A 72,089-nucleotide genomic window follows, 5' to 3' on the forward strand; every position below is an offset into this window, starting at 1 on the left:
TCAACACTGTGAGCCAAATGCATTCCATATCCAACACTGCAGGACCAGTGTCCCTGCCTGGAAGGGACTGTCCAATTAGGGTTCGGCTGGAACCACAGTTACATGGCATTAGTAACTGCTAATGCAGTAATTTCCAGCAGATTATTTTCCTAGTATTAAGTTAGATTTCCCAACTTTAAGTTGGTTAAGATGACCCAACATGAAAGGCTCAAGGAGGGGGAAAGTAAGACTTAGCTCCTCATAAGCAGTTAATTTTATCACCGAGAGCAAGGATGCTGTTTAGAGACAAGCAAGAGTTAGCTCACCTCTAACCAAAGTCCAAAATCTACATAGAGGATTTAGTTGCTTTATTTTATAAAGTAGGCATATTTGAAACATTATGAATGCTTTTTCATAACAAAGGAGTGTGGTGCTTTTGAGTTTGCTGTGTTACCAAGTCATTGCTTGTGGAACTAGAAAGGTGGCAGGGAGATGGGTGTTTATATGCAATGGTGCATCTTCCCGAAGTTCCGCTTCATGGCTTTCCACACGGACAGAGCATAGGCAGCAATGCTTTAAGGTACAGAAAGAGCAGTTCCTCAGAGGTGGGCCACAAGAACCCTATGGTTGCCCCAGCTTGAGAATTTCTGGGCTACGGGGTGGGAACCTGATCCTCCTGACTTAAGCAAGCAGTGGAGACCAAAGGGATTAAAAGACTTGGCAACACTATTATCCAACTCGACATAACTGATCTATATAGAATATATTTCCTATCGGCAATGGTAGTTGATACTTACAGGCCCAGCTATTCAGGAAGCCGAGGTAGGAGAATCACTTAGCTAGAGTTTGAAATCAGTCTAGACAGTACAGATCCTCTCTCTCTCTCTCTCTCTCTCTCTCTCTCTCTCTCTCTCTCTCTCTCTCTCAAAAAAGAAGAGTCCATATTCTTTTTAAGTGTACGCTGACCATTTACCAACATAGAAATTATTTGTACTATAGAGTCTCAACAAGTTAAAAAATCCAACACATACAAACAGAAATTAAAAATTATTTTCCAGTGGATAAAAGTGAAAGCACAGTGTATCAAAACATATGCGATATGAGACTCTCATAGAGAGAATAAAAGCCCTAAAAGTCTATATTATGATTTTTTAAGGGCACTTGGAAGGAGGGCTCTGTGTGGGGTGGGTGACTGTTCTCAGAGATATGAGTTATTAGACATGAATCTCAGCATGGTCAGGCATGGTGCATCTGCTCCAGTGACAGCTCGGGCCCCAGAGGTTTTCCAACAGCACAGGCCACTGTCTTGCTGGTTCCTCATGGCCAGATGATAAAAGCCAACTGCTGAGGACTCTGTACATTTTGCTTGTAGGACATAGAAATCAGCCTTGAACTGATGGGGGAAACTTGCTCTGTCCTGGCTTGCTTGCTGTAGATGGAACACTGTAGGATTTTATGTAAACACACATTGGGATCTCTGTCTGGCTTCTTTAAGGGTGATTATTTTGAGAACCACCCATTTTTGTAATATGCATCAGCCCCTTCTTTCCTACTTTGGAGTTGTTTTTTTTAATCCCAGGACTCAGTCTACAGTGACAGCCAGCAGGTCAGCGGTTGTGCACGGCTGCAGGAAGAAAGGAAAGCCTACAAAGTGCACGGACAAAGAGTTTGAGGTTATAGAAATGCCCTTGATTGTGCCGGAGATCTCACAGCATACACATGTCGAACTTTGCCAAGTGACTCACGTCAAATACATGCAATTATCTGTGGGTCAATAATATCTCAACAAATCTGTTTTTAAAAAACCCATCCTTAATGATTTGGCTGCAGGAGCCTAAAGCAAAATATATGCTGGGGAGACCCCAAGAATACAGGACATCAAGAAAATTACTTTACTTGCTTCTCAAATCTACCTTGTCTTGTTCATCACAATTAATAAGCTATAAAGTCTACAGTGAGGCTCTTACTGTCCACATAGACAAAAGAGGTCATGATGCTCTAGTTAAGCCTCCTATCTTTTTCTCCTTTCATCTAAGGGAGGGGGCTACAGTAGGCACACGAGAAAGGTTTAATGTATTAGATTATTCAATAGGTTGTCAGAAGTCTATAAAACTAGAAAGCACAAGCTAATATAAAAATATTTTTCTTTACACTTTCTCCTTACTCTTTTGCCCCATTCTTTCCCATTTTAGTGCCCTCTGGCTACTTCTATCTGTTGTTCAGGCTACTTCCGCCCTGCCCCTACCTCACAGGAGTAAGCAGCGGCTGAGACCACAACAAGGACCCTGAAGCACTCCCGGCTTCCAGTCTCCTTATTCAGGGTAATTTGTGTCTTGCGTTCTGGCTTCCACGACACAGATGGGGTAAAATCAAATGTCCTTTCTGCACAGGGTTGGTGTGTAGCAGTGTTCTCAGCGGGGGCTGTGACCCCTTTGGGGGGTCATGTATCAGATACTTCCACTACCGTTAACAACAGTGGCAAAGTTAGTTAGGAAGTAGCAACAGAATGATTTTATGGCTGGGGGTCACCACAACGTGAGGAGCTGTATGTAGCGAAGGGTCGCAGCCTCGGGAAGGCTGCTGTCTAAAATGAGTTGATACTGGGTAAACAGCTCAGGAGTAATGATTAATCGCCATGCAAGTTACTGTTCTCAGAGCAGTCTGATCTGTCCCAGCCACACTGGACTCGAGCCATGACATGTAAACAGCCCTAGGCTCAAGGCGAATTTGAGAACACGTGAGATTCCACGGTCTGGATCCCAGGCCTGGCTTGGCCAGTACAGTTCTCTGGCCCCAACTATGTTCCTCAGAGGCTAAGCTATTTATTGTTAAAATGGGAACTCTGGTGTGAAAGACATATTTATAGTCCCTTTCAGCTTTAACTAATGTGCTTTTTAATTCAAAAGTATAAAAGCACTACACAATAAAACGCTTTGCTATGACATTGAGGGACAACCGAAGTGACAGCGAAGGCCATTTGTCCCATAGGAAGGAGAGCTAACAGCACAACTCAAGGGACATGGAAGCATTAAGATGTCAGGTAGAGCCTTGTGTTTACTTCTTTAATGTTTTATGAGAAATTGTAACGTACAGTTTTGATTTGTATCCTCGGGAGATATTCAAAGCTGTAGATTTGAACTCCCTTTTCCCAGCACTGTGCTTGAAGTCTCCTGATAGGTCAGAGCGTGTGTACTCCGTTTTTAAGTGGAAGAGGTCCTGTTAGCTTGGCCTCAGAGATCCAGCCGAAATCCTCAATTCAGTCGAGACTCCCGGGCTCTGGCTTTTCCATAGTCAGGTATCCTGAGTGCTGACTGAAGTAACCACAGACAGTTAGCGTTCACACAGAGGAATTTGTGTGGCATTCCCTGGAGGGGATGTCTTATTCTATATGCAATGCAGTTGGGCGTACAAGGAAAACAGCTTTTACAAGCAAAGAAACAAAGCAGACGCTTGAGTTGGTCCCATCACGCATGTGTCTTGAACCACATGGGTTGGTACAGCCAGCAACCAGACTAGATGTGAGTGCTTCAGAGAGGGGTGGGGCGCAGACAGCCTGGGATTAGTGCTTATTTTAGGAGGTGTGACTATGGTAGGGTGGGGACCTTCCTCTGTTAACACTCTGTGGGAGAAACTGCCACACCAGCCAGAAATCGCTAAAGTAGGAGTGCCACACGGCTTTTGGATCAAGACTTATTCACAAACTACTACATGACCATTGAACACATACTGATATTAGGGACCAAATAGGAATTTTGTCAAAATAAGTGAACATTACATTTAGTCTAATGTATTTTAATCTGCCAAGGACACCGTTCCTTTTTCTCAGATTCCTTAGAGGAATCTTTCTGTTGGAAGGAGGTGTGGAGCAGTTTCCACAAAGCCAATGATGTGACTAATACAATGCCAATTATTGCTGGCTGCAACAGCCTGCCTCAACTTGCCTATTATTACTGGTATTATTTATTATTTTTAGCTTTTTAGAGCTTGCCAGTTACTATTGATAGCATGGTAGCCTCTGCAAAGGCCGTGAGGTGAGCTGAGTGGTTTCTCCCCCCCATCTAGGCAGCAGACCAGCTGGAGAGGAAAGCGAATGCGGTGGTACCTCAACTGGCTGCTTATGAGAGCTGGCATCTCTAAGAAAGGCTTGCGAGTTGTGGGTGAGTGTGTGTCTGTGTATGTGTGTCTGTGTATGTGTGTCTATGTATGTGTGTCTATGTATGTGTGTCTATGTGTCTGTGTGTGCGTTGGGGAGAGCAAACAGAAAGTTCAATTTCCACTCTTATTCCTAGGATGGTTGAAGGATACCAGACAATCTTTATCAATCACTGATGACTAAGCTTAATTAAAAAAAAAAAAAATCTAAAGTTTATTACTAAAAATTGGGAAATACAGCAAATAAAACTCTGACACACAGAAATAAAACAAGTTATTATTTTAGTTTATTTTCTATTAATACTTTTCTAGCATATTATCACACAATTGGTAGCACATCAATGTACCATTTGGTCTTGTTCACAAGCTGTTCTATGCATTTCCATGTAACACACACACGCGCACACACACATGCACACACATGCACGCACACATGCACACACACACACACACACGAAGTAGACAGAGTCTTGCTTCTCAGTCTTCCTGCTTCTCTATGCATTTCTATGTAACATGCACGCACACACGCACACACACACACACACACGCACGAAGTAGACAGAGTCTTGCTTCTCAGTCTTCCTGCTTCTCTATGCATTTCTATGTAACACACACACGCGCACACACACATGCACACACATGCACGCACACACACATGCACACACACACACACACGAAGTAGACAGAGTCTTGCTTCTCAGTCTTCCTGCTTCTCTATGCATTTCTATGTAACACACACACGCGCACACACACATGCACACACATGCACGCACACACACACACACACACACACACACACGAAGTAGACAGAGTCTTGCTTCTCAGTCTTCCTGCTTCTCTATGCATTTCTATGTAACACACACACGCGCACACACACACGCACGCGCATGCACACACACACACACACACACACACACACACGCGAAGTAGACAGAGTCTTGCTTCTCAGTCTTCCTGCTTCTCTCCGCATCACATCACATCATAATCACGACATCATATCCGTGTGTGTATTTTTTGGAGACAGGGTTTTGCTTTTTAACCCAGTCCAGATTAGAATTCACACTCCTGCCTCCTCCTTTTCCTGAGAGATGGGATTAATGAGTGCGCCACCATGCTGAGCACACGATCATTTTTAATACCAAAATATCTCTGTTGTGGTGAAGCGTAGCACGCGTGATGCTGCCCTGCTGTTGGGCAGAGTGTGGTGCTGCTGGGAATCAGCACATCACCCGTGCTTTCTCGCTGCAGCTAGTTCCATGATGTGACATTGCAGGATTACACTTAACATACTTATTAAGCTTTGGATATATTTTATCCCAAGAATTGTAGCAAAAACACTCTCCAACTAACAATATATAAACGCATTTCATTTTATGGTAATACTGCTAATATTGACCACTTTTTGAAAAAAGGAAAAGAACTTCAGAGTTTGATAGTGAAAGAGTATTTTTATTGTAATTTTATCTACATTTCTCTGATTACTAGCTGTATTTTCTTTTGTCCTTTATCTAGCAACTGTGCACATTGTTTACATTTTTCATCATTATGAATGAAATTATTTTATTTTATAAAGTCTATTGACCCAATACAATTCACTAGGGTGCATTGTATTAGGATGATTTAAGTATTAGTTACACAAACATTCTAAAGCCTATAGTTTATTGACATGAAAAAATGAAGCATACATGTTCAGAGATCATTATATACTAACAGAGCAAATCCTGTCTCCAGATAACATGATTTGTTTCATAGTGCAGCTGCCGTGGGAGGCATGGTTATACCTTCAGATCAAATGAGAACACATAATCTTTACATTAAGGGGAAAAGCATTATAAAAATACAATCCCGATAAATTCTAGAAGACCGTATTGGGTTTGCTGAAGAATAAGTTCTTTTATTTACCTCTTCAAAGAACAGATTATTTTTTTCACCTCTTTATGTGCGTCTTTGTCCTGTAAAGAAAACACAGATGTACAATGAAATGTCACACAGATGTCCTGACACTCTAGATGCTCTGAAATGGACTACTGTTGGGTGTAGGAGGACTGTAGATTTCTTAGGATCGTGCAGGGTACAGACCTATGAGAATGCAGCTAACACAAGGAGCGATTTCCCCATACAGTCTGGAGTGGGATTCAGGACGGGAAAGGCTCCCACACAGGTTGACACATGGTTCTGCCAGTTCGTTAGCCAGTTCGTCCTGTCTCCCTTTTCTAAGAGATGTGAAACGGCCATAGCCCTAGCAGCAGGATTTGAAGTTACCTGAGATTACTCAGGAAGAGCCATATATACACAGATCACATATACAAATATGTCACATTATGTTTCGTAAATGTTATCCAGTTCATTACTGACTTTACCAAGTGGTTTATACTGGGGAGTACTCTCCTATGAGTGATTAACGCCATCTGAAAATACTGTAGAAATTTAAAGCAAGTTTCTCTTCAAATTAGTACCTCTATTACTGTAAATTGAAGTATTATGATGTCTTTCCCATCTGAGTCTCCTCAGCACACTCCAGGCCACTGAACCTGACATTCCCTCTATGCAAACAGTGGCGAGGCTATTGATGAAGCCATCCTCTCACTCAGCAAGCATTGAATACTGCCCTAGACACAGGGATTCCTTTTGTTTTCTCTTATAAAGAATCTTAGGATCTGTGATAACTCCTCAATGTGCAGATATGCTCACATAAATAATGTAAAGACTGTACTTTCAAATTCTTTGACTGTAAAGCTGTTTATATGCAGTAATTTGGCCTCTAGAGACCAAATGGCTGACAGTGGGAGTAGCAACTGGATGATGGGTTTAGAATGTCCCGGGGAGAGGCACTCCGCTGGGACTGTCTCCATGTCGCTGCCAGGGTGGAGCAGCAGAGCATAGGAACCTTCCAGAGGGCGGCACAGTCCTCGTGTCTTCCCACAGACCGCCTGATATTGCCCCCCTCCCCTCCCGCTTATGCACGGTCCTCATGTCTTCCCACAGACTGCCTGACAGGCCCTCTCTTATGTTCCCTGCAGACCAGGCAGCACAACAGTGACTGCAGAGTTGTTTGTGTGACTGCTCCACGATAGTAGCAGCAATTGTTTTGTTTGTCACTGTGTCCCTAGTGCCGGGTACACCTAGCATGTTACCGCTCGGGAAGCGTTGGTGAGAAGCACCACAGTCTTCATCCCACACAGAGGAGGATGGTGTCAGCAGAAACAGAAAGCAGCACTAGGGGAATGCAGCTTCAAAATCTGGACACTGTGAAACTAACTCTATAATGAGAAAAATAGTATGGGCAACTGATCACCATTTTTTTTCCTGGTCTTTGTTTGTATTATTAAATTGTAAATGTACTGTCAGGAATTCAACTTCCTTTTTATAAAGAACATAGGATAAAGTGATTTATATGTATAACCACCTGTCTCTGAGATAACTCAATGAATGAGTCTGTGGCTAGGTTGTCCCTCGCTAAACTAACAGCAGCACAAAGTGCAGTGAGGACCTCCTCCCCTGCCTGTGCACTTTCATAGCATCCTTCATCTTTCTTGTGGCACTTGTAACTTCTTTGCATTACAGTTATTCTGTAGACCTGTCCACTGTCTCTCACCAGGACATGGAAAGGTTGAGCACTGTGTCCTCTGTGGTGCTGGGGTCTGAATTCAGCTCCTGCTGGTTGAGCAGTAATCACTTGACCCACTGGCACATCTGCCCAGCCCCTTCCCGCAGTTTTATACCCAGCAAGCACCAGGGTGTCTTAATGACAGTTCGTGATTTGCATGTGCCTTAAAGGATTCTGTGCTCTCCCAGCGACAAGCTATCCTACACAGACTTGGCAACTTTAAAAAATTTTTAATATATACAAAACCGAAGTCATAAAGTTTTATTATAAATGAAAGTTTCATCATAGGGAAAGAGAATAGGCATGGTTTTTAGCATCTTAGCATTTTCTTTGAAGTGGTTCAGGGAGCAAAGCTTCATGAATGAGTAAGGTCTGGAGAACCAATGCCCGGCATATTGCCTATAGCTAGTAATTCTCCACCGAACACTTGAAACAGGAAAGAGAGCACTCTTTGGTGGTTTCGACAATGAAAACAGTGGTGTGTGGTGATATATATGCCTGCATCTATAAGCTTGATTGTGGTAATCATCTTACAGTGTGTCCACAAACCAAAAGCGCCAAGTTGTGTGTCTTACATACATAGAATTATATTAAGTACACTCTTAATACAGCTGGAATAATAAAATAAATTTATTAAACCAATAAAGAAAACGCCAGTTGCTCATAGTTGCACCTCAGTACTGGTGAGGCCCTCACACTCTGCCACTGCCTAGACTTACCTCTTTGGTAACAATAGGCAGTAATAATGCCAAGTTACAGAATTTCGAAGCATCCTGAGATTCCTCAAGATCAGCGTAACACTAAAAACGAAAAGAAAGGCTTGTATTAAAGACAACCCACACCTATTGCCATGTCCTCAGAGGGGTCTGTGAGTGGCTGCCTTTCTTACCTTGGCCACATACATATAGTTGGACACAGAATAGCCAGGTTGCAATTCTTCAGCCTGAGTGAAGAGAAAGCAGAGCAGAGAAAAATAGCGCAATGTTATAACAAGAGCACTGGTCATAATGAAATGGACACATTTCAACAAATCAGACCTAGCAACCAAACTGCCGCAAGGCTGTTGGTGGTTTCCTGTTTGGCTTAAGTGTCTTTGTATAGAAACACAGCCTTTAGAGATAGCTATTAAAGTGCATTGACACCTCCGTTATGGTCATTAAGCCTTCACAGCAACAAGATTAGTTCATATATAGTCATAGCCTTTATTTTTATTGTCCTAGCCTCTCTCGTTTTTTCTCATTTTTCTTTTTGAGAACAAATCCAACTGTCAACATACTCTCCCTGTACCAGGCCCTATACATCCCACAGTCTGCTTAGGAAATGAGAGTAGAGCATGGCTGTCACCCATGGTAACCATCTTTTACTAGATTAGGACTTGACTGCTTATGAACACAGGTCACATGACTTCAATAATGCCTGGAGTCTATCACATTCAGTGCTTTTAAAGGAAATACAGGGCCCTTGAAAGAGCTAGTCCAAGTAGTAGACCGAGTAGGTGCTATTGGTGCACCCATCTCTGCTCTTTCACCCTTTGTTTCTAATCTCTGGGGGATAAAAATCCCTTAGAGATAGAGCCAAACTAGAGCTTGTCTAAGGACCCAACTGTCTGTGCCTCCGAGCCACCGTTTGCCGAGGTGGCGAGGCATGTAAGCTACCAACCTGACTCTAGTCCCCAGCCCGGAGGAACACAGAACCTAAAGGAGACCTTAAACACAGAAAAAACTTTAGAGCTTCATTTATTTACAAACTGCAAAAAGGCAACTTTCTCCTTCGTAATTTTAATCTCAGCTTCAATCTCATTCTCTAGGAGTGCTGCTATCGACAGCCATCCTGCCAGCTGATTTGTTGAATATAGAAACAGAAATAATTTTTAAAAAATAACACTTACAATAGGGAGTTTTTCTATACTTTTTCCCTTCCTGGAGGCATGAACACATTTGTGTATTAGCATACTAACATTTACTTCATTTTTCCTAAAGGTGCGTTTCAAACTACAGATATACTCTCATTGAAATAAACTCTTCTCACTAGACATTTAAATTTGTCTCAATTTTCACTATCAAAGAACATACTTGTTCCTATATAGTGTTTATATGTGTAACTATGACTGAGCCTGACAGGTGGCCTTGGCTCTGGATGTGCTATGGAGCCTGGGGGTCACAGGGCCAGGGGAGCTACCACAGTGCCCACAGACTCTGGCTGACCAGGGGGAGCTACCACAGTGCCCACAGACTCTGGCTGACCAGGGGGAGCTACCACAGTGCCCACAGACTCTGGCTGACCAGGGGGAGCTACCACAGTGCCCACAGACTCTGGCTGACCAGGGGGAGCTACCACAGTGCCCACAGACTCTGGCTGACCAGGGGGAGCTACCACAGTGCCCACAGACTCTGGCTGACCAAGGGGAGCTACCACAGTACCCACAGACTCTGGCTGACCAGGGGGAGCTACCACAGTGCCCACAGACTCTGGCTGACCAGGTATTTCTCTTCTTTATTCACTTCCATCTCAATATTTCTCATTTGGTAAGAATCTTTCTTGAGCCATCCCAAGAAACACCCAGGCTTGGTCATTCAACCGTACCTCCTCCTCTGTTCAGGATGTGTCTTAGCTCTGTGAAAACGCTATCTGGATAATGTCCACTCATGTGCTCCTGCCTTTAACAACACAGTAACTGTAATATGTGCATAGACATCAGGAGTCGGGCATTTCTAATCTGGGTATTGGAAATCCCATATGCATCAAGTTTGAGAGCAGACAGGAAGGTTCCAAGATTGGAGGCGTGGGGGCATTTCCAGTTGTAGGTTTCTGAATGTGGAGCATTCAGTTTGTGACTCTGGCTTTGTATAACTGGTTTCAGAGGAAGGCAGAGAGCAGCTGAATAGGACATTGATTTAACAGGTGGATATACTACAATGCTGAGATGTGCGCATTACTACATTCAATTGTTCAAAGTTGTGTCAGCAAAGCAATTATACACATTAAGGTAAGACTCAGAATACTGCTTTGATCTGATGCCCAAAGAACCTTCTATGAAAGTGTCTGGAACAACTCTTCACATCTCTTGGATAGCTTTTGCTTCAGTGGAAGCTCTTTCCTAGAGGGAGGAGGGAGGCTCACATTGCCCAAGAAGCGAAGGGACTTAGGAGGCACATGGCACTCAGGGACCTTAACTAGGTCTCTGGAAATCCAGAGGGTTATGAGCCTCTCCTGCAAGGTGGGAAACAGTTGCTGGGAAAAGAGACCCCTCAGTGGAGCAGCCTGAATGCTGGATGGGAAGGTGCAGAGGGGCTGTTTCCCCACTCATCACCCACATTGGGGTGCTCTTTTCAATGGTGCAGCTGCTTTTAAGTCATCTACGCTTCTGTAAGTAACCCATAAACTCTGGTTCACCCAGCTATGATTGGGTAGGATGAAATTTGTCATCAGAGACCTGTCTGGTCTGAATAACCACTTGTTTCTATCACCCCAGAAAAGTGACACAACAGAATTGTTTAATATTGGGCTGGTTCTGTGTCAGGCTCACGAGGGATGTTAGGAGCAAGTTCAACAATTAGCTTTCAGGTTTGGTAGTAATGGTTGCTCTACTTACACTTTTATTTATTTTTAATAAGTTATTTCTTTTTATTTTATATGAATTGGTGTTTTGCCTGCATGTGTCTGTGTGAGTGTATGGAATCCCCTGGAACTGGAATTACAGATGGTTGTGAGCTGCCATGTGGGTGCTGGGAATGGAACCCAGGTCCCCTGGAAGAGCATCCAATGCTCTTAACAGCTGAGCAATCTCTCCAGCCCCCCTTTTTTTTTCACCTTTATTTAGGCTACTGAATTACTTTCGAAAAGCAGTGAGCCAGGTAGAGCACAAGCCTTTAATGCCAGCATGAGGAAGCAGAGACAAGTGGATCTCTGAGTTTGAGGACAGCCTGGTCCACAAGTGAGTTCCAGGACAGCCAGGGCTGTTAAACAGAGAAACCCTGTCTCAAAAACAAACAAACCAAGAAAATCAGTGTGTCATTCCTAGGGCCAAAAGCAATAGTTTCGGTTCCAAAAGGCTTACATGTGAAGCATAACTTGGATCATTAAAGACTTGAGAACAGTGTGGTCAAGGCTACAGTTCAAGCCAGGGCTTCATGCAGAGCTCTCCACACAGAAAGAAGCATCTCCCTAACAGCAGGACAGCAGCTGTCGGCCAGGATGGTAGGCAGCCTTACACTAAAATGACAGACATACCTTAAGGAAGTTAAGCAAAGCTTCATGAATTGTTGATGATGGTATTTCCCCAAACAGAGTAGCAGCCATTTTTTTCTCAATCCAGCTGAGTTTTGAGACCTAAACATACAAAGGATGATCACTCTTAGGAAGCTATTCACCTTCTGAATGGATGTCTCTCCAGTTACACGTGTAAGGATATATGTGTGTGTGAGTGTGTGTGTGTACATATACATATAGCACATGTTAATAAACATACTCACAATTAATATGTCACACCATGCAGTAGTGACTGGCCCTGCCTACTTCATGCTACCAGCTATCCTCCTGAGTCAGCACTTTCTTAGACATGGGTACAGAGCATGATTCTCAGTGTAGATGGCGTTCGGAGGGCTGAGGAGACTCATTTACTACTCAGGCTCCTGAGAGGCTCTCAGCAGATGCTCCCATCAACGATCCTACACCCATGCATGTACAGGCAGCACCAAGGGGCTCAGAGGGTTTAAAGAAAAAGAGCTGAAGTCAGGGGAGTGGAGAGTGGTAGGAAGGATGGAAGAGGAATTGGAGAGGAAGGGATGGGGTGGATTTGAACAAAACAAGCTGTATGCATGCACAAATTGCTCAGAAAACAAAAAAGGAATAAAATTAAAGTTAAATTGCCATTTGGTTTATTTGTTTATTTTCCTCAAATATGAATATTGGGCATGTATCATATTTCAGAAATGCTACGTAGAGGCACAGATACAAGTCACATCCTCTCAATGAAATCTTCTCAACCCATTAAAAAATATCTATATAATTATCTGGGTAAAACAACAACAACAACCACAAAAAAAAAAAAAAAAAAAAAAAAAAAAAAAAAAAAAAAAACCCAAAAACTAAAACAAAACAATCCTTCCAAAAAACCAAAAGGCAAAAACCAAAACAAAAAAAGAAACAAAACCCGTGGAGCTAAGACTGTAGTTCCATGGCAGAACACTTGTTAAGCATGCACAAGGCTGTCAGTTCAGTGCTGGTGCTGACAAAACTATGTGCATTTCTACACACAATTTTATTCATTGATTTGCTTAATTTTGTTATTTTAAGCTTTGTAAGAAGTATATCACACCACTTATTTTCTTTTGTGACTTTTTTTTTTTCACCTAACATTGTTTTAATCCGGTTGATGGTATAATTGAAGTTCAGTCATTTAAATAGATTAGTAAATGTGGAATTTAATATGCTTATTATGTGTTTTACATAGGACTACTGTTTATAATCTTGATCCTTTAATTATCAAAAATGGCAGGTGGGGGGGCAGGAAGATTGTTTGCAGTGTAAACATGCAAACATAAGAGCCTGTGCCCAGCTAGGAGTGGTGGTGCATGCCTTTAATCCCAGCACTCAGCAAGACAGAGGCAGGCGGATCTCTGTGACTTTGAGGCCAGTCTGGTCTACAAATCTGAGTCCATGACAGCCAAGACTACATAGAGAAACCTTGTCTTGAAACAGCCCCCCCTAAAAAAATCCCCAAAACAAAAAAACAAAAAAGAAAGAAAGAAAGAAAAGAAAAGAAAAAAAGGAACCCCATGGCCAGTACTCAGGAGAGGGATCTTGTCTCAAAAGGTGAGGTGGTGAGTTACTGAGGAAGGTGTCTGATAGCAACTGCTGGCCCCATTTGCACATGCACACATGCACACACATGCACACATATACCACACTACTCCCACGCCCCATCGAGAAGCATGTGAAGTCTACCAGTATTTTGTCAATTTGAAAAGTTATGCACATTTGCACAATCTGGTCAATTTTTATTTTATAGCTATTAGGAGCACATTAATTTATAAATTCATGACTAAGCTCTTTTAGTTTTGCAGAGTTATACTTTGTAGCTCTAGAAATAATTGTACCTGAAACGAGATTAGATGCATTCATGTTTATATAATTTATATTAAATTTTATTTATATTTAAGAAACATTAATAATAAAGTGCACATGCAGAATACTGCAAGTCTTCAATAAAGAGCCTCCTCCTTCTCTCTGGTCGGTTTTTGGCCTTAATGAGAAGGTTCCTGCTCTGGCTCCATCTGATTCTGTATATAAAAATAGTACCTTTCAGTCCTGCATCCTTTCAGATCGTATTTACATTCTGTAATTCTCCTGATTTGAGCTACAAGCCTCAGGCTGAGCAGTTGCCCTTATTTGAGCTACTTTCGGTGTCTCATATCCCATCAAGTTAAGTTCCTTGAAGGAACTCTGCCCCATGTCATATGTAAAGATACTTTGTGGGCCTGCAGATTAGTGGGGAAGCACTTGCTGGGAGCGTGTAAGGTGGTTCTGGGTGTGATCCCTGGCACTACAAACTTTAAAAGGGGGCGGGGGCAGGGGGTTGCAGATAAAACTGAAGTCATTGTCAGGCCAGCAACTTAAACACAATAAAAAGAGATCTTTCCACAGAACCTTGGGTGATACACTTGTATACAACATGTGTGTGGTAGTTGACTTCAACCTGATAGAGGCCAAGGCATGACTTCTGTCATCCCATGGGAACATAAGAAAAAATGGACACACACACAGACACACAGACATACAATACATAAAGGATAAGCTTATAAATGATTAAAATATACATTATAATTTAAAATTAATAATTTCAAAACACACATTAGGGTTATGCACTAAAAACCAACTTTACAATGCCCTCTAGTGTGCAACAGGTAAAAGCATGAAAGAGTGAGTAGGCTGTTGAAAGTACATCAATACCCACGTCATAGTCACGAGTTGTAAGCGATGATGTTTGCTTTTCTAAGCGACGACTTTACTTACGGTGTAACAGTACCTTCCCTTGAGGTAATATAAAAGGGGTTCTTCAGGCAAGAGCTGGATGGCTATATCCAGATGCTCCTGAAAAGAAAATTCACAGAAAAGTCACTCAGCTTCAGACTCTGCTGACGGAGCCGTGCCAACGCCCAGGGACTCGATGGTCTGAGAACATCTCGGCAACTTCCTAGTCCTCACCCTGAACACAACTGAATCTCGGCAATAATTCAACGCCCAATCTCCTGCACCTGGGGCTAAAGCTGCGACTGAGCCTTCAGGAGGCCACGCTTAAGCGTGCCCCACGCCACAGAGAAACTAGGGTGCATCCACGTCAAATGTCTCTGCATCCAAGACCTGCCCAGTGAAGACACACTGACCAGAAGCGAGTTGATAATAAGAACCAGATGGCATGAAGCAGACAGCAGAGCTGGAGAGGCCAGGAATCAAGTCCTCCCCCCCCCCCACCCCGTACTGACAGACTGAGTACCGGAAGCCAGCATGCAGGCAAGAGCTGGTTTCCTCCACTCCGGTTACTGAGTCAGAGTTATTAGTTATTACTGAGTTCTTAGGTCACGAAACCTAACGCAAACACTACGTGGTATGCAGGCGAGCGGCTTATTATTATTATTATTATTATTATTATTATTTTGTTGTTGTTGTTGTTCACCATGGCAACTTTCAGGTTTAGATTAGACCCTGTGTTTCCCACTCCCAGCCCTGAAGTCAGGCAGTGGTTCTCAACCTGTGGATCTTGACCCCCTTGGGGGGGGTCTCAAAGCAGATATCCTGCATATCAGGTCTTTACATTACAATTGATAAAAGTAGCACATTTAAAGTTATAAAGTAGCAATGAAATAATTTTATGGTTAGGGGTCACCACCACATGAGGAACTGTACGACTGGGTCACAGCATTAGGAGGGTTGAGAACCACTACAAATAGAGCCGATCGACTGCCTATTCCCAGTCATATTTTGTGATGCCAGTAAGCTCAGGACCAAAAGGTTAATCTTCCATCTTTGGGGGGGGGGGAGTCAACACTCATCTACCACGTGGCTACTATCTTGTACCACTTTGTATAATATTTAGCTACCCAAATGGCTTGACTCTTTCTGTTACAGTATCAGCCATTGCGTTTTCTGTTGTTTAAACATCAAAACAAATTACTAGAGTTTAACATGCTGGATAATCTCATACCAGTTGGTGAAATGAAACATTTTGAATACTAAGAAATACCTTAAATAGATGTCCACAGCTAATTTTGTTTTGCAAGCCCTCAAACTCAGACACATGACCACAGAGAACTGCGTACCTGGAAAGAAGAGAAGAGAAGAGAAGGGAAGGGAAAGACAGTGGCTGTCACGTCAAATTCCCATCAAATTCCACTATCACATAAAATTTCAAATCTATCTCTAAAGCACTCATTAATGTTTTACAAAAGCATTACTATAGACTCAAGGGCCCTACAGATGGACACTTGATACTGATATGAAGCCAGCTTCTTCAGGCATAACTGGGCGCAGGACACTGCCCATGTCTATGTGCGGGTAAGTGAGCCACAGGATGTACTGTGATTTGACTAACACCTGGTAAGTGGGAGGTTTTAGCCAATGCCGGATGCCACCATCAGGTGCTGGCCTGCCAGAAAAAGTCTAATCATGTACTAAATTGGCTAACAATGCTTTAACAATATTTAAAGACCATTGCCTCTTTAAAATTTTCCTGAACTCCTTAAATGTCACTGAAAATAAAACAACTATCATGATTAAGCTGAATAAAACTGAAAATAATCTTACAGTGTGCTTTGAAAAAAAATTTCCATTTCTCTTAATTCCTCCTGGAAGCACCACATTAGTACAAAAATGTATTTATGGATAATTGATTCCCCCCTTCCCCCCCGCAGTAGGAATACCACATTTGCAGAAATGGTTATTTGACTACAGATTGGATAGTGTGCTTGTTCAGCAACTTGCTTATTTACTTTAAAATCTAGGATACACTGTTTTTCACACCTGTTTCTGTCTGTACAAGTCTTCAGAGGATTTCAGAATGCTGCTGCCTGAGGCAAAAAACATACATTTAACTATTTTAAGGCTGTGTGATAGTCTTGCATTGTTATTAAAAGTGAGCTTGGGAATCTGTTTTTGGATGCTATCTCAATCATTTCTCGGAGTGGGCATAACTTCTAAGTACAGAAATGAAGTGAACCATTTCTTAATTTGGAGCAGTAAGACCATTCTGGGAGACAGAGGACAACGGAAGTCAACCCCTCACACACATCCAATAAGATGGCCCCTTTCAGCTGTGACTTCATTCTCTTTGTAGCCAATGGCATTGACTACAGTAGAGGCAGGAGGAACAATCAAATCAGCCTATTAGAAATGACCTGAGAAGCCGGTGCAAGACAGATTGCTACACACAGATTTTAAATGAGACTGGCTGGATTTTGTCCCTCTGCACCCAGAGGTTGAATATTAAAAGAGCATTCCTCTGAACTCCCTTTGTGAAATCTGTGCCTGTTGCCTGCAGGTCCCTGGGTTACTGTGCTGAGTCTTCAAGTCAAGGAGCGTTGGCCTCCTCCCTCAACACCGACTTGGGTTTTTTTTGTTTGTTTGTTTCTCTATACAAAACACATGAATGATATCACAAAATAAGTTAATGGGATTTTGACTGGTGGTGTGTTGAATCTCTGGAGCACAGTGGGGAAACCAACATCGTGACAATATTGGGGCTAGCTCTCCATTTACTTAGTGCTCCACACATCACTGTAACAGTTTTGTAGTTTTTCTCATGGAGATCTTGTGTATATTTTGTACATTTAAAAAAAGGCTAAGTATTTGAATTCGGGGGCATGCTAATGCAAATAGCAATGTGTTTTAATTTTAAACTGCAATCGCATATTTCTGGTATATGTGAAGGTGATAGGTTTTGCACATTGATATGATATCTTGCAACTTTGATGACTAAGTTGACAGAGCCAAGTGCTTCCTTCTCAGTCTGTGTCTCTCACATCCCTCCGTGCACTAGCGGGAACTCTTAGAACACAGAAGAGCAGTGGTGAGTGGGGCGCCCCTCCCTTCCTCATCTTCTATGCCTACCTGGCAGGAAAGAAACTCTGACATTGGGAGCGCTGTTAAGTGTAGCTGCTCTGGGGCTTGCTCTTTGTTGAGCCGAGGAGTTCCTGCTCTTCTAGTTTTTGAGAGGTTTTGCTTTACTTTCCACGAATAATAGTTGTCTGCCCAGTGTGTTTTTCTGCGTCTATTATGCCAGACTAGGACCTTTCCCTTTTTCAGTCTGTTAATGTACTAACTGACTTTTACAAGTTGAACCAGCTTCCCGAGAGCCCAGGAGAGAATCCACATCGCCACTGTGCACTCTTTTCATATGCTGTTGGGATTCAGTTTGCTAATACAGTTTAAAATGGCTTCTACACTTACAGTCATAGGACATACTGGCCCACAGTCTTCCTGTAATAGTTTTGGAACTACTGTAGTGCTGGGATATGGAGAGGGAGGTCTGGAAGAGCTTGTATAAATTTGGTGTGTGTTTTCCCCCTTAAATATGTGATAGAATTACCAGTGGATCCTTATGTTATTTATTCCATGCCTGTAATGAACAAAGGCCTAGGCTGATGGCTATTTGTAAGTTCTTTTGAGATGCTCTCTAAAATTCTGCTGTATTATCCCTTCCAGAGACTTGAAGGCTATGGAGTAATTTCAGTTCTCCTCAGATTCCACACAACTCTCTCTATTTTGGTTATAAGTGTTACAGCTTTTCAACTTATTGGGACTCAAAACCTCAGGCAACTTTCTACTTAAGTATCCTTTCTCTTTAGAAAAGCTTACAAAAAAATCTCCATAGTACAAGCAGTTAACATACCCCATACTTAGTTTTCATATTAGCACATTCAATTTTATAGTACATTTGTTTTAAGTGTATCAATATTAATAGACAACTGATACAATGAGGAGCTCATGTTAAGATGATATTACTAATTAAGCTCTATACTTCATTCATATGTCTGTTTTTCCCTAATGTTTTTCAGCATTTTGGGTACTTTCCCTCCTCTCACATTTATTTCTATTACTTCACATATTTTTAGGAACCTTTTAAAATAAGCTAAAATATTTTGAATTACTATTGTCATCTTTCATTAATCCAGTGCCTCCTACTTTTGTGTCTTCTACAATTTTATAAAAATACTTCTTATATTTTCTTTAAATCAGGCTTAGTTATGTAACCTCCAGGTTTTTAATCTGCTCTTATTACCCATCCTTTCCAAATTACTGTGCGTGAGAAGAAAGGACAAAGAAATTCTATGAGTTGTAAATATTATAGGAAGTGCTCTCCTCTTTCCAATACGATGTCCCTGGAGGCTTAGTGTAGTTATGAAATCTGTCTTTCAGTCTAAAACATGATTCACCTTCTTCTGTGTCATAAACTCCAAGGAAACTTGCTCACTTTCTCCCAAAATGTCATCACTTCATTTCTTCTAATCCACTCTAGATATGTGTATATTATTTTTATAGTGTCCACTTAAAAACATAATTTAACATTTTATTTCTCAAATCCAGTCTGATGGGAATCCTAAAGATAGCCACATTACACTGTGGTGAATTACCGCCATCTAGAGGTTATTTAAAGAATTGCTGCTTTAATAAGACCTCTGAATATCTAGTATTATACACACATGTATTTATTTATCTGTGTTAGTACTGAATGTATGTACTTAATGTATGATAGTCATATTATTTCAATAACTCGTAAAACAATCCCAGTCATTTCTCGCAGTACTTGTGATTCAACACCAACACTACATACATGGTAGGGATCAAGGGCAGGCTCCTAGGATAGAAGTATAGCAGAAAACATCAGAATGCAACACTTAGCTTCTGCTTTCCTACTTATTGTGTGACCCTGATTACTAACCAACACACACACACACACACACACACACACACACACACACACACACACACACGGCTTTGCTCTGTATGTAGAAAACAGAAAAAGACTGTCTTGTGATCATATGCTGTAAGATGTGTAGCTATAACTCGCAAACATTAGAGCACAACTCATATGAAAGATATTTTATACTTATAGCCAAACCTACTTGGCCAACATACTGCAAATACACTTTATTATCTTCGTTGCTGTTTTTTGAGATAGGGTTTCTCTGCATGGCCTTTTCCACTCACTTTCTATTGAAGGGGCTACTATCAATGTATGGTGTGATGGAAATCAAGTCACATGTTCTAGATCCTAAAGTTCACCTCATATTTTAGGGTGTGTTTCACAGAAACCTACTGGATTTTTGTTCAGGAAGTTACAGCGGGTCCTTGTGAATGGAGAGCCCCCTGCTGAGAGCGGAGGAAAACAGACAGCTCCGCTTGTGGTTGGTCGGGTAAACCCATCTCAGGGATAACGGGAACAGTGACAAGGTGGCTGTTTTGAGACAGAATTTGCCTAGTGATGTTCCTGAAGAATCAGAAGCCCAAGTGGGCAGGTCTCTGGGGACCTGCGCTGAGGAAAGGGCTCTACGTTAAATTTTCACTGTATATTTTTAATATCTGAGGTTACTGTGTGAATAACCGATGAGGAAAACAAAGCCAAGACGGATGCAACAATAACCAAGGGTCTAAAAATATAAGACCGCAACAACATATAAAAGAGAGATTAATTTAAAACAATATGCTTCTTTTACTCTTCTGTTTTTCAGTGCAGAAGAGGGCCACCCGCTCAAAACCAAAAGCAAACGAACAGAACCATTAACTTTTCCTCTTTTGCTCCAAAGGTGCCCACCCAGCTAGTCACATCGCTTTGTGCTTTCTTATGCAAAGACTGGATCTTCCTTGACCCATGGAATTTGTTTCCCACAACTTATCAGGCTAAAGAAAATGATCTGTGTGGTTTGATTCCTTGGAGCATTCGCTCCACATTTTGTTGCGAAACACGTCCTAACTTTAGTATATATATTTTATTTAAAAACTCCTGTTATATTTAATTGGATTTAATTCTAGTTTATCCTCAAAGGCATAATGCTTGTTAGACTGTCATGAATACTCACATTTAAGACATAGCTAGTGAGAAAAATGTGAGACTAAATGTAACTAGCAGTTGCAGCACTATCCGCTGTCTTCTTCTGAGTGTGGCCGATGCAGCCAGCCTACTCTTCTTCAACCTCCCTGCAGTGTAGAAAGCCTACAGACGGGCACATTACAGCTACAGGGATCTTGTGTGCTTACCACAGATGGCAGTGTCCATTCATGGGTGCTCTAGTAATAGCTCTTTCTCCTAAAGTTTTCCCTGAAAGACAAAGAGACTGAACGTTACTGTCATTATAGGAGTTGCTAGGAAATGGAGTCATCAGTAGGTCAGTGGCTTGCGAATAGGGTTCTAAGGTGGGAAGAGTTTGTTCCATTAGTAACTTGTTAGAAGGGACACTCACCACCTGGGTCAATTGCTTACTCTGGGGGTTGGGCCTGATGATCTATGTTCCAAGGATTGTGACGTATGTTCAAATTTGAGACCCACTGGATGAATTGACTTGGGCAAGGGCAAGGGAAGTGTCTTACTCGTTACTTAAAAGTAAACGTATTGTTTTCTTGTCATCAATCCAAACATCATTTGCTGAGTCCTTACTGTGTGAACATCTGGGGGAAAAACCTCAAATTAGAGATGGCCCTTGACTTCCAGGGCCCACAGCCTTCAGTATACAGCAACTAGCAAGCTAATAACTCAACTGAGAAGTAAGGACAGTGTCAAAAGAGCAGAGTAGAGAGCGCATGAAGAGGCGGAGAAGCCCTAGGGGGCTCGGCCTGCTCACTCACAAGAATTGGCTCAGGGGATGAATGATGCCCTTAAATTATTAGACTCATTTTGTCAGCTTTTAATTATGTAAGGACTGTTTTTCATAGAGCTTTCCTAATGGATTGACTGTATTCTGAGACTCTCAGAGAGGGAATTGTTTTTTTTTTCTGTGTTTCTTTCTTCCCAGCTTCCATCCCTACTTGGTACCTCGAGGACACTACCCAGTGACCATGAAAGGACTTTCTACAGAAGTGGCTGAGATAGTCTTAAGTAGGGATCGTCTAAAAATCATTCTTTAATTTATTACTTGCTCAGGGTTCACATTAAAGCATTATCCATTAAAGAATTTATCTTGTGTAGAAATCTACCTGAAATGGAAAAAAGTTTAAAGCAAATCATTTTTCTGGTAACTGATATTACCTTTGGGCAAACAATAAAGAAGCCAGTTATTATTACGTGAATAACCTGAAACACCCTCTCTTTCCCACCCCCAGCCCCAAGATAGAAACACCCATTTTTTTGAGACAGGGTAACACATTGTTGCTTAGACTGGTATGGAACTCACTATGCCACCCAGGCTGACTTTGAATTCATGGCAATTCTCTTGCCTCAGCATAAACTACCACATGCAGCTAAAATTGAGTTCTCCGACGTGAAAAACAAACTAAGCTGAGTATGGTGGCTGGTGCATACCTGCAATTCTAGCACTTTCAAATCTGAGGCAGGAGGATTGTGAGTTCAAGGTCAACTTGGGTTATACAGCAAGACTGTCTCAAAAGAGAAAGAAATAAAACTTAAATCTGAATCACTACTTCAGCTACCTTGTGATATGAAAACTTGAGCCCCACCACAGGAAGGTTGAATTCCATTACTCTGAGGATAACAAAGGACATTGGGCAGCATACAGAGTGGTTGCAGGCTCTCCACCTCCCCCAAAAAGCTACTTCCCTTATGGAACAGGCGTACATACTGATCACTTAAGTATTGTAGCAATGCCCTCTTAAGAATGGGACAATATTTTACTTGGAATACAAGTAAACAGTCAATCACAGTTTAAAAATGTACTGGAAAGTAGTATACTGTGTTCTGTCTGCATGTATGCCTGCAGGCCAGAAGAGGGCAGCAAATCTCATTATAGATGGTTATGAGCCACCATGTGGTTGCTGGGAATTGAACTCTGGAAGAGCAAGCAGTGCTCTTAACCTCTGAGTCATCTCTCTAGCCTGGTACACTGAGTTTTATAAAATAATTCTGAATGGCATTACAGACAAGCCTATGAGAAAAAACTTCAACACTTCTCCCATATATGACAACTCACTTGAGCTCCCATTCAATTGAAAAACGGATTCTATTTACAGAGAGAGAGAGAGAGAGAGAGAGAGAGAGAGAGAGAGAGAGAGAGAGAGGAGAGAGAGAATTCCTGGGGGCTAGAGAGATGGCTCAGTGGTTAAGAGCACTGACTGCTCTTCCAGAGGACCTGGGTTCAATTCCCAGCAACCACCTGGCAGCTCACACCTGTCTGTAACTCCAAGATCTGAAACTCTTACACATAGACATACATGCAGCCAAAACACCAAGCGCGCGCGCACACACACACACACACACACACACACACACACACACACACACACACACACACACACACACACACACACACACACACACACACCAGACTCTGGAGAATTGTACCTGCGAGAACTGGTTATCTCCACAAAGAAACTTCCTTACATAAACTGTTATAAAGCTGCTGCTATCAGCTCCTCCTTTTTGTTACATAGTATTCTTTTTAAAATAGCAGCCCATCTCTGTGGTTGTTGTTGTTGTTGTTGTTTTCTGTGGTTTTGTTTGTTAGGTTGTTTTTTGGTTTGTTTGTTTGTTTTTGTTTTTCGAGATAGCATTTCTCTGTGTAGCCTTGGTTGTCCTGGACTCACTTTGTAGACCAGGCTGGCCTCAAACTCACAGCGATCTACCTGCCTCTGCCTCCCGAGTGCTGGGATTAAAGGCCTGTGCCACCACACCTGGCCTCTGCCCTCCAACCACCTTTTAAAAATTCTATTTCTTTGATTTTTTATTTAAGTAATTTATTCAGATTACATCTTATTTGTTATCCCCTCATATGAAATACTACTCTGCCCTTTTATAGGTGATGGTTTGAATAGTATCACCTTCCCAGCATAGTCAGAGGCCCCCCTCCCTGGGTCTATTCTGCACTTCTAGTCCCCTCTGCTAACAGAACACCCAAGAGAAGGAAGTGCTACAGAAAGAGATATACTACTGCTAATGAGTGTCAGACAGTTTTGCATCAATACGCTTATTTTCCCCCCTAGCAGAAATGAATATAAGTCCTTTCAGGCTCTGGTTGAAATTTCCTTTTCTTTAAAATCACTCTCTTTCCTACAACTCCATCATATATGGTGCTTGCCAATGGGATTGCTGCAGAAACCTGGCCTTGGAAAGGTGACACATGAATTTGCACAGAACAAGAGGGGAAGTCTCCCATTTTCTCCAGTGAGCGAGAATTAGAGCCCAGAGGACACTCAGCAAGGAAATCTCCTAGTGGAAGAGAGACCAGCATGGACTCTGGTTGTATGTCCTTCGTGGAAATAAAAATGCCAGACCCAGAGTGGAAAGAGTTCTTGCTTGTTATTATGTTTCATACGCTCATAGAAAAGCCAGGAAAAGAGAAAGCTTTGGAACAAAAGGGGAATAAAACCAGCCATGACATCAGTTATTCTGAAGCCCAGAGACATGCTCAAAGGCTTTTGCAAGAAAGCGTTCTGACATCCGGTGGAACAAACAAACACAACCCGCAGCAACAGTTTGGCATTCTCCTTGGTTCTTATTGTGGTTATTGTTATGTGGAAAATTTCAAATATATGCAAAATGTATATACGGCAGCATAAGGTACTGCCCTGGACTCAGTTTAAATAATCATCAAATCAAGGTGACTCAGTTTCATTTTGACACGTTTGGAAATTCCTGACAACTGAGAGGTTTAACTGTGATTAGTCACAGCTGGAGACATATCTCCATGGATATGTCTTATAATTGCGCCTCAAATGTGAGCACAGGTGTTTTAGCTCCCTGTGACACCGTAAAGTTAAAAAGTGAAATCGGCGTTTGTCAGGTCTCCGCTCTAAGACCATAGTCAATTGTTTTAAAGAAGCATGCACTTTAGTTCCAGAACACCATTCTGTTCTGAGACTTTGTGCAGTTTTGGTTACCAGAATATATCAAAAGTAGACTGAGTCTTTAACTTAGATGATTTCGCTTGTATTAAAACCCATCGATGATTTACCGTGGAAAATAATGCCACCTGAGAATGCCAAGTCCTGACAAGCCACTTACCGATGTTAGCATAATGTTTCTTTTCTTGTGTATTTGTAGATAGGTCATACATGTCTCCATAGGCACGGGCAAGCCGCCACAGAAACTCTATCTCTTCACTAAACTGGAAAGATAGAATCGCACACTAGGTTAATGGATTGATTTCTCTAGACGGACTATAATTGCTTTCATTTTACCTTACATATTTTAGGCAGGTAGAGTGGTATTTATAAATAACTGAATAGATATAATTGTGTAGAAGACAGAACTGACAGGTGCCAGAACCTACACATCCTCCCCTCCCTCCACCTCCCAACCCCTAAGCTAGAGAATCCTTTCTCTCACTATCCTTTGTAATTTATCTACTGTCAGTCAATAAATAGCTTACTGAGAGTTTTAGGTAGCATTTGTAAATTGAAGTGCATATACTCAAAAAAGACATTACAATTTTTTTCTACTTAAATGACATAGTTGTAACTGTAGATATTTTAAAAGTTTTAAAAACTTTTATTGACAGATATTTCTTGCACATTTTTTCATAGCCCGATCTTTCCATATAATTGTACATTATGTATTGATCAGTTAAGGTTCAGAAGTTTTACACAGGGTATTGAAGTTGCTAAACCCTCTCGCCAAGGTTAGGCTTATATTGCTCATGGGCAAAGAAGAGACTGTATTTCTCCTTGAGCTGGCAGAGCCCTTATGTTCTCCTGTTCAGTGATGATGGTGACATGGGCTAGCTCTTCAAGCCCATCATTAAACTCTGCAGAAATAGCTTTAAATACAGATAGATACTGTATTGGTAGCAATATAGAAAACTTATCTGGGCATGGTGGAGCATACCTTTAAGCTCAGAACTCTGGAGGTAGAGGCAGGTGGGTCTCTGTGAGTTCAAGGATAGCCTGGGCTACACAGAGAAACTCTGTCTCAAAAACCAAAAAGCAAAAACCAAAACAATAACAAAAAAATTAAAATACAATTTTTATTCTTTGCAGAGAAAACAGTATGCCTAGGCATAATGTCTTATTCTTCATTTTATAAAACATGCATTAAATACCCAAGTTAATAAAATGAAAGTAAATCTGTAGAAGGCTGATTCACATTTTTGTGACCTTAGATAAACTTCATAACTGAAATTTAATCTTAAAAAAATTACTCATTTTATAAAAAATATACACCAAGTATTGTTTCTATGAACTGTGACACAGTATTAATAGTTTCATGGAAACTGTATGAACATGCTACTGTCACGCAGCTCTTACCTTTTCTTTGTGGTCACAAAGCAGCTCAAAACTCTCCATTTTGTCAGCTTCATTCATGCGTAAATGGTCTACCTTCTGAAGGAGGACGTCCAACTTTAGTTCCTCTGTGTGTGTGTTAAATGCCTTAGGGACTGGGAAACTCTGATCTTCTGTGTCAGTGTTCGCTGTGATATACCTACGGGGGCAGAAACAACCACCCACTCCCTTTAGACTCATGCACAGTGACCAGAACATGTCGTGGGACCCACTGTTTCCCGGAGAAAGGGGACAAGAGCTGTTTACAACCCCAGTTGTTCTCAGGCCCTGGCCTCTTCAGCCTGTCATGCACGCTCCTATCTCAAGACCTTTGCCTGCTCTTCTCTCTGACAGAATGCTCTTTTCCCTAGACAACAAGCTAGCCTCTCCTCTTCACTGAAGTCTCTGCACAACATAACCTAGCACAGACCTTCCAGATCATTCTACTTGGTCCTACAGCCCTGACTCTTTCTCTTTCTGATAGGTTTGATTTTTTTCCTCCATAGTACATATTCTCTTTAATATGCTATAAATAATAACCACACTGCATGTGCTTTCCCTCTCCCCTCCCCCCCCACATCAGCTCCACTGGAATGCCTGCTTTGTATGGTAAGGTTCACTAACTGAAGAGCTAAGTCCCCAAAGTACATTCGCTGGATGTTGTTATAGATTGTACCAGCAGGTACTCAAAAGTGTGTGTGTGTGTGTGTGTGTGTGTGTGTGTGTGTGTGTGTGTGTGTATGTGTGTATTTTCACATGTTCAGGTGTTCATCTATAGTTGAACATGATATTCTAATTTTGTGTGTGTGCTATACGTGTGTGTTCATGTGTGTGTGAATGGTGTGTGGAGGCCAGGAGTTGACACCAAGTGTGTCCCTTAGTCATTCTCCACCTTGTTCTTTGAGACAGTGTTGATTATTTCACCTGGAGCTCACCTGGCAGCCACACTGGCTGTCCAGTCCCCATTCCCTCAGTGCTGAGGCTGCAGGTGGGTGTAGCTGTGCCTAACAGGTGCATGGGTGCTGGGGTTGCAGGTGGGTGTGACTGTACCCAGCACTTGCACTGGTGCTGGGGTTGTAGGTGGGTGTGGCTGTGCCTAGCACTTGCACTGGTGCTGGGGTTGCAGGTGGGTGTGGCTGTGCCCAGCACTTGCACTGGTGCTGGGGTTGCAGGTAGGTGTGGCTGTGCCGAGCACAGGTGCACGGGTGCTGGGGATCTGAACGCAGGTCCTCAAGCTTATGTGGTAAGCACTTTTTTTGACTGAGCCATTTTTGTAGCTCCCACTATTCTAACATTAGTTTAGTTTTCAAAAATGAATACTGTCTTTCTGTGCTGGCTACTTTTATGTTAACTTGACAAGCCAGAGTCATTTGAAGAGGGAACATCAATTGAGAACTATTCCCACCAGAATGGTCTGTGAGGTATTTTCTTAATTGATAATTGACATGGGAAGGCCAAGCTCAGCACTGTGGGTGTTGGTACCGTCCTTGGGCTGGTGGTCCTGGATGGTATTAGACAGCAGGCTGAGCAAACCACCAGGAGCAAGCCAGTGAGCAGTACTTAACTGGGCTCTGCAGCAGCTCCTGCCTCCAGGCCCTGCCTTGACGCCTTTTGACGGCGAACTGAAATGTGGAATAAACTCTTTCCCCTCCAAGTTGCTTATGGGAATGGTGTTTTATGACAGCAATAAAAACCTTAACAAAGACTGAAATTGGTAACCCTTGAGAGGACTATTTCTGTGACAGAGCTGATCATGTGTATTTGGGGAGACTGTGGAAGGACTCTGAAAGGCTGGCCTGGAAGAGGCTGAAGGATGCTGAGAGCAGTAGTGAGCACTGGGGCTCAACAAAACCCACACGCACACAAGGAAACGAGGAAAGGTGGTTTATTCAAAGAAAGAGACTGCATCTCCAGACACAGACGCTACACAGACGCAGGCTTTAGCATTTCTAGTCAATGATTGTAGGACAATAGCTTCACATTTGTTCAAAAAGCTAAGGCAAACAAAGAAAGAAGGAAAAGAAAAAGAAGAAAATAACAATTGAACAAAATGGGAGTGTCAATAAAAACTCCACAAATTATTTAAAAAAAACATAAATCATGGAGTTAAGATGATGATAAATGAACTGAAATTTGCTGGAAGGGAGCAACAGAAAAAATCAACATGAAAAACAAAGACCAGACAAACTGGAAGATGTGTAATTTGAAAATACTATGAGGGATAAAAAAAAAAAAATAGATATAATCAGAAGAGCTTGGGTGATACATGTTGACTGTATCTGGCCAAATATATGTTATGAGGGTTCAAGGAGAGAAGAGACAGTGGGTTAAAAATAACTTCAAATCTGAGGAAGGACAAGTATATGGAAAACTTAGTTGGCTCCAAGTAGAATAAACCAAAAGAGGCCTCCCAAGGCACCTTACACTTGAGCTGCTGAAAGACAAACCCAGGGCATCATGAAGGTGGCAAAAGTAAGTCAGCCTATGTCAAGGATCATCATTTTTAGCATATTCTCAGCAGAAGCCTGGTTGACCAGATGGCACTGGGATGGTGCATTTTAATACCATGAGAAAGAAAGGAATAACAAGAGAATTTTACAACCAGACAAAATAGTCCTTCAAAAATAAAGGAGAAATTACATACTTATAGAAAGAAAAGGCCAAGTTTACTATCTACCCAACAAGAAATGCTAAAAGGAGCTCTTTTTTAGACTAGCCTTTCCCAATATTCTGAAGCCAAATAAAAATGTAAATTTCTCAGGCTGGGGATACAGCTTAGTTGATACGGTGCTTGCCTACCTCTCATGGAGCCCTGGATTCAATTCCCTGTCCTGTGTAAACTGGACATGGCAACATATCCCTGTAACGCTGAGGGTTGGAAACGGAAGGATCCTAGCTGACGTATTCAAGGTCATACCTAACAGTCTAGGCTACAGAAGACCGTGTCTCCAACAACAACAACAACAACAACAGCAACAACAACAACAACAGCATTCAAAAATGTTAAGTTAGCCAGTAAAGGCAAATGCATGGATAAATCCTACACCAAGTAGTACCATAATTCTCTTCTGAAACTATTACTTTTTATTTAGGAATTAAAAAGCAAAGTATAAGATAATGAATATATTCATGATTATATGATACAGATGTAAATTGTGACAACATAAAACAGGGAGCTAAAAAAATTTTTGTATGTAATTGAAATTTAGACCAGCTGAAAAGCACTGTTTCAACTTTTAAAAAAAAATTGGAAACCACCCAGAGAACCGATTAAAAGGAAATAAGAACATATCATAAAACATACAATTTTTAGTAGAAAGAAATAATTGATTGAAGAAATGAGGGGCAAAAAAAAAATTCCTATAACACACAGAGAAAGTATTAAAATAGCACCAATAAGTTCTTTCTTATTAGTAGTTATTGTATCAATCACTGGCAGGACACACTCCGGCCTGACATGACTTGATGAGATGGAGTGGATAGGAAGGGTCAAAGATGGAAAAAGGCACTCCATGCAAATGGTGACTAAAATAGATTTTTAAAAGTAGCTGTACCAATAACACACACTATAGACTTAAAGTAAAAAATCTGTGACAAAAAGCAAAGAACACTGGGACAGGGCTCCTCAACTCTGCATTTTGATTGATGGCAGTTTTCTGTGATGGTCTTCATCTATTTATTACAAGATGTCTCCTTGATGAGGGGTGAGGCCTATCCTTATCTGCGGGTATATGGACAAGTACTTAGAATGTAGTTAGGGACTATGCTGGCGTAGTAAAGTGATGGTCATGGCTTCTCCTCCAAGATCCATGACTTCACCAGTCCTGGGTATTTGGGATGTTTCCCAGTATCAGGCATGCTTTCCCTCTTGTTGAATTAGTCTAATTAAGCCTAATTAGAGAGTTGTTGGTTACCATCAAGGTATGAGTGCCACTACTGCCCATCTACGAAACAACTCTTGCATGTAAGGCTCAGGGAACACTGGAGAAGAGTGAGTGGAAAGAATGTAAGAGAAAGAGGACCAGGGAGTTTGCTACACTCATAACATCTCACCAACATGACTGTCTAAACACGAGCAAGTCAAGGACAGCAACCATGGACATGCCAAAGTAGATGGGCAAAAGACCACAAGGCCTCAACCCTACACAAAAAATGCAGGCAACTAAGGAATGCTAAGGCCAAATAGTCTTACCCAGGAATTATTTAATACCAAATGGTCAGTCCTGTAAACATATGTGCAAGTAACATCATATAAACTGAGCAATTATATTTAGGAATATTTTATAAATATAATAATATAGACAGATACATAAACAAATATGCATATAACAGCAGTTAATGAAAAAGGAGGCCATGAATTTGAAGAATGAGGAGGAATATGTAAGAGGGGATGGGGAGGGAAGGGGAAATGAGGTACTTACATTATAATCTCAATAAGAAGTAACATTAACAGAAATTTATGTACCAGATGTTAGAGTCTCTGAATATATGAAATAATATGAAGCAAAATATGATAGATTGAAGGGGCAGGTAACAGAATAGTAGGAAAAAAGACTTCAGCACCATACGTTTCCTTCTTGTAGCACTAGGCATTGAGCCCAGTGTCTCACACATGCCATGTAAATGCTCCAGCATCACGCTGCATCCACAGCCTTCATGCCCTCCCTTCAGCGATGAGTGAAACAATAGCACGTAGGGCAGAAAATTGACTGGAAAATGATGTCAACGCTAGACAATGGGCCCATCAAGGCCGGTATACAAGAGCAGAATACACATTTTTCTCCAGATGAAGAACATTCTTCAGGACAGATCGTATGTTAATCCACAAAAGAAGTCTTAACGAATTTAAAAATATTTGAAATGCATAAACTGCCTTTTCTGCCTCTTGGGAGTCATGCAAGTGCACCATCACAACTGGAACAGACTCTCTTCTCTGATCACAACATGAGGAAATTAGAAACCAACAGAAAGAAGACTGGGGAGATCCGAGTATACGTGGAAATAAAATGATATGCTCTCTGTATATGAGTGGACGTGTGGGTGGGGCAGTGTGTGAAGGTGCAAGTGTGCATGCACATGTACGCGAAGTCCAAAAGACAGATTTGGATGTCATTACTCAGAACTGTCCGCCTTGCAATTTTTTCTTATTAATTCTATTTATTACATGTGTATACGCGTGGTCCCCTACACCACAGCATTGTGTGGAAGGCAGAGGAAAGCTCTTTGGCATTAGTTCTTTCCTCTCACATTTATATAGTTTCTGGGTTGTGGAGCTTGTGTGGCAGCACTTTTTACCCACTGTGTCATCTCACTTGTTTTCTGGAGTGTCGCACTGGGACTGAGGGCCTCACTGGTTGGGCTAGGTGAAGGGCTAGTGAGCTCCCAGGGATCTGCCTGCCTCTGCTTTGCCAGGGCTGGGACTACAAGTGTGGGCTAGCCACAAGCAGTTTTCCATACCTGTCCTGGGTCCTCAGGCTTGTGCGGCAGCACTTTGCCTACTGAGCTATCTCCTCAGGGCACAGTTAAACCGACAGCAAGCCAAAAATGAAACCATAAGGACGACGGCAACACCATGTCTTGAATGCTAACGAACACATACCCAATCCTGTGGGTGCAGTGTGGTAAAAGGAAAATTCGTAGCTACACATTCTTACATTAATCAGGAAGTTCCCAAAAGAACAATCTACATCTATACACTGGGAAATTAGACAGAGAGCAAACCCAACTCACAAAACAAAACAAAACAAAAAACCAATAGGGATTAGGATGGAAATAGACAATTGATAGAAAAATGATAGAAGAAAAACATCAACAGAATAAAGTTTATGTTCTTTAGAAAGATCAGCAAAATTTTAAGTCTGACTGACTGGCTGACAAGAGAAGGGAGACTGAACCAAAGTGGAAGAGGAGATAGGAGTAGGATTCTAAGAGGAATTGATGTGAATACATTAATTAACCTAGATAAAATGGGTGAATCTCTCAAAACACACAAGTGCTAGACTGAATCAGGAAGATACTGGAAGTCTTAACATTTAAGACGAGCAAGGAGACTGCCTCAGTAATCAAAAGCTTCCAACACGTTTACAGTCTAGGACAGATGGCTTCCTTGAATGCTACCAAATGGCTTGCATTGCCTGAGATGGGGTCTCATTGTGTAGCCCTGGCTGACTCGGAGCTCACTATACAGACCAGGCTTGTCTTAAACTCACTGAGATCCACTTGCCTCTACCTCCCGAGTTCTGGGATTAAGAGCAAGTGACACCTGGCCCGGCTCTACTGTACAATTAAATCAGAATTAATAGCATTCTTGAACCCTCCCACAGACTCAGCAACTGAAGTGAGAAAAATATTCAGATGTGTTCTACAAGATCGGTATTACCCTGATAGGAACAACAGACAAACAAGCTACCAGAAAATAAAACTACAGACCAACATATCTAATGAATAGTTAGGAAAAAATACTCAAGTACCAGCAAACAGGATTTAACAACACATTATGAAAGACTATACCACATGATATAGCCCATGACATATTAAGATTTATTCTTAGATGTAAGGATAACTTAATACATGAAAATAAACCAGCTTAATATACTATAGAAACAAAATGTGAAGAAAAAAAATACAAGATCATTTCCACTGATGCAAAAAAAAAAAAAGCACTTGGCAAAATTTAGTATATTTTATGATAAAAATGGAAGAAAATTGCTTCACTGTGCTAAAGGCTCCATATGAAAAGCACCAGGCTAACATGCCCAGTGGTGGGAAATGGAGAGCCTTCCCTTCAGACCTGGTGTGGAATGAAAGGGCCTGCTTTCACTAGTATAGTTCAACACATCGCTCAAAGCTCTACTCAGGGCAATTAGGATGAAGAAATAAAAGGTATTCATATGGAAATGGAAGAAGAAAAGTTATCTTCTTTTCACAGCTAGTATGATTTATATGTAAGGAAAGAACAAAATCAGAGTATTATACACACACACACACACACACACACACACACACACACACACACACACCCGCACACATGCATGCATGCACACATGTACTCTGTAATGAACACATGCAGCAAAGCTGAAGGCACAACAAGCAAATCTCCTATGCATTGGTAATGAGCTATATAAAAGGCAAACAGTAAAAAATGACTTCATATCCAACACCATATCAAGGAATAAAATAAAGATTAATATCAGGATTTAAGAATTTGCGTCTTGAGAGTTTTGACCTACTCTGCTTCTGGCCTGGTTCGCTCCTCCTAAGGTAGCCTGGTGGTCCCCAGCTCCCGGGAAGTCATCACACTGATGTTGAACTTAGTGTGGAAACCTGATTGACACAGAGCACTCTAACTCCAAACTCTTAGACTCAAGTGATCCTCCGGCCTCAGCCTCCCAAGTAGCTGGAACTACAGGCATGGACCACTTTGCCTGGTGATTTATATCCTTGTAACCCATTGTTTAAAGAGTGTATAGAGGATAGGAAAGACATTCACCGTATGTTTACAGATTTATTATCAAGATGCCAATACTACTCCAAAATGCCCTACAGGTTCAATGTGATCCTTCTCAAAATATCAATAATAATCTTGTAAGATATAGAAATCTACCTTGAAATTCACTTGAAATCTTCAGGAACATCTGATAGTCATAACCCTCTTGAAGACCTCACATTCCTCAATTTCAAATTTATCGCAAGAGTCTAGAATTAAAGCTGGGAGACGTGAGCATAAAGGCAGACCCATACACCACCAAAACAGAACACAGAGCCCACACATATGTATATAACCAAATGATTTTGGCAAGAGAGCAAAGACCGTTTTATTTTTAATCCTTTTAATAAGGCCACTTGATTATAATGAACTCAAAAACAAAGCCATCACAGAGCGAGGTTAAAGCACACAGTCAAGCCTTGCCTTGGTTCAACTCTACGTATCTCAGTGAACATCGGTATAGTCGAACAGCAGTTCTGAAGCCATAGAGCTTTGCTTATTGTTTTGCAGTTTACAGCCAATCATATTTATATTCACTTATCCACCACAAGAAGAAAAAAAAATACTATGACAGAATTGAAACTGCAAAACAATTATTTTTCTATCCTCTTGAGTGATTAACTTCTCTTCTTCGTTTGTATTGTTCTTCCTCCTTGGCTAATTTATTCTATTTTAAAGAGTGCTCAGCGTCACTAGTCCTCAAGGAAATGCAAATTAAAGTTACTCTGAGACACCATCCCACTCAAGTCACAATGGCTATCATCAAGAAATCAGAATGACGTTTGGAGGAGATGTGGGGAAAGAGGATATTTAGTTCACTGCTGGTGGGAAGGCAAATTCATACAGCCATTATGGAAATCAGTGTGAAGGTTCCTTAAATTAAAGTTACAACTACTGTATAACCCAGTTATTCTACTCACAGGCATATACCGAGGAAAAAAAAAAAAAAAAAAAAGCAGTATCTTTAACAAATGGTACTGGAAAACTATTTCTACATGCAAAAGAATCAAATTGGATGGCATCATGCCCTTTTATGATAGAGAGATGACCAGCTTGATATATAATCACAAGGCCCAAAGTTGTGATGTCAGTACCCATATAACAAACTAGGTTTCATGCACACAGAAATAAATAAGTAAACATGTCTTCAAAAGTTAAATCCTTAGATCCTTAATCAGCAACATAGTCAAAAATTAACTCCAAACACAGCAAAGACCTAAATGCAAAACTAAACTATTTAATCCTTAGCAGAAAATATAAGACAATAGCCACATGTCAGTGAATTAATAATTTCTTGGTTATGATACCCAATGGAGAGGCAATGAAAGAAAAAAATTAAAGCAGATTAATAGGTCAGGAGTATACCAAAATATAAAGCTTCTGTGTATCAAAGAACACAATCAGCAAAGTAAAATTCAGCCTAGACATATGGAGGAAATATTTTCAAATCATATCTATGATAAGAGGTTAATATCCCTAATACATAAGGAACTACTAAAAAAAGCAACAACAACAAAATGGAAATTTTGATTAAAAAAAAAAGAGCAAGGGATTTTAATAGGTTTTCTCTAAAGAAAATAAAATATCACTTCACACCCATTAGAACAAAACAGATAGATGTTGACAAATTAAGGAAACAAAGAAACCTTGTGGCTTCCTGGCATGAATGTAAAATTAGTGCAGATATTACAGAAAACGTTAGATGGTTCCTTAAATATTTAAAAATCAGATTACATTATGATCTAGAAATTTGTTCTAGACTCAGAAACAATTTAAAGTAAGGCCTTGTCACATGTCCTGGTCTGAAACTGAGCTGGAAGCTTCCTGCGCCCTGGCTAGGCCTCAATTGCTACAAAGTTCTATGCAGATTCTGAGAGAGAATCACCATTAATAATTTTACTCAGCTATGAAGTCTTCAGTAAAGTAATAACTACTGGCCAGGCCAGATATACCCACTAGTGCAATAATGGCAAGCTTGAGAAGAGAGTAACCAACCTTCTTTCTGACTGGATTTGAAGGCCGCTCCACAGGGGAAAATCATATCTAATACTACAAAGTCAGCCAAAAGCCTATGGCTGGGAAGGACACAGTCCCTAGTGAGGAGGCTAGTATTGTTGTTTTTTTCTAACTGGACAAAACATGGGTGTCAAACTGCCCTCTAAATAACTATGTTTATGCTAATAGATTAGTGGTACTGTCAGCTTTGGTCAGAAAAAGCTTTTTTTTTTTTTCCAGTGGCCACCAGTAACTTCAGAGACCTACAACTGTTGAAGTGATAAGAATAAGTGACTGTTGACTACTAACCAATAAATGGGGCATCTATATTAACCCCTGCCAAGCTCAGGGAATACCACAAAAGGGGTGGGAAGAATGCAAGAGTTGGAAGAAGGGTTGTATGGTGTGGAATGCTATCAGGCTGGAATTTACAGAAGCTATATCAGGGTAGGTCTGTCAGCATCCAGGCACAGAGTAGGGAGAAGTTCTTGAGGCCCCTTCCATCTCTGAGAATTTATACATTGTTAAAGGTTGATGGGGAAACTTTTATCTTCAGTGGGATAACTACTGGTAAGGTGTCCAGGATCCTGTAAACAAACCTCCCTCATTTTCCTATAGTAATCATAATGAAACTGATTAGGTTGTTAGGGAAAAAAAAAAAAAAGACATGAAACAGAAGTGGGGAACTAGGTGAGAAAAAGGGATCAAAGAGAATAAGAGGGAAACAAGAGGGTAAGAGTGAATAGGACTGAAATACATTGTGTACATGTATGAAAACGTCACAATGAAACCCATTATTATGCATATTGATATATGCTAATACGACATTAAAAAGTGTCATCTCAAAGAGGCATTCACACCCATGTTCATAGTAGACTTATTCACAATAGTTCAACACTGAAGAAACTCAAATTATCTCTTGTCAGATGAATATCTAGGTGAGATATGATTCACGCATATTATCCAGCCTTATAAAATAAGAAATATTTTTCATATATGCTACACAAGCCTTTGACAACATAATGTAAATTAAATGAGACAGTTGGAAAAGACAAACTAAAATTCTACTTAAATGATCCATTTCATTGGTCAGAATCGTAGTAGGCAGGGAAAGGGAGGGGAAAATAATTAGCTGTTCCTCAATAGGGTATGAGGAGCTGCAGGGATGAATGCTAGTCCTACAACAATGTGGGCGCGATCAGTGCTTCCAAACTGCGCTCCTCAAAATGGCTACAATGATACGCTTCCTGTTCTTTGCTAGTAGTAAATGTAAAATTAAAAAGATTTTAATATGTTAAGATGAACAGAAACCCTTGCATATAAAAATAACAGTTCAGCCTAATGACGGGGATTGAGGTTTCAGTTTAATATGATAAGAGACTGAAAATAATGCAAGTACCCTTTTACGAACAAAGTCTGATTATATTAAAACAAGTGTTTTTTTAGTTGCTTACAGTATCTCTCTACTTATTGCTTGTTTTTGAGAATACTTTTTGCCTTCTGGAAAAAAATTTTAAAAATGCCTTAAGAATATAGTTTTGAAAGGCCAATACATATGCTTTTTTTTAAATCTGATTTCGTGGTTCCTTAAGTTCTCATATTTGTGTATATATAAATATGTAATTAAGTTATTAATCAAAAATTCTGGTTTATGGACTGGTGAGGTGGCTCAGCAGAGGAAGGTGCTTGCCACCAAGTCTGATGATGTGAGTCTGACATCTGGGACCTATATGGTAGAGAGAATTGTCTCCTAAGAGTTGTCATCTGGCCTCCGCACACACACTATGGGATGCATAATACACCCACCAAATAAGTATATATAACTTAAAAATCTGGGTTTTAAATAATCTATATTTCCATATACCACTGTTTATGGTGTTAATGAAAACTCTGTCAGTGTGATGTGAATGAAAGTGTATGAAGCAGTCACCATAATTTTACAGATTACGTAGGATTATCATCTCTTGTGAATAGGATGGAAGGAGGCTCAGTACTCTTAAGGGTGTATTACACTCAGGTAACTTACACAGAAAAACTAGGTGCCATTTTTCAGACCACAATATTTTACCATAGTCACTTAGAAATTTAGAACTAGCCAATCTGTGCACTCTACTCTGACAAATGCCTGAAACATGAAATTATCTTTGGCTTCCACATTCTAATAATGTCTACAAACTTTCAGAACTATGTTGTTACATTTAAACTGCAATATAGAAGAACTCTTTCCCCAACTGCGGTAGAACTATGTGAGAACTGATTTCCAAGAGAAGTGAGCACTAGTTTCTGTCGACTTCTGAGAGTGACTGCTGGGACATTTCCCGATTTGAGCCACCCTTCTTAGAGAAAAGGAAAATCCCAGTGACCTTATTTCATTCAATTCAACAGGCGAAGGAATAGCTTCATCGAAAGGCGAGGCAGGGAAACTCTCTTCCTCAAAGGGGCCTGAGGTAACTTCAACAGTTAAGCTACTGATATTTTTATAAGGTGAAGGAAATCTGGTGTGGAGGAGGCTGGCCGAAGTTATATTCCGAGACAGAAGCTCAACATCAGCTGGCGAGGGGTCTCTGCTCCGACTCTGAGACCCGTGATGAAGGGCGTCGTCCGAATCCTTACTTAGGTGGCCATTTCCACTGTTATCGGCAACAGACACTTGATTGGAAGAAGAAATAACAGTTGAAAGTGAAAAGAGAGATGTTGTTAGGCTTGGCGGGTAGGATGCTCTCTCAACAGTCCAATGGCTGGAAGAAACGGCTTTTGTTTCCAATTTTGGAAAGTATTTACGGCCATGTTTAGTATCAGAGAAGCTGATACGTTTTTGAGCATGAATATTTGTTGACCTTTTAGATAAGCCTTGAAGTTTGTTTGAGCGAGACAGGTTCAGACTACTTTGAGGAGTATCGTAGACAATGTTATTCCTGTAACAGGAAACTACACTTAGCTTGCTGGGCGAAAAACATTGTGCTCTAACGGCACTAAAGAGATTTGAAGATCTTGTGGCGTTTAAGGTTAAGTCTTCCTGAGAATCAAAGTTAACTCTACTTTGCTGTCGCTTTTTCCTTCGAAATCTCGTCAGTAAGCTGTGTCTTCCTTTAGAGAGATATAAGCGGCCAGATACACTTGATGAGGAAGATAATTTTCTATTTGTCTTGTATGCTATATAATCCAGAGCTCCTTCTAGTTGTAAAATATTAGAGGCTCCATGGTGCATGGCCTGTGGAGGAACTTGGTCTTCGGGACAATTTGGTTGGAAGCTCTGGTCCTCTTTCCAGCAGCTGGAGTGAAAAATGGGCCAAATGGAGAAGAAAAAGCAAAGGGGAGCTCAGTAGAGACATATCAAACTTCCTAAATAATAGTATTTACCATACCAATGGGAACCAACAGCTAACTAGAGAGGGGTATGACTAAGTTTAATGGCTACACAGATGTGCCCCAAAGCATGCACAGATAGGTAGATTGTCTCTCTACAGGAGCCTGCAAACTCTGTTAAAGCTTAGGGGGTGGGCAAGGGAGAGAATCAGGGAAGCAGAGAAAGAAAAATAAAGGGAACCATAAAATGACATCAGGCATAAGAGAGAACACACACACACACACACACACACACACCCCACAGTATCTTTTTGAGACTATTAAACTACCATTTGAAGAAAATTAACTGAAGTAAACCTATATTCCTTGACTAATTTACATTTTAATATATCTGTCATGGATGAAGCAAAAAAATCTCTCTTGGGTGGGAGGATGCGTCCACTAAACACAGAGATCTGCAGTTGCTATGGGGAACTAAAGGCAGCACCACGCTGCGTTTCTGAACACTTTCAACATTCTTCAGCGTGCAAACACGAAACACATGAAGTGCTGTGCTTTGTTCTACTTTGTCTTTAAGGCATACCTTAAGCATTTTCCCATACTGAATTTCATCCAAAGTAAGTCTTTCCCTTCTAGGCCATCATTCGTAAGACGTAAAATGCCCCGTGTAGGTGGAACAGGTCAGAAGACTGAATGCTTAAGCTGCACGTGGAACTACCATGGCAATAAGAGAATGTGGTGACAGAGGCTCTAGAACCTGGTGACACTGGCTTAGGATAACACTGTTCTATGGCTCACCTGTCTGAAGAGCTGAAGTTTCTATGGCTACAGGATGTATAGTTTGATTTCATTATGTTCAAGGAATCAGCTGACAAATTAAGAGCTAAAAACCACAGTCGACTGAAGGCAATAACGCACATGATTTCTATACAGTTCTTTCCCTGGACAGCTGCTCAACAGCAACCTCATACATTCTTGGTCTCTCAGTCCTTCCTTCCTCCATTTGAATCTTTATTGTTCAATGCATTTATGTCCAGTGAAGTGCTAAGGTCACTCTTAAAGAATGTATACTGAAGATAAATGAAATAGGGAGGAGATACTTAGAAAGCACCTGTTTTTGTGAAAGAAAAAAGTGTTTGAGTCATAGCCATACCTTTTATTGGCTGTAGGTGCTTTCAAACCCAGGGGTAGATATTAGTATTGGTAGATGAGACAGAAGACCCTGTATGTCTTCAATTCCTAAGTCTCTGCAGAAAGAAAGTTCCTGACCTGTTTTAGTACATTTGATACATTGAATCTTTTCTTTCTTTGCCTTGACTCCTGGTGCTGGGGGTCCAATCCAGGTCCTTGCAATTGCTAGGCAGGTGCCTCACAAACACTCAGGTGAGTGCCCAGGCCCACCCCTTCTAACCAACAGAACATGGAGAACTTACAGAACTCACCGTGGATTAGACGGGGTGTGCAAAGCACTGTCCTCTATCAGCTCAATTACTACGTAAAGCAACATGACATACAGTATTAAACACATTTTAGTTAAAAATCACTTTATTTGTAATTACTGCATGTTTGTCTGGAGGTGGGGTTGGGCATGTATGGTATCACGGCATGAAGGTGGAGGTCAGTGGACATCTCTTCCGTGTCAGATCTCTCCTTCCATCTTGGTTTCCAGGGATAGAGCACAGGCTGTCAGGCTTGTGTGGCAAAGGCCATGCCCTCTGAGCCATCTCACTGGCCTCAGCTACACTTGATTAAAAGAATTCAGGTCTGGGAAATTGACGTCTCACACACACAGTTGAAGGTGAGCCAGGGTGAATCCTTGTGTGGGAGTGATGAGAGCAGAAGGTCTCCTTCCTGCTCTTGGAACCTCACTTTTCCTTGGCTTCTCAGCCCTCTGCTGCTTTGTTCTGGGCTGGGGTTCTTTTGTTTTGCTCTCCCCCATCAACACACACTTGCAGCACCAGTCAGTACTCAGTGTCACCTCTGCCCACTCCAGTCGCACCGGTTCCAGAAGACTAGAGATACTGTTCTCGCCTCTCTTCTCACACTCCACACTTGCTTTCACAAAGCACCCATCCCTACAGAACCCGGGCTTTGCAAGGCCACTCGTGGGATGGTCTCTGCTCTGCAGTGGTCTCCTCTCACAGCTGCAGGCAAGCAAGTGCTTGAATGGGCAGCAGCGGCTTTGGCCTCTCATCACACCCTTGCCAGGGGGGGTCAAGCACAGTATGCTAAGCACTTGAAAACTTTTGTGTGGTCCTTCATCTTCAGGGCTCTGGCCAAAACGCAGAGAGCATTCCTCTTCAACAGCCTGCTTCATCGTAAAGGAAAGCGGCCGGGTTTACAGGACTGCTTTGTTCTGAGTTGTGCCTCCAGGGTTCAGACAGTGCCTGGCACAGGGTAGACACAGCCAGCGAGTAAGGGGGACTTTAGCGCTCTTCTTAGTTTCTCTCTCTGGCCACTTTCCCCTCTCTTTCTCTTTTCTCTCCCCTCCCCCATCACAGAAGAGAAGATCTGTTTGCAAACATATGAGAATATGCTCAATGTCATGAACGTTCAGGGAAACACAAATTGGTGAAGTATTAGTTAACATTTCATCTTCATAAATGTGTTTAAAATGTAAAGTTCGATGCTATAAATATTAATAGGGGACATCAGAATGGCTAAGATCAAAAACTCAAATGACACCACATGTTGGCGAGGATGTGGAGAGAGAGGAACACTCCTTCATTGCTGGTGGGAATGCAAACTAGCACAACCACTTTGGAAAGCTATCTGGCGCTTTCTCAGAATAATGGGAATAGGGCTTCCTCAAGACCCAACTATCCCACTCCTTGGAATATACCCAGAAAATGCCCTACCACACAACAGGGACATATGTTCAACCATGTTCATAGCTGTTTTATACATAATAGCCAGAACATGGAAACAGCCTAAGTGTCCCTCAGTAGAAGAATGGACTAAGAAACTGTGGTATATTTACATGATAGAATACTACTCAGCTATTAAAAACAAGGAATTCCCGAAATTTGTGGACAAATGGATTGATCTAGAAATTATCATAATGAGTGAGTTCACCCAGAAGCAAAAAGAGACAAACGGTATATACTCACTTATATCAAAACACTAGTCCAAGGGATACGTACCATGAAAAACTTTACTTACCAAGAAAGTGGGTCAGAGGAGAGGACATCCTATTGAGACTTTAGGCGAGAGTAGCATGGAAGAATGGGGAAACAGTAGGACCCACAGGGTCCTGGAAACCTACAAGAAGAACTTTATGACAGGCAGATCTGGGTCCTGGGGTCCTCCTCAAACTAAGGCACCAGCCAAGGAGAATATAGGCATTAAGCTTCGAACCCCTACCAAGACCTAGCCGACGATCATGATATTCTCCACCGTTGAGTGGAGAGTGAGATCTGACTCTCACACGAACTCTGGTGCCCCTTTTCTGACCATGTCCCCTGGATGGGAAGACCTGGCGGCACTCAGAGGAAGGATAGCAAGTTACCAAGAAGAGACTCGATATTCTAAGAGCATATATAGGGGGAGGAGGTCTCCCTGAATCACAGACATAGGGGAGGGGAGAAGGGGGGAAGTGGGAGGGAGGGAAGAATGGGAGGAAACAGGGGAAGGGCTAACAATCGAGATGTAATATGAATAAATTAATAAAAAATGTAAAAAAAATATTAATAGGGAACACTAAGGATTCTTATATGGTCATGGTTTGAGAACTGAGTATATTTTAAAGACCTATTAATATTCATATAACAAATAATATAGTCTCTAAGTCAGCAGCTCGAACACATGCTTTAAAAACCTTCTTCCATGTATCTAAGGAGTTATAAGGAAGCATTTTTTACAGGAGAAAACAAATGATGACCTAAATATTGACAATATGGAACACCAATATACCATGGAATGCAATACCACATTAAAAAAACATACATTTATACATATCAACATGGAAAAGCCTCAAAACAGAAAAAAATAAAGCATAAACAGCTACAAAAACCATTGTGTCAAATGTCATTTTTGTAAATTTTTGGAACAAAACACCACTTATACCTTGTATATAGGAACACAAAAAATGTCGAGGCAACCCTGAAACTGTCAAAACTTGCACGCAGATTAAGGTAAGGGTTATCTCCTAAAGAAAAGATTTCAATTACAATGCTACATTTTTAATAGATTAGAAAAAATATCATCTTCTAACTATAACAACTTTGAAGGATACAAAAAAATCACCATTATAATCAGTGTCTCAGTGTGTTTTCCTGGAAGCCTAGACCTGAATTACAACACCAAACTGACCTGACAGAAGGGACTAACTATAAGACAGAAATGACAGAATCATCATCAACAACAACAACCAAACAAACAAACAACACCCTCCCCCAAAGGCAAGGTCTGTATTTCAGCTCCCAGAGCACAAAGTGAAAGGATTCTCCAGTACAGCCCAAAAGCTGGGAACAGTCAGTGGCCTGACTCTCAGCATCCTTTTGATGTTCCCAAGTTGGCACAGTCTGCACTTTGGCACATGCCTTGTACTTTCCTGGTTTTCTCCTGGGGTCTCTGAGATGCTTGTGGTGGCTAAAGAGTCCCTGGTGGGAAGCTGGTGGAGACCAGGCAAGTTCCAAGGGGAGAGAGAAGGCCTAGAGAGATGGCTAACTTATAGATATTTATCTACAAAGACATGATACATCTCTTTGTGTCTCATTAAAAACAATAATTAAAATATGATTTTTTTTGCTTAAAACTTTTCTAAAGCAGTGTTAGGTAGGAAAGGATTCTTCTCATTTACTTAGTTTAGTGGCATTTAGTACAGTCTAGTCTGTCACTAGGACTGTATTATATCTACCTTTGTGTGTTATTGCTATCAAAAACACCCATGATCAAGCAAGAGGAGGTACTATTTCACTGTCTCTGTCTTAAAGTTTTGATATACCCATACCAGTTACATCATTCATAATTTTCAAAAATATTCCTTGAACCCATATTCATTGTATATATACCCTAATATTTAGGGTTTAATTAAATCTTGTAATTATCTCTTTTTAAATCTGTCTTAAACTGAATAAGGGCTGCTTCTTTTTCTAGAATGTTAGAATGTCCTAGGCCTGCAGGCTTAAATTCATTGCAATGGGGTTTTAAGAATACAGGCCACTCCCCATGTTAGCCTGTGCTCCTACCCCAAGCTTCCAGGTCCCCTCCCAGTCTCTAGCTTTAATGTGTCCTGTCTGTGAAGGGACTGTGCAAGCCTCATCCAGCATTCCCAATGAAAGAATGCCACAGACTTCCACACACGCAGGACAAGCATCTGTTTGGTCTTCTGTACCTCTCAGCGATGCCCCACAGTGTGTAGACTTCTGTTCACTATTAGAGGACGAAGCTGTTCTTACCCATCCTCATGAATACTCCCAGGTCTCTGCTCTGATTGACACTTTCCAATGTAACTTAGATGCTTTCTAAGCATTCCACTTGCCTATTTGAAAACTAGTTTCTGTTCAGGAACACCAAGGTCTTAGATATGATGTCTTCATCTGTGGTTTTTCCCTACAAGAGAACTTCATAGTCACCCCGCCCCCATTCCCCCACCCCTCAGCATACAAACAGACGCTGGACCCAGCACTGATGCCTAAGACCTGACCAACTGCTTACACTTCATCCTTCCTCTTTGTCTTCTCCCTTTGGATGCCACCTCCCAGTTACGCAGAAAGTGTGCGTATCACCCATCCAGTTAATAAGGGCTTAATGGCACTCTGTGAAGGCACAGAGGTAAGCTGTCATGAAGACAACAAGGCCCCTACTCTCCAGGATGCCAGGCTCTAACTCATTCAGTACAGATCCTTTAAAAACAAACAAACAAACAAACAACAACAACAACAAGAAAACTCTGGCTATTTTGTTCTTCAAAAACACTACCCAGGTTCAATGTTTTAAATTCACAGAGTATTTGTTTCCTAACTAAGGGGATATTTGTTCTTAGAATTCAGGATATTAGCCCATGTAGGGATGAAACAGAATCACTTACATGTCCTCTAATCTTTCTAGACCTGCAGTGAAAGTCAGTGGCTCCAAGCTCCAAGCAGGACAGTTAACTACATTAAATAAAATTATACCCACAATGAGTTAAAATTATAAGTTCCTTTCTTCAGTTGTACCAGTCCACATATTAAGTGCTTAAGGAATTAAACATAGTTAATGGCTACTATGCTGGGCAGCACAGATACAGCCAATGTGCTCCTGTAGTATCACAGGAAGTTGTACTGAACCACACCGGTCTAGGGGCTTTGTCTATAAAAGTCACACAGCGCTCACACTGTAAAATAGGTTACCCGTCTTGGCAAATGATGATTGTCTTCTCCAACTCTTACATGATGCCACTTACTACTAGTTATTTATAATAACCAAATTTTAAACTTAGTTATCCTGGGAAACAATGACTTTTCTAAATTCTAACAGGGTGCCTTTATATAATCACACATATGTAATATAGTTTAAGGGAGTGTATATTATATATGTGAAAAAAGGAAAACAAACAGTCCTTTCATTTCCTTTTACTAGCAGAGCAGATGACTGTGAATCGCTATCTACGTAACAGCAGTAATGTGAGAAATGATCACTTTGACACGGGAAACACTGAGGACACCTTACCCTCCTTCACTCTCAGCTTCCTCTGAACTGTTGCTTGTTGCTGAACTTTGAACTGTTGTCACCTTCTTTTTCCTAGCTCTGTGCTGAGGACTCATCTTATGAGCTGCCACCTTCCCTCCAAGTTCATCTTGTATATATTCCTCCAGCTTTGGAATAGTTTCTTTAAGACATCTGATTTCCTCCTTAAGTTCTTCCATGCTGGTCAGTAACTCATTTAACTTTTCCAGTATCTGAAGTTGTCTTCTTTGAAAGACTGTTGATGGTCCTTGTTCACTGTGGCTTTCGTCTTGCAAAGTTGGGGAATCGAACTTCTTACCAAGAGAAAAGAATTTAGAAAAGCTCACTGTTGTCCTTGGCTTTCGGACCTTGTGGTACCACAAGACGATCAAGCTGATTCCAGCAGTCCCCACCATGATGCCAAGGATCAGTTCTTTGTTTGTGGAATGAGGCATTTCTTGGCTTTTATTTCTAAAATTTAAAAAGCACAATTGTAAATGAATGTTGTTTCTCTGTCCAGGACAAAATATCGATGCCTTTTTAATCAATAAAAGAAAAACCCTTTGTCATAAAAACGATCTGACAAATCAATCACAAGCTAAACTACACTATGAGCAAGTGTCTCTTTAGCTCATATCTCAAGAGAATATTTTATTAAGGCTATTACTGAAGTCTGCTTTAATTCTGATTTTATTACTATCTCTCTACAGTCAACCTGAAGTTTACCCTTTAACTATACTTTAAAGTATCATCAGCTTGAGAAAATCACGTAAGAATTCAAGATGTCCTTGCTTTCGCTGCAATATATTTTATGTGTAGTTGACATGTGAGATTTCCTGGTCTTAGCTTATCATTAAAGGCAAGAGACTCTTCCTTAGCACATGAGCATATAAGCATATAAATATACTTAGAAGCTGCCAATGCCAAACTTGGTTTCACTTTGATTTCCTGTACTAAACATATATTTGTGTTAAGATTTGCTAGCAACTTGGGAGGAATAGCTGCAAGTTATCCCTGTTAGGGACAGATGTTGAAAGTACTGCTACCCCGATCAAACAGAAAGAAATGACTCCTGTAGGGACTCCTGGATACCAGTTGGAAGTAACTTCTAGACTATGGGGAAAAAAGAAAAACCAACCAAACAAATAGGTAGGCAGTCTCATAGAAACTAAAGTGTCTAGAATTCATGTGCCAGAGTATAGAGGATAAGGAATGTTATGCCTAGAAAACACACAGTTACACTCTATGGGGCTGGCAAAGAGTAACTTCAGCTGTAGGTTACACTGGTCCCAAGGGTCACATAGAACGGAGAAGTGTTGAAGATGCCAAGAAGAAAGACTATGTGAGGTTCTTTCAGCTGACAGCTCATAAGGTGGGAGGCTAAAGAAACCTTAGAGTTGAGGTTATTTAGGCTTTCTCCAAACTAGACTTAAAATAAGCCTCCAAAGTACTGATTCATGAGTGATTTAACTGGCACAAAGATAAAAGTGTGTCATACTGGAGATAAACAGGGGCGTGGGGGGGCGTGGCGGGCAGAACTCAGCAACACACAACCAGAATGTCCAACACCCAGCAACTATTTATCAGACATGCATAGAAACAGGAGAATGCCAGAGATGATGCAATTGGCAAACATAGGGCTTCAAACGATTATTTAAAATATTTGCCACTTATTATAAATAAAATACTACTTTATTATAAAAGTACAACTATATTCACAGTAAAGATACACATGATGGGTAGAGAAAAAAAAGTTTTTAAGCCAGACTGTAATTTCCAGAAGTGAAAACTAAAAATCTGGAAAAATGTTTATGAGGTGAAATTGATAGTGATAAAAACAAAAAACAAAACAAACCAACAAACACCATGGGAGAAAAAAAAAACTGCGCTTGAAGACATGGCAATGAAAATTATCCCTAAATGAAGGAGGAGAAGGAAAAGCAGGCAAGCAGGCCAGTAGGGCCCCATGAGCAGCTAAAACTGACAGGGAGTTAGAGGGTGGAAAGAGTGAACAAACAATTCACGAATTAGTCAACTTAATCAGGCAGAATGAGACACCAAAGTCCACTATTATTATGCCGAGAGCCAGAAAAAGAAGGGAGAGGAGGTAAGAGGGAAGGCAGAGAAGGCTTATGTCTTCAGGAGCCACTTAAACAAGACAATGATGAAATGACATCTTTAAAATGTCTGGGGACCCCATGAACTGAAATTTCTATACCCACTGAAATATCTTTCAACATTAAAGGTAAAAAAAAAGGGGGGGGGGATTTCTGTTGTTTAACAGATGCTGAGACTATTATTCTCAAGTGACAAGTGTTAAAAAGAAATGCTAAGAAGTTCCTCAAACAGAAGCAAAACAGTAACCGTGAACACACACAGACGGTGCCACACACCAATAGTGGCAAATACGAGTAAACAGAAAAGTCAGTTTTCTCATTTTAAAGCTTACTTATGAAACAGTTGCTATTCAGTCTTCATGACCCCTGGTACTAGGAGTTCAGCTAGAGTCACCCTTGCATCTTCCTAGGAGCCTACCCTGTTGTAGGTCTCCATCTTGTCACAGAGAAGCACCCCCCAACCCCAAGGTTTCTCTTTTCTCTGCAAGCCCTCTGTCCTCTGCTCCCACTCTCCTCAGACCTGATACCAATCCTCATTTCTTTCTGTGCTCCATCTCTTACCCTGTTCCCCCTCTTTAACCACTTCCACTACCTGAGACCAACCCCAGGGAAGAGAGCCAACCCCTGACACTACTAAGGAGACTCTGCTATGTTTGCAGACAGGAGATTAACATAGCTGGCCTCTGAGAGGCTCTACCCAGCAGCTGATGGAAACAGATGCAGAGACCCATTATCAAAAGAGTCATGTGAAAGGGGGAGAGGGGCAAAGAAAGACTCAGAGGGCACAAGAAGACCATCAGAGCCAACGAACCAGGGCCCAGGGGACACTGAAGCTCCAACCAATGATCATGCATGGACTGGACTTAGACACCTTACACAGATGTAGGGTCATCTCATATAGGTCCCCTAGTAAGGAGAATGTGGGCTAACTCTGACACAGACTCTGTTGCCTGCTTTTCAATCGCTTCCCCTGGTGGGACTGCCTCACCAGGCCACAGGGGAAGAAGATCCACTCAGTCCTGATGCAACTTGATATGCAGGGATGGGTGGGTAGGTAGTGGGGGCTCCATTTTTCTGAGGGGTAGGAGAGGGGATAGGGGAAACAGTGAGGGAGGGTGGGACTGGGAGGAAAGGAAGGAGGGGCATGACCGGGGTATAAAGTAAGTAATTAATAAAACAAAAACAAAAAATGTTGCTATTAAATCCAAACTGGCAACAACACATCATAGGTTTATGACAGCCCTAGAAAGTAAGAGACAGGACAACAGTCCAAAGGAGCAGAAAACCATAAAGGTATAGATAAAACTGTGTATGTGTCTGTGTGTGTGTGTGTGTGTGTGTGTGTGTGTGTGTGTGTGTGTATGTGTGTGTGTGTATGTGTGTGTGTGTGTGTGTGTGTGTGTGTGTGTGTGTGTGTGTGTGTGTGTGTGTGTGTATGTGTATGTGTGTGTGTGTATGTGTGTGTGTGTATGTGTGTGTATGTGTGTGTGTATGTGTGTGTGTGTATGTGTGTGTGTGTATGTGTATGTGTGTGTGTGTATGTGTGTGTATGTGTGTGTGTATGTGTGTGTATGTGTATGTGTGTATGTGTGTGTATGTGTGTGTGTATGTGTGTGTGTGTGTGTGTGTGTGTGTGTGTGTCGGGGCAGGGGTGGGGTAAAAACAGATAAAACTGTGTATGTGTGTGTGTGTGTATGTGTATGTGTGTGTGTATGTGTGTGTGTGTGTGTGTGTGTGTGTCGGGGCACGGGTGGGGTAAAAACAGAATACTAAAGACATTCACTTAGTCTAAAGGAAGGCACACTGGCCTGAGGGGTGGGTAAATACAAAACAAATAGAAGAAAATATGCCAATTCTATAGAGAAATAGTGCCAAAAGGTCAAGAAAAACTTTATTTTCCAACCATAAAAGATGTAATAAAAAGCAAAATTGGTAAAGTAGAAGAAACAGTAGAGAATTGCACAACTACAAACCAGAAGGCCGAAGCGATGGCCTCTAGCGCACGGGCACAAGGTTGACCTTTTACAGGAACACGCCCACTCTTTGATAGTGATGGAAGAAAAGGCAGATTACGTTAGCAGAGACTCAGGTTAAATGGGTAGATGTAGGAGTTTATGAAAGTTCTCTTTGATTGCTTCTTATCCAAAACAGCCAGGTGTGAAAGCCAGGGCAGAAATACTAGACGGACATAAATCCTGAATTAGGTTATGTACCTGAAATCTTGCATCCTGTGCTAGCACCCTATTCTTCTACATATTCTAGCAAGGCATTGTTTCCTGTCTACTACGTGGCCAGCTAAACACAATGCTTTGAACAGCCTATGGGAGAGGGCTACAAAGAAAAAGCAGCAGGAATGTTTCTTTACAGATTCCTATTGTAGTTGAGATGGATCAAGGGACCTGAGCTCAATCCCCATGCCCCCATGGTAGAGGGAAAGAAACAATTCCTGCAATGGCATGCAAACACACACACACACACACACACACACACACACACACACACACACACAGTAGAACACAAAATTAAATTCTTATTATATTATACTATATGCATGGCCAACAGTTACTATCCATTTTGGATGCTTCATCTCATTAAAAAAAAGTCTTTCAGAAATTACCTCAGATTTTGGTGACTATTATCTCTAAGACATTGATTTAAAATCGCTCTCTTACACCAATTCCAAAGACAACCTTGGTGCTTAGTCAGGCTTGTCTGATGGCGGAACATTTGCCAGTTGTTCTTTTCTTTTTCTTTCTCTCTTTTAAGCCCAAGTATTTTCTGAGGCAATTGACACAACTGGGAGCTGTAAATCTAACCAACTGTTCGCCCTCACTCACGCAGGAAATACACCGATAGCAGAATCTAATGCACTTGTAACGGATGGGGTTGTTGATAATTACTATTGTTTGGCTCTATAAAACATTATGCTATACCACAAAACTAAATTACCTTGAAAGATTACCACTCCTCCCTCCCCCCCCCCAAAAAATAGAAATAAAAAAGCTACTACACACCTATGACATACATTTATATTACAAGTAAGTCATGCATCATCAAACCTGATCGTCTTGAGGCTTTTGTTTCTGCTTTTTATCCACTAATAAAACTACTAGGGCTGGGGAACAGTTTAGTAGTGAGGTTCTTGCTTAGCATACATGAGGCCCAGCATTAGATCCCCAGCAACATTCATCCTCGGCTCCCCTTCTTTCTAGCTCCCTCAGGGCCCTCCCTCCCACCTCGCCCTTTACAAAGAATGTCCACATGCCCGTCTTGAAGCACAAGGACTTTTCCTGTGCTGATGTAGCCCTGTGGCCCCCGCCAGGCCAGCCTTGAACTTTATGTTATGAAACACACACATCTGAAAACCTTTTTCATTTAACAAGTAAATAAACAGAAGTGAAAATCGGACTAGGAAAAAGACTTTATCCCCAAGAAAGAAGCAGGCTTAAAACACATGAGAAGCAGCCAAACTTTTACCTTTCTTTAGGTACCACACGGTTCCAAACAATCCTGTTGTAGTAGTTCAAAACAGTAGTCCTATTATTATTTTTTTCAAACAAACGACTGTCATTTACCCAGAGGGCTATCTGACTAAAGAAGTGAGAAAGGTTACTCCTGGCTTCCTGTTTCCTAAATCCTGGAGACATCTAGCCAGCCGCATGCGGAATCAGAAAGCTTCAGGCAAGGACACGAAGGAGAATGCTGATGGAGCAGAGATGTTCAGAGGTGAAAGAAAACATCAAAACTACGAAAATTAACTGAGAAGAGCTAGAACCAGCAGAGCTGGCATTTGTTTAAAACTCTCGCCATTAGAAACATAGAGATCAGAGTATCTGAATTTTATGCTAAAATGTGCTTCTATGTCAGTAATTTGAAAAGTAACACTGAATAAAAGGAGTGAGTACAAACATGAAGTAAATCAGTGTTTGCTTTGGAGCCAATAATCTAAAAATTACACTGATGAAAAAGAGAAGGACAAAAGCTGTAAATAAGAATCCATGCCTGTTTACGGTATAATTTAAAAGGTTGTATAAAATTATATTGTTTTTATACTTTTGCTTATAGTAGTATATTATTGTACTGAGTACATATAAAGCAATTAAAATTTATTGAACTGCACTTACAACTCACTTTCAGGTGCAAAATTTTGCATTTCAGATGCAAAATATCATGACTTTAAACTTCCAGGTTGTAAATCACTTATGATGAAAAATGATAAGACATTATGTTTAAATAAATTACCTAAAATTAATATGACACACAACCAAAGGTTATTAGCAGAGAATCATCTAGTGAAACAATAAAATGTTGACTTCTAAGACAACTAAGATATAAAAAGTTTTTAAAGGAAAATTTCACATTCGTATTTTAGTTTTCATCTCTGGATATTAAACTTAGGTTCTCAAACTAATTAGACTGTTTAAAGTAAGCTCCTAAGGAGCATTCACACCAATTCACTGGCTGATCCTTCGGACTGGGAGAGGGCATAAAACGCTGTAACTCATAAACCAGAGGAAAGAAAAACCTTACCAAGAGGGTCAAGACACATTATGGGTTACAAATCATCTTTAAGTTGTCAAAGGAACTATTCTGAGCCCTTGGGGGGATAAAAATAGTTATATTGTATACAGAGATGCAGAAAATCCAGTACTTTCCCAGTGAATTCTAACATTCATAGTCATCAGATTTCCATGCCTTTCCTCATCTATAATTTGAGACCTCTTAGTATTCAGCTTATTTGCAAACGTTAGTAGTTCGGTTAGTCTGGTTTCCATGTTTGCATAAAATAGGCAGCGAATCCAAATATTTTAGTGCGGGGAGCACGCCGAGAGAACAAGGTTGGCGCGAGGCTGAGGCAGGTACATGCTTCGGTGGTCGCGCAGGGGTCGCACGGCCACCCCTCCCCTCCGGAATTCAGGCTCCGTGGGAGACTGTGCCTGGTCAGCAGGCGCTAAGCCACGACCCGGAAGTGAAGCCGCCGCCGGAAGTGGCGCCGCCTCCTTCCACCCGTCCCCTGGCAGTCCGGCCAGCCTGCCCAGTGACCCCTTCCCGGGCTGAGTACGCACCGGTCGGTGGTCGCGGCGCGCGTTCTTCTGTGGTAGCAGCTGGAGCACCAGGGCCCGCGGGCGGACGGGCGGGGAGAGGAGAGCCGACTGGAGTCCTGGAGCCCGCGGGTCCCAAGGTCCCGCGCCGCGGCCTTCGCGTCTGACCCAGATAGCAGAGGCGCCGGGGGAGGAGCCGCTGGTGCCCCGGGCTCCCGCCTCCTCCCGCCGGCGCTTCTCAGCCTCCGGCTCCGGGCCTGCTTTTCACTGCGGGGAAAGTTGAGCCCTGCGGAGGGAGCGCCCCACAGGCCTGCTCGGAGGCCGCTGTCCCCCTCCTCCCGGCGGGTCCCCTGGCCCATCACTGCCACCGATCGCTTCCAAGTCCTTAGCTAAACCGCCCTCTGTCACAACGTTGATCCTTCTGTCAGGCAATTGCACACATCACATCTTGCACTAATTTCTGGGTTTTGTTTACTTCCACTTATGTGGTTTTTTGTTGTTGTGTTTGATTTTTAAAAGATTTATTTATTCTGTATACAGTGTTCTGCCTGCATGTACACATGTACACCGGAAGAGGGCATCAGATCTCATGGTTATGAGCCACCATGTGGTTGCTTGGAATTGAACTCAGAACCTTGGAAGATCCGCCAGTGCTCTTAACCTCTGAGCCATCTCTCAATTACCAGCCCCTTCATCTCCCTGCTGTTCTGAGTTGCCTTTAGTTCGAAACCAGTCTTCTCAAATGGCTGGCTTTGAAGGTTTGCCCAGCTTCTCCTTCTCAGTTCATATAACGATAATTCTGTCTCACTTCTAAAAATCTGCTCACAAGTCTCTCTGTATAGTTCCTACTTGGAGCATGGTTTGTCTTGTTGAGAACGAAGACTGTTCCAAAGGCCCTACCAACGAATTGAATAGATTTAAAAATGGCTGCGCTCCTGTTTATAAAAACACAAGAACCAAACTTCTGTGTACAGAATAAAGGTTATTTGGACAAGATATGCTGAAGGGAATTGGAGGACTTTACAATTTTACATTATAGTTTTTTGTTTGTTTTGTATGGTTTTAGTCAAGTTCATTAAAGTCTGGCTACTGCCATTTCATTAAAAGTACAGAGCTCTGGGGCTGGAGAGATGTCTCTAGTTAAGAAAGTGCACTGCTCTTGAAGATGTCCCGGCACACTCACACAGGGCAGGTCACAACAGCTTATAACTCTAGCTGCAGGACATCTGTGGCCTCTGGCCTATTCAGGCATCTGAACACATGCACACACACACCACACAGACACACATTACACACACAGACACACCACACACACACCACAGACACAGTATACACACACACACTTTAAAAAGGAGAGACACACATTACACACACAGACATACCACACACACCACAGACACAGTATACACACACACACACACACACACACACACTTTAAAAAGGAGAGAACAAACTAGTACTTTACCTTTCATATTCAAAGTAGTTAAGAGCTACTACTCCTTTGTGGTTTGTAAAGGTCTTACTCTCGAACACCAATTGCTGTATTTAACCAGAATATTATATGGTATTAACTTGTCTTATGGGATGATGATGCTTCTTTAAGAAGATTTGGGTACAGGATAAACTCTACTCTCAATAACACACAAAAACACTTACCTTTCCCAGGAGCCCACTGAGTTCATGGCTGCATCTCAGCACACAGCTCAAAAGAGGCTCCCCATAAAGTTGAGAGCTGTGGGCTGGAAGACGAAGATGGCACAGCACTGACTGGATCCTTGCCTTTGGGAAGTGGCGTAAAGCAGCGAGACTTGCCCTGTGTTCCTAACACCGACTCCTACTAACCTGCAGTGCCTTTGACTTGGGCCTTAAAGCGGTAAAAACAGTCTAAGATGTAGAAACTCATAGATGATAGCTATTAATCTGACAGTTAAATTTAATTATGAAAGAAAGGGAATGTCTTTGTTAGACAGTGTTAGGGATGATGTTTAAAAGAGGGAACTGTCTCCACACTTCCTAGGACTACTTGATTTTTAAAAACCATCTGAAGAAAACCAACAAACACTGAATCTCGAAGTTGCTGCCATTCATCACAGTCAATACAGCAATTACCATCATTTGGCACCAGTGTTTACCTGCTCTTCCTAGCTCGTCTCCACTTACTCTGCTAGTTTCCCCACACTGCTCCTACCAGTCCTCTGTAGATAAACCACCTCATCATCTCTCTGTAAGCTGTGTTCTTTTCATACGAGGGCATCCTGTCCCTCGCCACTTCTGTAAAGCAAACCCATGGACTTTTAATCTCTTTCCCTTGAGAGGCTGTTTGACACATTCACCTTGTCCCTAAGGAGTCATCCATGCATTAAGACTGTTAGGAGAGGATAAACAGTTTAGGGAAATATAAAACGCCTTCTGCTGTCTTTCAACATAGCTCTGGTGCCGACTACTTAATTACTGCTAGCAGGTGGCTGTTGAGGTCCAGTGTTGTGCACATCCTCCAGACAAGGACAGTAGCATTTGCCTTTCTTTTCCAGCATGCTGTTTTTTTTTTTTTTTCCTTTTTGAAAACATGTTGGAAAGCTTCTTTGCATGTAATATTTGCATGCACAGGAAAAGTCTTTACAACATTTTTAGTTCTTCATATAGTAGTAATGTGTTAGGGTTTTGTGGTTTTGTTGTTAGTGGCTTGTTTTCTGAAAATACTGAAGTGACAGTTTTAGTCCTGTGCCGGACATCAGTATGCCATATGGATAATTATGGTTCCGTGCTTAATTAGTTCTAATGCCTCGATCACCTGTGACATTATCCGGTGAAGAACCATTGAGGGAGCAAACTCATCAGAAGCTAATGAAGTGCTCTGTTTGCATTTCCTTGACCTGACACACTTCCTTTTGTTAGAAATCTGAGAGGAATTTATTGTAAGATCCAAGGCTTGATAGCAGTCAACGGTTACAGCTCACTTTCTGTGATTTTCACCACTCACATTAAAATTGTTTTTCAGTTTTAGCTTCATTGTAAACAGTACTGAACTGTAATTTTAAAAGCACAGTTATGAAGTTGCCAAGTCCCATTTCAAAACAGCAAAGCTACCTTCATTTCTCAGCTGGCTTGAAGCAAACATTTCACAGAAAGGGAAAACATCTGTTGAGTATCGTGCCCAGTTTCCTGGCTTCATTTTTTAAAAAAAGAATTATTGCTTTTATTTCATGTTTTTGGTGGTTTTTTTTTTTTTTTTTTTTTGGTATTGTTTTTGTCTTTTGAGGCAAGGTTTCTCTGTGTAACCTTGGCTGTCCTAGACTCGTTTTGTAGACCAGGCTGGCCTCGAACTCACAGTGATCCGCCTGCCTCTCCCTCCCAAGTGTTGGGATTAAAGGCATGTGCTACCATGCCCTGTTTTTATTTGTTCACGCCCAGCTTTTGTTTCATGTTTGTAGATGTTTTGCTTGCATATGTGTCTGTGTACTGTGTGTGTGTGTGTGTGTGTGTGTGTGTGTGTGTGTGTGTTGCCCACAGAGGCTAGACGAGGAATTGGAATTACCTGGAACTAGATTTATAGGTGGTTGTGATCGGCCCTGTGGGTGCTGGGATTTGAACCTGGGTCTTCTGGAAGAATAGCCAGTGAGTGTTCTTAACTGCTGAGACATCTCTCCAGCGCCCTCTGGTTTCATTCTTTAAATACACTCCCTTATTCTGTCCTCTTAAAAATCTAGTGAGGTAAGTAACATTAACAGTAACATTACTGTGCTGAAACTGAAATCTTCAGAAGGAAAAGAATTATGTACCAGCCATGTGGTCGGCTCCCCGGGTAAAGGCAAGCCAATGGTCTTTCAGCCACGTGGGCAGCTCTCCTGGTAAAAGCAAGCCAATCGTCTTTCAGCAAGCCCCGCTGGACGGGCGCCTTTGACCACCCTACCTCAGCCTTTCCCGGAGGTCTGTTGTGACGTGGTCTGTATTGATTACCCACTTCAGCTATTTCGGGTTGAGCCTTCACTGCGTTTGTTGGAAGGGGAACTGAACTCTTAGTTGAGGACACTTATCTCTGAAGGGTAACCCTACAGGCTTAGCACCGTAAGCTACAGGATGTTAAACTTCCGGGCTCACTGTGTTCAGAGTCCATTAGAAATGAGGCTTGGGGGAACGGGGAAAAATAGTAAGGAGCTCAATTAAACAGTCATTAAATTTTTTTTTAATTTTATTGATTTATTTATATTATATCTCAATGGTTATCCCATCCCTTGTATCCTCCCATTCCTCCCTCCCTCCCTTCCATTTTTAAGGGGCTCTCTAAGACGCTAAGAAATTACAAGAGAGAAATTCCTCAAACTGTAACTGGCGAAGTTGGTACTCCATGGCAAGTTCGTTATGTAAGTGCAAGGTTACACTTCTTAAATATTTTCATAAGGCTAATTGATTAATGCAAGAACTTATTGTTTACTTAAACGCAGCAAAATGGTTGTCCTGAAAGAATACAAAATAGCATTTTAAATAAGTATAAATGACAAGTTTCCAGTATGCACACATACGTATATACCTTAGCAATTGAAAGCTGAGTCAGTTTGTTGAAAATTTAACTACCTTATTAAGACACTGAATTCTTAATAGAAACTTTCCATTTTCACATGAAAAGGCTTTCGTTCAATGAAAAAAGTTCTCAGGAAGCCAAAACAGTTCCTTGCCGTTTGATCCCAGTGGCTGTCAGTAGTGTCCTAGGTTATTCCATGAAGTTTGTTCGGAAATTACAGGAGAGTTTTTGAGTCATTCCCTTACGTGGGTTCAGAGTATGGAGCCTAAGAAGCGTGACACAGCGCCCTCCACTCCTTCAGCCTGAGAGAGAATGCGGAAGGACATGTCCTTCACAAGCCGAGGTCGGTGTCATCCTTCAGCCTGAGAGAGAATGCGGAAGGATGTCCTTCACAAGCTGAGGTCGGTGTCATCCTTTGGCCAGAATCAAACAGAGTAGAAGATTCATCAGACAAAGTAGTGTTAGCACTGCATGTGAACAAAAAGTTTACTTACAATAAGTAGAACATAAGATTCCTTTAAAAAATTAAAGTCTTGATCAGTGAAAAGGTTGTTCGATATTATTCTGCAAAACTGTTGGCCCTCATAGTTTTTGTAGCTTCCATTTCCTTAGTTTAAGCCAACAAACGTGATTTCCCTTTAAGGAGCCGACTTCCTTCAAGAGAGTGCTTAGGAGACAGGGGGAAAAACTCTCCTATGTCGATCAGTTGCAACAGATTTACTCTCTAAGGTTACAACACAGAGTCATTAATTAGCGAACCATTGTTAAAGGATTTTGTTTTAACAATGTACAGTATAATATGCAGAAAAGAGAACAAGAGGGGCAAACATTAGAGGATACAGAGGACCAAGGGCAGGTAATATGTTGGGGACGATAGGCTGTATGGCCAATGGTCAGCCATCTTGTCTAAGTCTGCACCTTTAAGTCTCTGTCTTTCCCAGAGCTTGCCTTTCACCAGAAATTAGCTGACCCTGTTGTGAGTCAGCAGTTAGACTAAAACTAGATGAAGACAAAGCAAGATACCCTGTGTGGCAGGACATTATGACCCTGCCTGCAATTCCCTGTGTTTTGAGAAAAGCATGCAGCTGGGTTGCTATAGCAACATGCTTCCCTGCCTTCTGAACTATAAAAGCTGCTGCCTGACTAATAAAGATTGAGAGCTTGATCAATCAGACTTGCTCTCCTTCCTTGTGTCTTGCATTCTCAACAGGTGAACTCCCTCCCGAGTTTTAGTCGAACCCTGCAGGCCGGGTCAGTAATAGGCATGAATTTTGAAGGATATAAAGCTAATTGTTTTTCTAGTTCTAGCTCTGTCATGAGTATTTTGGTTTTGGTGGTGGATGCATGCATTAAAAATATGTGGGATAGTGAAACAGTAAAAGCCAAATGTAAAAGCTACACAGCTTCTGAATGACTTTTCTAACTGCACAGAAGTTCATTGAGATATATAGACTTGGGGCCTTGTCAATTTCAGTTGTGTAATTTTTTAAGGTTTTCTTTTAAATAATAAAAGTTTAAAACCCTTTTAATTTATAGGATTTCATTCTATCATTATATTTAATATGCTTATTTGACTCTTATCCAGACATGTGAATCTGGAAAAAGATGAAAACCAAAGCCTACTATAGCAACGATTTCAGAAGGAAGTCTGTCTCATAAATCGGCAATCCGTATGTATTCTGATTCAATGCGATTGTAGTTTGTTTGCTTAGAATAGGAGACATAAATTATGAAAATTATGCCACAAGTGATGATCAGTTTCCTAAATAAACCCATAAAATCCTTTATGATCTACGTGATTGCATACAGCATGGTTTTCAGCTGTATTCTAACTGAGCACCCATGTCAGGAAATCACTTATCTCTGTGTGTGACTGATTCCCCTGCCAGCTGTGGGTGCAGCTGGCCACTGTCCAATGACAAAAGAGAACTGCACTCACTACTTACCAGCTAGTGCAGACAGAAGTCTTCCTTGTGCCAGCCTCAGGCTCTGCCAGGTTCGCAGCATAGAAACTCCTTGAGCCAGCAGGTGCTTTGACTTGCTCACATGCAGCAGAACAACCCTCAGTCCTCCTTAAAAATAAAAGGGAAGACAGTTCCAGGAGTGACGCCTTCACTTGCTGTGAGCCTCTCATTTCCCCAGCGGAAGTAGCCAGGGCAAACCTTCTTGCTGTACACAGTGGATAGCCAGCTACCCCTGAGCAGGAAGTGCACTTCTACACGTGTCCTATTCAGTAATGGAACACGGTCAGTAAAGTAGTGTAAACTAGCTTGGGTAATTTGGATATTTGCATTTTGGAATACAGTAAGGCTTTATGGAACAAGTGACAGTATGATCACTTAAAAGATTTTTATTACACATTTAACTTTGAGAACTTGCTTTAGATGTTGAGACCCTTTTTTATTTTCCTTTGCTAAATGTTTACAATTATAAGCTATAGCAATTGTTCTTCTCCTTTAAGATACAGAAAGGATGAATTCATACATGCTACTATGGCTTAGGCTTGTTGTGTCAAAGGCCTCATATGTCTAAATGAAAACTGAATTTTTAAAAACTTAATTCAAACACTTTGCTGCCGCAAGTCATCAAAATCTCCACTGCTCTTGCCTCTCCTCTGGAGCAATAACTTTGTTAAGAGCCTTAACTATTAACACTTGAAACGTTTTCTCTCTCAGCCTTTACTCACTGCCCAGCCCACCCCTCCCCACCTCCTGCAGGAACCACTATAGCTCTTTTCAACTGCGCAGGGCAAAGGCCTCCTTTTTTCCCAAGCAAGTGGCTCTGATCTTTTTGGAACAGAGTTTCTCAGTATCAGTGCAATTGACTTTTAGAGCCAGAGAATTACCATAGGAGAGTTCTATGTTTCCAGATGTTTCTCGGAACTCCTGACCTCTATACACCAACAGCACATAGATCTATTGTTAGTGTGTAATTTCATAGAATCAGATACTTTAATGGACAGTCAATAGCACCAACATGGACACATTCTCCAAGAGAATTAAATGGTGGTCAGGTAGGGTTGTTAAAACAGTGCCGTAGCTGTGGCAGAATATGATAGAAGTTCTTCATTTCTTAAGGTTTGGATAATTTTTCTTATGAATATGTTGTACCATATGTCATGCTATCTTCCTATCTCAATTCTGGATATTTAGTAATAATACATCTGGAACGAATGAACCAATAGATGGACATAGGAATAGCTATGTATCTGAATCCTTCACTTTTCAATGAAAAGATTTCAGAGGGGAAAGACCTGATGATTGTGAAACATGAACTCAGAGAAAAGCTGAACAAGTACACATCAACTTCTAAAACTAAACAGAAGCTTTGAACTTCACATTGGAGCCAAAATTGGGTCTAAAGCTAGTCCTGTTTATCCAACTAAGTTTTCTTACCAGAATTTGCTATCTACTGTTTGAAAATCTCTAAATTTATGTATTATTCATTTAAACAGTGTTTTGGTCTCACAAGTTCTGCTTTTGCTGGCCTACTAACTCTTTTGGATAGCATTTGTAATTAAGATGGCAAACTGAAGAATGGGGTGCTCAAGCAGGTCTGGGTTGGTTGTGGATACCTACCCGCACTGAGCGCCGTTACTGTGGCCTCTTAGCTCCAACACGGAGCTCAGGAATGTTCACTTTAAAGACTCTCTCCAGTTGATGCTGCATGGAGCACCCTTTAGGAAGCTCTGCGTGTTTCTAGGCTACAGTCACTGAAGAGTTCCTTAAGGGACACAGACCAGACAGCATCATCTGTAGGAATCACTGTTAGCCTGTTGGTACATATGTAGTCTTTTGCAAAAGTAAAGTTAAAAAGCAATATTTGAGAGAAACAAATAAAGTCATATTTTGGAACTTTGCCTGTGAGAATGCTCTGTGGTTTGAAGGTTCTCCCCGGTACTTACAATGGAATGTAATCTCATGGTAAAGTATTAAACAATGGTGACAGGCAAGAAGTTTAAGAAGTGCTATGGATTAATTCATCCAGGATGTTTCTTTAATTTCTGATATTCAATGTAGCAAGCTCAGCCAATGAGAAAACAGAGAGGGAAAATAATACTAATTAATTTCTGATGAACAAAATGAGAAGTTAATTTTCAGTTTCCCCCCTGTGCATTATTTATTTAACTTAGAAGGCAAAAACTTTAAAATATTAAAGAATAAGAATGTTACCCTTCATTAATAAATGATTGCCTATGGAGGTGCCAAGTTTGTTTGGAAGTGTTCTTTACTTTTGACCTTAACGACTGCTAAAGTACTTTGATTATCTTCCAGTATTGATTTAAGTTACTTCCAAATTAGGTTCATTTCAGTTCTTTTCTGGGAGACACAGTTTCTTTACATCTTTGCTGTAGGGTTCTGGAGTGTGTTTATAAGTTCATGCACTTTGCAAGGATCTGGGAAGGTTACTTACTTCAAACATTTTAAGATGATAATTTGCAATTTTTACAGGCCTCGGCTAACGCAGCTAAAGGCTTTGTAGAGGGTGGATGGGCTTGTGAACTTTTCTAATGAAACATAGGGGAAAAACATGTCCTTCTTGTCCCCAGCAGGAGAGAGCATCTGCTCAAGTACAAGCTTGTAGCAGCTGACAGTTAAGTTTGCAGGTTCAAAACACTTGTGCAAATAAGAATTTACTTAAGGTAGTGTCTGAATTTCTAACAATTAGCCTCCCCAAGAGTGAGAGCCTTTTGGAACATATCTTGAGAGTAGAAGAAGGATTCAATTTGGCAGTGTTTCAACCTATTTCATAATGGTTCATAACTTTTCTTTGAAATAAGAAAGGTCCACGTTCATTGTATGGCTTGCTGGGAAAACATTCTGCTCAAAGGAAATGTACTTCTTTGCTTTTTGTTTATCCAGCACACCAGAAAAACGAGTGCTCTTGTGAGGTTACCAAGTGGAACACTGAAGTAAATCACATTGGGAGTAATTATTGAGAATTACGAAAGAAAGTCAAAGTGTAGAGACGAATAGCATAAGTAGTGCCGATGCCATTTATAGTCTCTAAGAACACCTAATGCTAAGTAAAATGTTCATTTGATGTGTCACGGTACTAGCCAAAGGCACAGGGTCAGAACTAGAGGGAATGCTTGAAGAGGCTGGTACTGAGCAAGGGGAAAGGACAGGCCTCATGAACCCCCAGAAAGAATAAAGATGCCAAACGAGATTGTTCTTTTTTCTTCTGGGATTGGTGATAAAGTCCTTAGCTGAAAACAAGAAATACTGAGTAACCTCTGTTCTAAATGGAAGAAATGCATCTTTACTGTACTCTGCTTTCCACCTTGCTTCTGAGTCTTCTTCAGGAGTAACTAACCTCTGGAAGAGTGCAAGGCTAGTAAAGAGGCCGGGCGCTTCATGCACATCTTACATCCAGGGGCCTTGAGAAGGGGCGAGACCTCACCAAGAGGATCACCTGTAAACAGCCTGGAATGTTGCCCCTTCATCTCCAGCTGAAGGGAATTTGAGTTAGGGATCATAGTCCGGCTCTAAATGCCATTAAATTTAGGAAGCATCCTGGTTCCTTCGCAATAGCAAGATCAAGTCCAGAGTAATATTCCTAAGATATATTAAAGAAATTGCCTAACTCAACAGCAGATGGGATGGAAGGCTGCAGGCATTCTGAGCACCGTCACCAGGGAGCAGAAAAGGCATGCACATCACAAAACTGCGGTAGTCTATCTTGGTGGGATGTAACTGAGATCGAAACTACTGAAGGAAATCATTATTGACGGCGCCTTTATAGGCAGGGCCACCTGCCAATACCCATGCAACAATGATTCTATGAATTGGAATCAACTGCAATGACTACAAAAGGAGTCCTTTAATGACAAGTTTCACCACAAACATCACAACCAATCAGAAAGAGGGGGCAGAGCCTCATGAGGAAGCCTTGGTTTGACCCTCTTCTGTGTCCTGATGGCAAAGAGCAGGAAGGAGAAGTGTGGGTTAATAGAATGTGATTGGAGAAAGAGAGCAAGACCTGTCTGCTATGGGGGTGGGGGTGGGGGGTGGGGCAGGCAGCTGCTGGATGCAGGCTAAGTGCTGACAGCTACATTTCCATACAAATGTTAGAAGGCCAGGTCTCCACTCCGCACTGTAGGAGGGCATTTAGTGGCGCATACTTGATAGACCTTTAGGGAAATAATTTCATTTCGTATGAATATACGGATAGATAGGCATTGGAAGAGCTTACTTCTGTTAGCCACTGTGCAAGACAGGCATCTTTAGGGCCAAGCCCCTGTGTTGATACATATTCAAGTGTTCTTTAACTAAACTTTTATTTTTTTTCAAGCTAAGCATGCTTACATTCTTGTTCCTCACTTCACTTTTAAACATCTGCCTCTTGATGTTTATATAAGCGTGCCACATGATGTAGCTATACTTTTTTTTTTTTTTTTTTTTTTTAACTACAGTCTAAAGCTGAGCGTGCTTAGGAATGTACTTCTTTGCTAAGCAGGCTTCGGAATGGCCCGGCTTTTCTATGAGTTTGAATAGGATCCCTGAGTAAAACCTCCATGTTGCTTCTGTTCAAAGAGGGTATCATTTAGGAAACGATTCCTGTACTCTTTCGTGGTGTGGGCAATAAGCCAGTCTCTGCACTTCACGTGCGGCTGTGCTTGTGTGGTCCTGTGGCAGCAAATGTGAACCCACAGTGTCTACTTGCATGTTACTGCATGAATCAACTCTTTCCAGTCTGGATTCAGCTCCTGATAAAACCCTAGTGTCTTCATTTTCATCCTACAGGACTGTTGCTAGCCTTTCATATGGGAGAAACGAATGGGTTGTCATTCAAACTTAATTAAGCCTGGTATCAACTAGTCATCTTAATGATCCTTGGATGCTCCAATGCTAACACTCCAACTAAAGGAAATATGGGAGACGTTATTGCTCAGTAGACATTGGCTGATGAGTAGTATTTGAATAAAATATTCGCTGGAGGAATTGACAAATTAAATTACTTTATCTTTTACAATGTAATTGCCTTAGTGAGCAAGCTCTGGGGTTGTTTGCATTTCTAATGAGGTCAAGCATTACTGAAAATTGAAGACAACCTTATTTACATTCTAATTAAAATCATTTCCTAAACAGTTTAACGCTGAAATATTTAGAAGCATAGAAGTTCATTAAAAATGTCTTGCTCTTTCTTGACCATCTCACTCTCCAGAAATAAAATAGGATTTGTGAGACACATGGATATACAGGCATGCATGCACATTATATGTGCCATATAAAACATGTGTGATAATTAATGTATCATAGATGTAATTTCATTTTCTCCTTTTTATTTTTGATAACTCATAAGTATTTTGTTGTGAGATATCTAACTAATCTCTGAACTATCTTCATTACTTTCTATTAAAATGTTAGTCAGTGCAAGTGTGTCATGAGATCGTGTGATGGTTAATGGTGGTGTCAACTCTGGGTCTCAAATCAGATCTGTCCTACATGCAGATAAGATTTATTGAAATAAACAGTTGCAGAATTCCTGCCTCTGACAGTGTGCAGCACAGAGCACAGCCCTCACACTGCCCCCCCATCACAAGTCCATGCTGTGCTGTGACAGTGTGCACCACAGCACAGCCCTCACATTGCCCCCCCCATCACAAGTCCATGCTGTGCTGTGACAGTGTGCAGCACAGAGCACAGCCCTCACATTGCCCCCCCCCCATCACACGTCCATGCTGTGCTGTGACAGTGTGTAGCACAGAGCACAGCCCTCACATTGCCCCCCCATCACAAGTCCATGCTGTGCTGTGACAGTGTGCAGCACAGAGCACAGCCCTCACACTACCCCCCCCACCACAAGTCCATGCTGTGCTGTGACAGGTGCAGCACAGAGCACAGCCCTCACACTACCCCCCCACACACAAGTCCATGCTGTGCTGTGACAGTGTGCAGCACAGCACAGCCCTCACATTGCCCCCCCCATCACAAGTCCATGCTGTGCTGTGACAGTGTGCAGCACAGAGCACAGCCCTCACATTGCCCCCCCCCCCATCACAAGTCCATGCTGTGCTGTGACAGTGTGTAGCACAGAGCACAGCCCTCACATTGCCCCCCCATCACAAGTCCATGCTGTGCTGTGACAGTGTGTAGCACAGAGCACAGCCCTCACATTGCCCCCCCATCACAAGTCCATGCTGTGCTGTGACAGTGTGCAGCACAGAGCACAGCCCTCACACTGCCCCGCCCCCATCACAAGTCCATCCTGTGTTGTGTTCATTCTAGTGTCTATTCTGGGCAATATATTTAAAAACTGGAATTCCTGTGTTGAAGAGATAAGTGAACAAAAGGGATGGCTATTGCCTAATCACCTTCTAAGAATTGGACAATTGAAAACAGCTCACTGACAGCTTTTTAAAAATTATTAAAATTATTTACTTACTCATTTTGTATCCTGGTCACAGCATCCTCCCTCTTCTCCTCCTAGTCCCACCCTCTCACCCTTTCCCCCATCCCCCTCCCTTTCTCCTCAGAAAAGGGGAGCCTACCACCACAAACCCACCCCTGCACATCAAGTCACATAAAGAGTAACTGTGTACTCTTCCACTGAGGCCAGACAAGGCAGCCCAGTTAAGGGAAAGTGATCCAAAAGCAAGTAACAGAGTCCATGTCAGGTACAACCCCTGCTCTGCTTACTAGGGCGTCCACATGAAGATCAAGGTGCCAGTCAGTTACACATGCGCCGTGGTTAGCCCTTGGCTATGGTTATAGAGTACTTCCCTTGCTGCAACAATCACATCGAGTATCATAACCCCGCCCCCTCCACCACCTGTGACCCCGCCCCCATCCCTTTTGCTTGCTCATTTGTTTTTTGAGATGGTCTCACTAGGTAGCTCAGAACGACCTTGAATCCAAGACCCTTTGGCCTCAGCCTCCCAAGTGCAGGGCTTGGTGTTAAACCATGCCTGGCTCAAACCCAGCACTTTAAAAGACTGATTCCATAAGTAATCTTTTAGAATCTTTACAAACAGTCCAGTTAATCCTCATAGCAATCTTGTAATGCAAATTCTGTCACTTACACTTGAATTAATTAGAGAAAGTGGGGACTGGACCCAAGGTCTTGACGCACTCCACCAGCTGAGATAAACCCTCAGTGCACCGTTTCCACCTCAGAGATTAAACCTGACGTGATTAGAGAGATGCAATTTGTGCAGTCACGCGGCCAGAAAGCACTGGAGGTGATATTTGAACAGTCTGGCTCCCGAGCCCCTGCTTGGAAACATTGTACCATGGTGTCTCATTACAATTGCTTTGAAATGTTCAAGGTCTACATGCCAAAAACAAACCAGCAAACGAACAAAACAAAGGTTTATTCAGGACACAGTGATGGTATAGTTGCTTAGCTTTATTAGAAACCCTATTCTCAGATGCCTGCTTACAGTCCCTAAGAATTCCAAATGAATAAAAAATTAACCATTAAAAGTTGTATCACTCATTTAGAAAAAAAAAAACTTTATTGTTTGGCTTTCCTCATCTAACATAAAAATGTCAAGGTTCATCTTTCTCACAGCATATATCTGTGCCTCAGTACTTAATTTTTGTTACCGAGTAATAGTCTATGATGCAAATACACTAGATTTTATTTATTAATTTATTAGCCAGTAGATGTTTCGGTTCTCAACTCTTTTGAGTCATGAATAAAAGTACTAAAAATTTTATTTTTATGTGAATGGGCAAATTTTTTTCTGACAGTGTATTTTTATATTTAATCATTATTTAAAGCTATATGCCATAAAATCCAGCCATTTAAGTTTAAAAGTCAATAATTTATATTAAATGTACAGAGTTGTATAACGATCAAGACAACTGTTCAAAGGGGAGTTGTTATAGAGAGCTTATTAATTCTTAAATTTTTGTAACCCAGCAAGTTCTTAAGTAATTGAGACAGAGACCTGTGATTTATGATTTAGACCACAATAACGGGGCAGGTAAAATTTAGACTGAGTTTCTAACCCTAGTCTGGCTACCTCCCAGCCGCACATCCCAACTCACTTGCCAGTCTGGCATCTCTCTCCCTGCTTGGTGGTCCCTACTTGAGATCTGGGAACCTAAGCTCCGCCTACTTCTCTTCTGCCCAGTTACAGGCTGGCCAGCCTTTTTTATTAGCCGATCAACTTTAAATTGAGGAGCGAGGTTTATATACTAAAGGCTGGTGTTAGTGAAAATCTATGCCTCTAATCTACAACCAGCTCTTGGGGCCCAGAATTTAGTGATCTGTAGAGGGGAGGGCGCACCCCTTTGTGGGTTGTGCCATCCCTGAGATGGTGGTCCTGGGTTCTTTAAGAAAACAGGCTGAACATGCCATATAAGCAACACCCTTCTGTGGCCTGTGCGTCAACTCCTGCTCCCAGGTTCCTTCTCTGTGTGAGTTCCCTCCATTATTTCTTTTGATGAAGAACTGTTATGTGGAACTGTGAGTAAAACAAACCCTCTCCTCCCCAAGTTGCTTTTTGTCATGGTGTTTCATCACAGCAGTAGTGACTCTAAGACAGTCACAGTAGAGGGTGTGTTTAATCCTGCTGTGACTTGGGATGCCAGCAGGAGTTGGTACCCCCTGGGGGCCTCCCTTTCTCTCAGAAGAAGTAGAGGGGCCAATGGAGGAAGGGGAAAGGGGGGAACTGGGAAGAAAGGAGGGAGGGGGCTGGGAATCAGGCAGTAAAGTAATTAAATAAAAAAGTAAATAATACACTTTACTTACATAGTTTACCCAAAATACCCTTATGAGATCACTATACACTGTGTTGAAATGGCTGGCAGTATGCCACTAAACATACACTGGTTAAAAAAAATGATAGAATTCTCACCAAACATTGTTTTCTATGAAAGTTTTTAAAAAGCAAAACATTATTGTTTTATCCATCAAAAAAATCCAAGTGTTAATATTTTTGCTCCCTGAGACAGGGTAAAAGAAAAAGAAAAAGACCATGGGAGAAGTGAAGCATGGGTCTATATTCCACAGAAAGCTTTTCTGGGCTTTAGATGTAGAATATGTCTCCCTGATCCCTTGGGCTGTTCTCTCTTATTTACTTTTTACATTGTAGTTGTCTCAGCTGTCTGAGGATTAATTTATCTTGTGCAAGGTGTCAGAAGATTAATTATATATTAAGTTTAGTGAACTGAGAAAAAAATATAGCAGGTGGGAGAATTTAAGTGGAGCTGAAATGAAGTCTCTCAATGTTTTATGTGTAATTTGTGTCACAATGTAGCCATGCCCTCTCCCTCATTCCTTGCTGCCTCTAGGGATGACAGGGAAATTCCAGATGAATCACACACTGCCAAGTCATGACCCCTGGATCTGTTCTTTCCTTCCTGACAGCCAGAACTTAAGCTGACAAACTATTCTTGTCCTAAAAACTAAAGTTTTTTTTTTTTTTTAACTTCTTGTAGGTCATCTGAATAAGACTGCATCCTTTGAAATCACAAAATAGAGTATTGATTTCTTTTTCTTTTTTTTTTTAAAAACAACTTTGAACTTTATGAAGATTACTAAATAAATGTATCAATTGTATGTAGAGGAAAAATGAAGAGGCTTGACACATTGGGATTAGTAAAAGTCTGCCTTATGAAGCACTACCAAACTTTCTCCCAACTTTCCAAGTGTAGTCCAGAGTCCCCTGGAATCTCGTTTCCCTGACTCACTAAAGCCTGGCCTCTGTGACAGATGTAGCCTGGTTTCTCTCACCTTCCCTTATCTCCTCCTGCCTGGACTTCCCCTACTCTTCCACCACACGCTTGTCACACTGACTCCCGTATAAAGGAAGTTCTGGAGAACAACGCCCTTGTCTCCTCAGTGTTGTGTTCTCCACGCTTATTACTGAATATTGTGCATGGCACTCACAGCATAATTAATTGTTGAATAAATAAGTCAATGAAGTAAAACAAAAATCCATTCTAGTAGTAGAATTTTCACTTTCAGATCTCTGACCATGGTGGAAATGTTGGTGTGATTCTTAATCCAGTGACTGTTTTGCCCCTTGGCTCCAGGGACATTACACAGTTTCTGGAGGTATGTTGAGCTGTCACTACAGGAGAGGACTGCTGCTACCAGTAAAGAGAGGTCAGGCACACTGCTGAACAGGCTCCAACATCTAGGAAGCCGCTGTCCAGCTGGGTTATCTGGCATGAAACCTTGATAGTGCCAATATCAAGAAAACGTATCCTAGCAGTTTAAAAGGAGAAGAGGTGACATAATTGCTGAAATTTATTTTAATCCCTTATTTTAACTTGTCCTCATGTCTGTAGTCAAATTGTTATGGTCTGAACGTCCCTGAAACACTCATGGCTCAATTGCTTGGTGGTCAGCTAGTGGCACACGTTTTGGAGTCAATTTGGAAATTGTGTTATCAGGTGGGGTCCAGCTGGAGGGAGTAGTTCTCAGGGGGGTGCCATCTTGGGATCTTCTCTCCCTGTTTCTGCATGTTGCCCACCATCAGGTGAAGATACCTCTAGCACATGTCCCTGCAATCATGACGCTGTGCGGTACCATACACCAGAATCAACAAACCTGTGCAATCGTAGGCCAAAGAGATCCTTCCCTTCTCAAGCTGTTTTTGTCAGGTATTTTCTCATGCAGATGAGAAAGATTTGAAAACCCATATGTGTTCTATCAAGTGCCATTCACCACATTACTTACCTGATACTTTATGGAGATTTTTACAGCGGTATATCCCGTAAGATGATTTCTGGAAACTTCAGTGAGTGCATGGATAAAGAGTGGTTCATATCATTTAGACACATTTGCTGCACACCTAATGACCTATAACTGTATGCCATTTGCCGAGGTTGCAACCAAGGAGCCACCAAGCACCTACTATGTACTTACCATAGTACCTCAAAACCCTGGGGGACTTCACACTGAGGAAGTCCAGAAAGAGTGTGAAAAACAGAAGTGATACGTTTAAAAGACAGGTAAATCTCTTGAGGATTGTCCAAAAAAGTGTTTGAAACATCCTGAGTTTTAGGGAATCTATATGACGTATCAGCAGCCAGAGATTAGGAACATCAAATGAGAACTGACAGTAACAATTTAGGTGATCTTGATGAAATTTGGGTTGCATGTAAATTATTACATTGAGTCAATAGACGGATTTCATTGCCCACTGGACTTGCGTGTGTTAAAATCCAAGTAAATTTTTGTTTCTGTTTTCCCAGTCTGTGAGGTTTACAGCTTCCTAAATTCAGTGCTCAGAGTCCTTTTAAAAATTCTACTTCAGAATTCTGTAATTCTGTATAACAGGAAGTTTCACTGATGAAAGTGACATGTTCATCATTGGCAGTTGTGAATCTTTAGACAAAGGGTGATGACATCACCACCAGGCTCTCTTTAGATGAAGGCTAATGACATCACCACCAGGCTCTCGGTTTAGATACCTTTCATTTCTCTGATCCTTGTCATCTCTGTTGAAGAATTTAGATGAGACACAAAGAATATCGTATAGAAGACAATTTGTTGCCAAGCAAAACAGACCTTATTGTTTGGATGTAAAATGCCCCATCCCACCACCAATCGGGTCTTGTGTTTGAACACTAGGTCATCTGCTTCTCGTGCTGTTTTGGGAAGTTGTGGAAACCTTAGGATGTGGGGCCTCACTGGAGGAAGTAGAGACAGGCCATGATATTTATGGTGCTCCTCTTCTTTTTCTTTTCTGTGCTTCTTGGTCCACTGGGATGGAAGCAAGCAGCTGCCATATTCCTGCACTGCTGTGCTGTGGAGTCACTTGCTGCCATGCCTTTCCAGATATTATGGACTATATTTTATAATATCTAGAGAACAAACAATTTAAAACAGCCTCTACTCTAGCCAGGTGATCTATGAGCCTATTTGGGCTCAATAAGATGGTAGGTCTTTTGTTTTGCCAGAAATCCTTCTGCTATGCAGTATCTTGCAGAGGCTTAGGGCTTCATGGAGCCCAGTTTAGATAGTTGTCCAGTAATAGCCTTCTGGAAATCACAAAGTAGCATATCTTCCAGGGCCAGCAACATGACTCCGTCCCTACAATCCTGTCGTTCCAGTTGTCTGCTGTACAGGCTTCTTACACCCCAGGTGAGTATGAGTAAAGACCTACGCTTAAATTTCCAACAATAGGCACGTATATAAACTCCATTTGCCACTCACTCTTCACCAGGGTATGGCCCATGTCACTGGACTGGAGCCAGTAAAGGCAGAGATTTTAGGTTCCTAGGGCTTAGTAACAGAACAGGTTTTGAAATCTGATCTTTAGCTTTATACAGTTCTTTGCTACAGAACATATGTTTACAAATTTGGTCCAATCGATCTTGGTTTAGATGGCAGAAATCATGTAATTTCTCACTGGTTTCCTGCAGATTGGGGAAGGTCAACGGGTTTTCTGATTGAAGTTACCCATCGGGTTCTTGTGTACACCCTTAGGGTAATTTCTTCTGGTGTATAAGGTGGAGAAGAAAGATGAGATGGGAATTAAATGTAGTATAGCTGAACCAGGAGATTCAGTCGCCCAGTTGGCTGTTGTATCTGTTCTTTTATTTTCTTATGTGTCCCTCTTTCTTGGTACCTACCATGGACTATTGCTGTTTCAATGGCAAATGTATTGCTTTCAATAAGGTTAGAACCCAAAGCCTACCTCAGATGGAACTGCTGTTAACACTAAGGCAACATCTCTCACTAGATTGTGGCAGTGTGTGCAATGCCAGGATGACATACTTAGAGTTGGTGGATATTGTGTCCCATTTCCTCTGGCTAAGTGTCAAAGCACGAGTTAACACTATTAACTCAGCCAGCTGTTATAAGGTTCTGGGAGGTAGAGATTAGGTCTCTAGTGTGTTTTAAGGGG

At 41.4% G+C, this 72,089-nt stretch overlaps 1 protein-coding gene across 4 annotated transcripts; it reads right to left on the reverse strand.

Moving 5' to 3' along the window:
- Positions 1–5,726: 5,726 nt before the first annotated feature.
- Positions 5,727–51,961, reverse strand: Rmdn2 (regulator of microtubule dynamics 2). Of its 4 annotated transcripts, XM_051165737.1 has the most exons (12): positions 51,191–51,961; positions 45,600–46,067; positions 38,003–38,911; positions 26,144–26,318; positions 24,903–25,005; positions 20,990–21,050; positions 15,981–16,056; positions 14,753–14,830; positions 11,969–12,067; positions 8,628–8,681; positions 8,458–8,538; positions 5,727–6,083 (listed from the first exon to the last, which is right to left on the reverse strand). In XM_051165737.1, the coding sequence occupies exons 1-12, from the start codon at positions 51,358–51,360 to the stop codon at positions 6,030–6,032; spliced, it is 2,328 nt and encodes a 775-aa protein (XP_051021694.1). In that variant the 5' UTR covers positions 51,361–51,961; the 3' UTR covers positions 5,727–6,029. The 4 variants fall into 4 exon arrangements, with proteins under 4 accessions (XP_051021694.1, XP_051021645.1, XP_051021573.1 ...); XM_051165688.1 differs by lacking the exon at positions 38,003–38,911 and having other exon boundaries at positions 51,838–51,961; XM_051165616.1 differs by lacking the exon at positions 38,003–38,911.
- Between the last annotated feature and the right edge of the window lie 20,128 nt (positions 51,962–72,089).

Source organism: Acomys russatus, chromosome 1 (genome assembly GCF_903995435.1).
Source record: "Acomys russatus chromosome 1, mAcoRus1.1, whole genome shotgun sequence".
Taxonomy (NCBI): Eukaryota; Metazoa; Chordata; class Mammalia; order Rodentia; family Muridae; genus Acomys; species Acomys russatus.

What these genes read in the sequence shown, in the direction of transcription:
- Rmdn2 (XM_051165737.1), bottom strand. Translation starts at nt 51,360, where the DNA reads ATGTCTCCAGGATTTAGGAAACAGGAAGCCAGGAGTAACCTTTCTCAC. An exon ending in ACTATATGTATGTGGCCAAG is followed by an intron (nt 8,539 to 8,627) that starts GTAAGAAAGGCA and finishes TTTCGTTTTTAG; the next exon opens with TGTTACGCTGATCTTGAGGA. An exon ending in TGCCTATTGTTACCAAAGAG is followed by an intron (nt 6,084 to 8,457) that starts GTAAGTCTAGGC and finishes TTTTCTTTACAG; the next exon opens with GACAAAGACGCACATAAAGA.